The sequence below is a fragment of the Chrysemys picta genome, chromosome 4 (assembly GCF_011386835.1).
Source record: "Chrysemys picta bellii isolate R12L10 chromosome 4, ASM1138683v2, whole genome shotgun sequence".
Taxonomy (NCBI): Eukaryota; Metazoa; Chordata; order Testudines; family Emydidae; genus Chrysemys; species Chrysemys picta.
Genome location: NC_088794.1, coordinates 4,876,875 through 4,948,016, shown reverse-complemented (window position 1 = coordinate 4,948,016; position 71,142 = coordinate 4,876,875). Strand labels below are relative to the sequence as shown.

Here is a 71,142-nt window from a genome sequence, read left to right as displayed (position 1 = left end):
ATTTCTACAAAATTTGTAAAAAAGGGATAATCTCTTGTATACACAGCAGCTTTTTTGGTTCTGCCTGAGCATTGTCTATAGAGGACAAATTTTGTCTGAATATTTTGTATTTAAGATCTTTGGTTGGTATTTCTAATCACTCTAAAATTCTGTGTTGCCCGTGCTTGATTCGGGACTGACAAAAACCCTTTTCTCTTCTCACCTGTGTTGCCCGTGCCAGTGCCGGGGCTTATCAATTTATTCTGCCTTATCAATTTCTGCCTTCGGGAAGTTCTATATAAAGTGGGGGGAGGGATAGCTCAGCGGTTCGAGTATTGGCCTGCTAATCCCAGGGTTGTGAGTTCAATCTTTAAGGGGGCCATTTAGGGATCTGGAGCAAAAATCTGTCTGGGGATTGGTCCTGCTTTGAGCAGCGGGTTGGACTAGATGACCTCCTGAGGTCCCTTCCAACCCTGATATTCTATAATTCTATGAAACAATGAGTGTCTCAAGATGGCTTAAGAGACAGGCTCCCCACCCCACAGAGATACCTGGAAACAAAAGGACTGTAACCACAGGGGTGGGTGAGAACAGGCTAAACCAAGGTCAGAAAAGGCAACTGACCTGAGAAAGATTTTACCTGAAGTAACAACTGGGGTGAGAAGTTAACATTTGTAACTGATTTCTCAGTGTACTAAGCTTAGCCTTGAATGTTTTGTTTTATTTTGCTTTGTGACTTACTTTGTTCTGTCTGTTACTACTTAGAACCACTTAAATCCTACTTTTTATACTTAATAAAATCACTTTTGTTTATTTATAAACACAGTGTAAGTAATTGTTACCTAGGGGGGTGGCAAACAGTTGTGCATAGCTCTCTTGCAGTGATATAGGGGGTGAGCATTTATCATGTTACCCTTACTAAGCTTTATAGAGAGTAAAACGGATTTATTTGGGGTTTAGATCCCATTGGGAGCTGGGTGTCTGCGTGCTGGAGACAGGTGTCCTGCTGAGCTGGTTTCAGTCTAGATCTGCAGCTTTGAGGGTGTGGCCCAGACCCTGGGTCTGTGTTGCAGCAGGCTAGCATGTCTGGCTCAACAAGGCAGGGTTCTGGAGACCCAGGCTAGCAGGGAAAACAGGATCAGAGGTAATTTCAGCACATCAGGTGACAGTTCCAATAAGGAACTCTGTGACCGAACCTGTCATACTATGCATTTGGGTTTCCTGCATTTCCAGAAAGCATCCCAGCCCCTGAGTCACGTGCTCTTCCAGTCTGGGTTGCTCTCAATCTTTGTTCTACTGTGGCTAACTAATTAAATAACCCTTGAAACAGAGACGTGAAGTTGAGCATCTCACCCTCTAGGTTGATACCCCTAGCAACCAGCCTAAAGAATCATTCTCTCTCTTTGGTTTGTGATGCTTCCCGTGTTTTGTTCACTACACTCAGTTGGGGCCGGCAGACCTTGTTGGAATACAAACAAATTAATAATAATAACAATACAATAATGAAAAATACTACCACGGGCTTTGCGAAATTATATTGCAATGGCCCGGGAATTGAATTCATCTGTTTCCACTCCCCATCACTAAACCAGTACTGAGTTAAACAGATTCAAGAATTGGTTAGGAGTTTATTCAGGGTTTTCCTCAGAGCGTCCTTCACTTCAGTGTTCCTCAGGCTGTAGATGAGGGGGTTCAACATGGGGATCACCAGCGTGTAAAACGCTGAGGCTACTTTGTCCGTGTCCATGGAATAGCTGGAGGTGGGACGTAAATACATGAAGAGGACTGTGCCAAAAAGAAGGACCACAGAGGTCAAGTGGAAAGAGCAGGTGGAGAAGGCTTTGCGCCGTCCCTCGGCGGAGCGGATCTGCAGGATGGTGGAGATGATATAGACATAGGAGAGGAGGACAGTCACAAAGCTGCTCACTGTAATGCAGCATGTGAAAGCAAAGATCACAATCTCATTGATGCGGGTGTCGGAACAGGAGAGTGCCAGCAGTGGGGGGATGTCACAGAAGAAATGTTTGACAATGTTGGAGCTGCAGAATGACAGCCGAAATGTAAAACATGTTTGTATGATTGAATCCACCAACCCCACAGCGTACATCCCAACCACCAGCTGTTTACATAGCTGCCTGGACATGGTGACCATATAGAGCAGCGGGTTACAGATGGCCACATAACGGTCATACGCCATCACAGCCAGCAACAGGCACTCAACATCTGTAAAAATGACAGAGAGATTCATTTGCACGGCACAGGCAGTGTAAGAAATGTTTTTCCTCTCGGCTATGAAATTCAGCAGCATCTTAGGGGAAATTATCGAGGAAAAACAGAGGTCACAGAAAGACAAATTACTGAGGAAAAAGTACATGGGGGTGTGGAGTCGGGGATCAGTCATGATTAACAAGATCATCCCCCCATTCTCCACCAGGGTGATACCATAAATCAGTAGGAACACCCCAAACAGGGGAATCTGCAGCTCCAGATGATCTGTCAGTCCTGAGAGAATGAACTCAGTCACCTCCGAGTGATTTCCCTTTTCCATCTCCTCTGAACAGAGATCTGACAGTGAAGATAAATGGAGATCAGTTTCTTAATGGACATCAGTACTCGCTCCAGGAAGGGTTTAGTTCACAAAGCCAGATGTTCACAGCGTGTCATTCCAGTTGTTCGATAAAATACACACTGCATAAATACAATGACACAGGTTAATCATGCCCCACACACGGACACTCCTGTTCACTAATCCAAGCAGCAAAGCGAGATTTGTGACTCTGTTGTGAGAGAATCAGGGTGAAATTGTTTCAGTCTGAAGAGATTATTTTTTGGCTAAAGAAGGGGTGAGAGTAAAGGAATGTCAATCTTTCTACCCTCTTCGGGCAAGGGGAGCTCTGTGGCTTGGCATGTCAGTTGGGAGTAAACTTGCTTACTGTGCTAATTAAACTTTTTGGCATTTACTTTAGCCTGTAGGAAAACCCAGAGACATAATGGAAAGCACTGGCTTCAGTGACTATGTAATTGCTTATTTTTTCCAACCAAGGAAGTCGCTCCTTTAGCTGAAGGGGTAGGAATAGGGACTGAGGCGTTAAGTGCTGGAGGTCTTGAATTCAATACCTGCTGATCACCATGATGTCTGTATATGTGTGTGTGACTGTAATTCAGGATAATAGCACGTACCTGCTGAGAAGAGAGAGATGTGGTGGCCTTTCCCCAGTGACAGAAACTGCCAGTTTGGAGCATTTGGAAAGTTTTATACTGAGATGTGTGATCTGTGGGACATGATTCCTGAAGCAACTGGGAATACCTGAGCTCCGAGAGCCATAACACCTAATAAATGCGTTCAGTGAACCAAAGCCACCTTGGTGTAATTGATGCCCTGAGGATTAGCTCGCCCCACTCTTTCCTCCTGAGTTATTAAATGATGCAATTTCTACCAGAGTTACAGAGTATGAGGTTAGGGGTATATTTCATCCTGCTGTTTTCAGTGCAAGTTGGGTAGAACTGATCCACAAAGGGTTTTTGTTTTTTGTTTTTTGTGCAAACCGAATTCTTTTTCTAAGAACTTAATATTTTGACTCGGAAATACCATGGGGGTGACTCAGAAACCACACACCACCAATCTCTTCCATGGGCCAGGCTCCCAGGCTGAACTACACCCCTCCCATGATGCATGATGGTCTCTCCTCCTGCTGAACTGCCCTGGAACTTCACCAGAGTCCCACAGCCATGGTTTAGGGAGGAGGGGAGTTTGGTATTTTGATGGAAAGCTGATAATTTCCAGGGAAATGAGAATATCATGGAAAAAATTTTCAACCAGTCTTACCAATAAATTTGGAATCAAAGGAACAGAAAGTTAGATACAGTTGAAACGTACTAATTGTTTGCACTGTAGCTGATATCTTCTCAGTCATTCCTGGTTTCAGAATAACCTCATTCTCCCAGCCCCAATAGGTGGAATGTAAAACCTGTAAGACATGTAAGAGTATCCCAGATTATCTAGCTATGTATAGCATGCCAATCACCATGGTATGCTTTGTCCTTCCCTTGCTAGGTTACTCCCCAAAGTAGGAAGGATAGGTTCACTCATTTTGCTGATGGAGAACACATGATGAGCAGAGGAGCTCAGGAGGAGACCACAGCATGCTACGGACTTTTGCAGTTCACAAAACTATCCCTCTTGCATGCCTATTATCTGCACACAGAGCTCAGCTTTAAGATGCTAAATAAAGCTATGAGTCCATTAGAAATAGTCATGGTCTCATTGTAAATATTATTACAATATTTTTGATAATGTACAGTAACTCTCCACTTAACATCCTCTTGCTTATCGTTGTTTTGATCTTACGTCGCTGCTCCATTGCAGAACCTCCTCGTTTAAAGTTGTGCAATCCTCCGCTATAACGTTGTTTGGCTGCCTGCTTTGTCCACAGCTGGCAGCCCACCTATCAGCTCCCCTCCGCCTCTGCAATGCCTCCCATCAGCAGACTGCATAGATCAGCATCTTCTCCCTGCTCCCTCCACCTTCAGCCCATGGCAATCAGCTGGTTTGCGGCGTTCAGAAGTCAGTGGAGGTTTGGGTAGAAGCGAGGATGCGGCGTGTGGAGTAAAAGGGGAGGAGGTGGGGGGAGAACAGGCGGCTTAAGGGTGGGGTCTTGGGGGAAGGGGTGGAGTGGGTGGGCCGAGGGTTAAGCCCCCCCACACCTGGTGCTTGCACAGTAGGGGAAGCTGCCGCTGGTGCTGTGCAACCTGCTTCTCCTACCTACGGCAACTTCAGGCTCCTTGCCTGCCTCGTTGTCTGCAGTGCCACTGGGCTGTGCCTGTGTGGGGTTAGGTGGGGGCCCCTCCCATTGCTTCATACTCAGCAATGATGATTGTAGTATCAAATTGTTTCTTTAACATTTTTTTAACTTATACCTGTATTAAATTGCTTGTTTAAAATTGTTTAAAATGTATATAATGCCTTTTGTCTGGCAAAAAAAAAAATTCCCTGGAACCTAACCACCCTATTTACATTAATTCTTATGGGGAAATTGGATTCGCTTAACATCGTTTCACTTAAAGTCGCATTTTTCAGGAACAGAACTACAACGTTAAGTGAGGGGCTCCTGGATGTGAAGTTATAAAATTACAACGTATCTGGTTATTACTATGTGTTCCAGACTCAGGCTGGCAAACGGCTCTGTCTTACACAAAGAAATGTGTGTGCTGCTTAATTTTGTATCTAAACAGTAACCAGAGTCATCAAGCAGGAAGGGAAACAAAGGAATCCCCAAAAGGTGAGGAAAAAGCAGCAGGGAACATCCTTCTACATAGAGCTTTTGTCTCCTGGTAACCAGGTGAAAATGTTTCTCAAAGGGGGGATATGACTACACAAAAAGGGAGCAGACATCCCAAAGCACCGCTCTCTCTGCCTCTGCCCATTGATTCACTGCATCTGAAGGGATAAAGGAAGCAGCCCTTGAACTTGGTGAGGGGTCCTGACCTAAGAAGTTTGGTCAGTAAGACGGCTGGAAGCATGTGGTGAGGAAACTTTTGCTTTGAATTTCTCATCATTTGTTAACTTAGGCACCAGTGACATTCTAACTTTATTTTTCTTGTAACCATGTCTGACTTCTATACCTCCAGATTTACACTCACTTAAAATCTATATTTGTAGTCAATGAATCTAATCCAGTGTGTTTAAAGTGTCTGAGAAGCTAAGTTGCATGGATATTAGTGCTACTAAAGAAAAATGGACAATGTAGCTTGTATTGTCCAGGAGAGGACTGGGCAGCACAGGACGTACATTTCGGGAGGGAAATAGAAGACTGGGGAGTGTGTTGGGGTCACCCTGCAGTATAACCAAGGGTGGTGAGAGCCTGAGTGTAACCCAGCTATTCCTGGCCAGACTGCAGTTACACACACATGCTCAGGGTATGATTCGCATGCTTGACGGTTGTTTGTGAGTGACCCAGGTGGAAGCCCCTTCAGCAAGGCATTGCCAGGTTGCAGGCAGGTGTGACACAGCTGCTGATTAGTCTGGGTTGGACCCTGTATGTCACAGCCACCAACCTAGAAACTATCCCAGTAACAGCAAAGGTGCGGTGCTGGCTGACAGTAGTGTCCGAATGACATGAAAGGGTGAGGTCACCACAGGGATGGGCCCATGCACTGATCCATGGCTGCAGATGCACAAGGACATTGTGGTCATCACCTCCCCACAAGGAGATCCATGGCAGGCCCAGTGATGACTGTTCCCTTCTTCACTATGGTAGCAGAAATTATCCTCCACGGGTGTGTAGGCTTGGCTGGCATTATCAGTGCATTGCAAGGTTGATTGTATAGGAGGACAAATTGATGATCCAAGTCAGCTCTATTCTTTGGTATAATCTGTGGGGGAGGGAGTCACAAAGAATATACGCAAAGTCCTGCTTCCCTGAACACCAGTAGAAACAACCAACAGCCAGCAATCTCTGTATTCAGAAACTCCCATGTCTGTCCCTCCAGGTCTGTACCCAGGAAACACTATGCCCCTACTTCCTCTAGGAGTCATGCTCACAACTCCTTTCTCTAGGAGTGATGCTCATAACTCATCCTCCTGGCTTCTGTGCCTCCTCTGAGCCGGAGGTGCCTGGTGCCTGGTGCAGTCCTGAACTTCACCTCTGTGTTCCAATGGTTATTTAATGAGTTATCCACAGTAGAACAACTTTGAAAGGAGAGATTGAGAGCAACCCAGACTGGAATAGCACAGCACTCAGGGGCTGGGATACTTTCTGGAAATGCAGGAAACTCAAGTGCAGAGTGTGACCATTTCAGTCACAGACACCCCCATTGGGACTGTCACGCGATGTGCTGAAATTACCTCTGAGCCCATTTTCCCTGCCAGCCTGGGCCCGCAGAACCCTGCCTTGTTGAACCAGACACACTAGCCTGCTTCACGACAGACCCAGTCTCTGGGTCACGCCCCCAAAGCTGCAGATCTAGATTAAATCCACCTCAGGAGGAGACCTGTCTCCACCACGCAGACACCCAGCTCCCAATGGGATCTAAACCCCAAATAAAGTAATTTTACTCTGTATAAAGCTTATCCTGGGTAAAATGATAAATGTTCACCCTCTATATCACGGATAGAGAGATATTCAGAGCTTTTGCCCCCCCAGGTAACAATTATTTATGTTGCGTTTACAAATCAACAAAAGTGATTATATTAAGGATAAAAGTAGGATTTACGTAGGAACAGACTGAACAAAGTAAGCCACCAAGCAAAATAAAACAAAACATGCAAGTCTAAGCTTAATACACTCAGAAATCAACTGCAAATGTTAACTTCTCACCCTGGTGGTTACTTCAGGTAAAATCTTTCTCAGGACAGATATCTTTTCTGACCTGGGTCCCGCCTGTTCTCACCCACCCCTGTGGTTACAGTCCTTTTCTTTCCTGGTGCTTGCAGGTATCTCTGTGGTGGGGGAGGCCGTCTCTTAAGGCAGCTGAAGATACTCATTGTTTGCTTCCCAACTTGATATGGAACTTCCCTAAGGTAAAAAGAACAGGAGTACTTGTGGCACCTTAGAGACTAACAAATTTATTAAAGCATAAGCTTTCGTGGGCTACAGCCCACTTCTTCGGATGCATATGGAATGGAACATATATTGAGGAGATATATATACACATATACAGAGAGCATGAACAGGTGGGAGTTGTCTTACCAACTCTGAGAGGCCAATTAAGTAAATGAAAAAAAACTTTTGAAGTGATAGTACTGATTATTCAATTTAGGATTGAATAAGGACTGGGAATGGCTGAGCCATTGCAAACATTGAATCTATCTACCCTTGTAAGTATTCTCACACTCCTTATCAAACTGTCTGTACTGGGCTATCTTGATTGTCACTTCAAAAGTTTTTTTTCATATATCTCCTCAATATATGTTCCATTCTATGCATCTGAAGAAGTGGGCTGTAGCCCACGAAAGCTTATGCTCTAATAAATGTGTTAGTCTCTAAGGTGCCACAAGTACTCCTGTTCTTTTTGCGGATACAGACTAACACGGCAGCTACTCTGAAACCGAGGGTGGCGGAGGGGAGGTGTCAGTAAATGCAGCCCTCAGGCTAATGTACTAGTCTTCATGTGGCCCTCGTGGTCATTTGAGTTTGAGAATCCTGGTATAATGGTTATACGGTTTAAACTCATAAATTGTTCGCCCTCTATAATACTGATAGAGATGCACAGCTGTTTGCTTTCCCCAGGTATTAATCACTTACTCTGCATTAATTAATGAGTAAAAAGTGATTTTATTAAATACAAAAAGTAGGATTTAAGTGGTTCCAAGTAATAAAAGACAGAATAAAGTAAATTACCAAACAAAATAAAATAAAATACGTGAGTCTAAGCCTAATACAGTAAAAACTAAATGCAGGTAAATCTCATCTTCAGAGATATTCCAATAAGCCTCTTTTATGGACTAGACTTCCTCCTAGTCTGGGTCCAGCAATCACTCACATCCCTGTAGTTACTGTCCTTTGTTCAAGTTTCTTTCAGGCATCTCCTTGAGGTGCCAGCTGAAGACAAAATGGAGGGGTCTCCTAGGGGCTTATATAGTCTCTCTCTTTGTGGATGGAAACCCCTTCCATCTCCTATGCATAATCCAGGTCCAAGATGGAGTTTTGGAGTCACATGGGTAAGTCACATGTCCATGCATGACTCAGTTCCTCACAGGCTGACGCCAGATTCCCAGGAAAGCTCAGATGTGGATTGGCGTCTCTCAAAGTTCATTGTTAGCTTTAGTGTTTCTTGACTGAGCAGTTACTGAAAATTATCTTTTCTCAAGAATCTGAACAACTTCTTCACTGAGGCTACTTAAAATCAAACAAGTACACAGATAATATCCATAACATTGAATAGAAAAATGATAGATGCAACCAAAACTGGATGAATATATCCTGTACATCATAACCTCTGCAGAGATATGTTACATGGCCTATCTGACATAAAACATATTCCAGTTTGTCATATTTACAGTCATACGCATATTTCTATAAAGCATTATGGGATGCAACATTGCACTCTGTTTCACGGAGTATAAGTTATAGGAAATAAGTAAAATTAACAAAAGAATTGGGAGGGACCTGGCATGCTCGGTATGGATAACCTAGCCACCAGTCTATAGAATAGTTATCTCTTTCTGGCCCTGCGATGCTTCCAGTGTTTTGTCCACTGATCGCAGTTGGGGCCTGCAGACCTTGTTACAATACAAACAAATTAATAATAATAACAATAGAATAAGGAACAATACGACCATAGGCTCTGCGAAATTACATTGCAATGGGATCTGAATTGAATTCACCCGTTTCCACTCCCCACCACTAAACGAGTACTGAGTTTAGCAGCTTCAAGAATTGGTTAGGAGTTTATTCATTGCTTTCCTCAGGGCATCCTTCACCTCCGTGTTCCTCAGGCTGTAGATGAGGGGGTTCAACATGGGGATCACCAGTGTGTAAAACACTGAGGCCACTTTGTCTATGTCCATGGAATAGCTGGAGGGGGGACGTAAATACATGAAAAGTGGGATGCCATAAAACAGGACTACAGCGGTCAAGTGGAAAGAGCAGGTGGAGAAGGCTTTGCGCCGGCCCTCGGCAGAGCGGATCTGCAGGATGGTGGAGATGATATAGACATAGGAGAGGAGGACAGGCACAAAACAGATCACCGTAATGCAGCCAATGAAGGCAAACATCACAATCTCATTGATGCGGGTGTCAGAACAGGAGAGCACCAACAGTGGGGGGATGTCACAGAAGAAATGATTGATGATGTTGGAGCTGCAGAATGACAGCCGAAATGTAAGCCACGTGTGTATCATTGAATCCACCATCCCCACAGCATACACCACAGCCACTAGCTGGTTACAAAGCTGCCTGGACATGGTGACCGTATAGAGCAGCGGGTTACAGATGGCCACATAACGGTCATACGCCATCACAGCCAGCAAGAGGCACACAACATCTGAAGAAATGATACAGAGATACATTTGCACAGCGCAGGCAGTGTAAGAAATACTTTTCCTCTCGCCTAAGAAATTCAGCAGCATTTTAGGGGAAATTATTGAAGAAACGCAGAGGTCACAGAAAGACAAATTACTGAGGAAAAAGTACATGGGGGTGTGCAGTCGTGGATCAATGATGATTAACAAGATCATCCCTCCGTTCCCCACCAGGGTGATACCATAAATCAGTAGGAACACCAGAAACAGGGGGACCTGCAGCTCCGGACGATCTGTCAGTCCTGAGAGAATGAACTCAGTCGCCTCCGAGTGATTTCCCTTTTCCATCTCCTCTGAACAGAGATCTGGCAGCTACAGAGATTTGGGCAGGTGAAAGGTGCGGAAAACCTGTCTCTTCTCTGTGATGAAGTAAGTGAAGATAAATGGAGATCAGTTTCTCAATGGACATCAGTACCCGCTCAGGGAAGGGCTTAGTCCACACAGCCAGATGTTCACAGCTGGTCATTCCAGTTGTATGATAACATAGACACTGCGTAAATACAATGACACACAGGTTAATCATGCCCCACAGACAAACACTCCTGTTCACGTATCTGAGCAGCAAGTAGTGACTTGTGGCTCTGCTGTAAGAGAAACAGGTTGAAAATTTTTTCAGTGTGAGGAGATTATGTGTAAACTCAAAAAAGAGGTGAGAGTAAAGGAGTCTCAATCTTTCTACCCTCTTTGGGCAAGGTGAGCTCTGTGGCTTGGCATGTCGGTTTGGGGTAAGACTTGCTTACTGTGCTAATTAAGCTTTTTGGCATTTACTTTAGCCTGTATGAAAACCCAGAGACATAAGGGAAAGCACTGGCTTCAGTGACTAGATAATTGCCTATTTTTTCCAACCAAGGAGGTCGCTCCTTTAGCTGAAGTGGTAGGAGTTGGGACTGAGGCATTAAGTGCCTGAGGTCTTGAATTCAATACCTGCTGATCACCATGGTGTCTGCGTGTGACTGTAATTCAGGACAATCGCACGTACCTGCTGAGAAGAGAGAGAGCGATGTGGTGGCATTTCCCCATCAATAGAAACTGCCAATTTGGAGCATTCGGGAAATTTTATACTGAGATGTTTGATCTGTGGGACATGATTCCTGGAGCAACTGGGAATACCTGAGCTCAAAGAGCCATAACACCTAATAAATGCGTTCAGTGAACCAAAGCCACCTCAGTGTAATTGGTGCCCTGGGGATTAATTTGACCTACTCTTTTCTACTGTGTTATTAAATGATTCCATTTCTACCAGAGTTACAGAGTATGATGTTTGGGGTAGATTTCATCCTGCTGTTTTTAGTGCAAGTTGGGTACTGTGTAGAGCTGATCCACAAAGGGTTATTTTTTTGTGGAGACTGAAATCTTTTCGAATGTTCCCTTCTCCACTATGGAAGCAGAAATTATCCTCCACCAGTGTTCAGGCTTTCCTGGCATTATCAGTGCTCCAGGGAATGTTGGTGCCCCCTTCTCGTAAGTTTTGTCAACCTGTGAGGCATTGCAGGGTTGATTGTGTTAGGAGGAAAAATTGATGATCCAAGTCAGCACTATTCTTTGGTATAATCCATGTGGGAGGGGTTACAAAGAATGTACACAAAGTCCTGCTTCCCTGAACAGCAGTAGAAACAACCAACAGCCAGCAATCTCTGTATTCAGAAACTCCCAAGTCTGTCACCCCAAGTTTTTGCCCAGGAAACACTATGCCCCTATTTCCTCCAGGAGTCATGCTCATAAATCCTCCACCTGGTTTCTCTGCCTCCTGTGACCCGGAGGTGCCTGGGGCAGAACTCACTGAAAATGCCAACGTCAGGGCAGGCTGCAAAAAGGAGAACAGGAGTACTTGTGGCACCTTAGAGACTAACAAATTTATTAGAGCATAAGCTTTCGTGGACTACAGCCCACTTCTTCAGATGCATATCAGAAGTGGGCTGTAGTCCACGAAAGCTTATGCTCTAATAAATTTGTTAGTCTCTAAGGTGCCACAAGTACTCCTGTTCTTTTTGCGGATACAGACTAACACGGCTGCTACTCTGAAACCTGCAAAAAGGAGGGTATTCCCCAAACTGGTGATTAACAGAGTGTGACATTGCACCCATAATTCTTTATAGAAATATGCTCATGGCTGGAAATATGACATAACTGGAATATGGTTTATGCTAGATAGGCCATGTAACATATCTCTGCACAGGTTATGATCTACTGGATATATTCATCCTATTTGCATGCATGTATCATTTTTTACTCAAAGTTATGAATATTGGCTAGGTACTTGTTTGATTTTAAGTAGCCTCAGTGAAGCATTTTGTCAGCTTCCAGAGAAAAGACTTTTCTTAGTAAGTGCCCAATCAAGAAACACTTAAGCTAACAATGAACTTTGAGAGACGCCAATCCACATCTAAGCTTTCGTGGGAATGTGGCTTGGCTGGTAAGGAACACAATTGTGCAGGGACATATGACTTACCCATCTGACTCTAAAACTCCATTTTGTAACTGGATTCTGCACAGGGAGTGCAAGGGGTGTTCACCCAGAGGAGAAAGTCTTTAAAAATCCCTGGCAGACCCTTCCATTTTGTGTTCAGCTGGCTCAAGAGAGAGCCTCTCCACCCCCAAAGATGCCTGAAAGAAACTAGAACAGAGGACAGTAACTACAGGGGGTGTGAGTGATTGCTGGACCCAGACTAGGGGGAGCCTAGTCTGTAAAAGGAAGCTTAATGGAACACCACTGAGGGTGAGGTTTTTATCTGTGTTTAGTTTCATTACTGTATTAGAGATAGATCTGCGTGTTTTATTTTATTTTACTTTCTAATTCACTTTCTTCTCTCTGTTATTACTTGGAACCACTTAAATCCAACTTTTTATACTTAATAAAATCACTTTTTACTTATTAATTAACCCGGAGTATGTATTAGTACCTGCGGGGGGGCGGGGAACAGCTGTGCATATCTCTCTATCAGTGTTAGAGAGGGCGAACAATCTATGAGTTTACCCTGTATAAGCTTTATACAGGGTAAAATAGATTTATTCAGGGTTTGGACCCCATTGGGAGTTGAGCATCTGAGTGTTAAAGACAGGAACATTTCTCAAGCAGCTTCCAGGTAAGCCTACAGCTGTTAAGGGACGTGGTTCAGACCTGGGTCTGGGTTTGCAGCAGGCTTAAACAAGGCAGGGCTCTGGAGTCCCAAGCAGCCAGGGCAGGAAAGCAGGGGCAGAAGTAGTCTTGGCACATCAGTTGGCAGCTCCCAAGGGAGTTTCCGTGATCCAACCCGTCACAGGTGGGTGCTTGGCGCTCTCTGAAAGTCCAGTCCTCTTGCGGTGCTTCAAGCATGGCACCCAAAATCACTATTCGCTTTTGAAAAGCTTAACTCCAGTGAGCAGCTTCACTCTTCTAGCCTTCGTCCCCCACCTCAGCCCCAAACCCATGAAGGGAGCGAGTGCTAATGGGAATCAAACTCATATTATCATTCTTTAGACATCACTGTTTTTCCCCACTCAGCCGTGTGAAAGCCAGATCCCTAGCTGCTGTGCGTCAGCATAACTCTATTGATGCCAGTGGACCAGGTGTAAACAAGAAATGCTCTATTCAAGTTAATTGCCCAGATCTCCTGCTAATGTCCATTGCCCATAAACACTGTGTCATTCAATGGGGCCAGATCCCCAGCTGGCATAAATCAGCTTAGATCCACTGAAGTCAGTGGGCCAGATCCTTAGGGGGTGTGAAGCAAAGAAGCCCCATTGAAGTCTCTATACCAGATTCTTTGTGGTGTAACTGACATCGCTCATTTGGAGTTTCTGGGTGGTGTAAATTGAAGTGGTCCCATTGAAGTCAACAGGCCAGAGCCACAGCGGGAGAAGGAGGGGGGAGATAGGGTCATGTTCTCCCTCCCTCTTAGAAGGCAGCAGAGAGGACTGGACCTGGACAGGAGGAGGTGCTGTTCCCCATGGGCCTGCTCTAAGTCCCAGTGACGTTACTAGGTCTATTGATTTCATATCTGGGCCCCATTGATTTCAATGTGAGGTAGGCACCTAAATACCTGTAAGGATCTGGGCTGGCTGTGCCTAACAGGCACAATCGGGGCCCGCACGCTGCAAGGAACAGTCCAGCTCTTCCTTTGCGGCTATCGAATCTACTGTGCCCGGTGGAGGGTGTTGCTGGGAGTTCACCAGTCCCTTCTAGTGACCTCCGTGTACCGTGAGCGCAGAGGTCAGGGCGGTGGCCCTTCGAGCCCTAGGCTCTTGGTGGGTTCTCTGTCCCTTGGTGGGTCCCCATTAAACACTTCACCTTCTGAGAGCCTCAGGTGCTTTAATGCTCTGCTTACAACTTCCCATCCCCGGCCTCTGGCCCTGCTCTCAGGCCGCCTGCTACTTGTCCTCCTCTTCCACAGCCAGCTCCCAGGCGGCTGCCTCTGGCCGGCCACTGCCCACTCGCAGCAGCTCGCTGGCTGACCCTCATCCTCTTCTGGCCTCTGGGTGGCACTGCCTTGCCCGGTCACACGGACCCCTCTGCTGTCACCATGCGGAGCTTGGGTAAGACAGCGCTCTCTGGTGGCCATACACGAACCAGATCCCCTCCCAGAATGAGCTGTGGCCCAATCCTTTTCCTCCAGCTAATTCTGGAGTGGGGTGGGCGGTGGGGCCTGACCATGAGCCAGCAGGTTCATTACACTGTCTCTAGGGCCCAACACCATAACACACACTCCCACTCCTGTCCCCGGACACTCTCTGCTCCACAGTCCCTCGTCTGTGTGATGCCTCTCGGATGCACAAGGGTAGTGTGGCAGGAGAGAAATTCAGTACACTCAAAACCAACGAGGAGTCCTGTGGCACCTTAGAGACTAACACATTTATTTGGGCATAAGCTTTCGTGGGTGGGTAGTGTAGACATACCCTTAGAGTGTCACACCCTTTGTAGGTTATGTTGCTCCAATATCATTTTCAAAAAGGCTTTTGGGCACTTAGAAATGTAAATACTATTGACTGTCAAAATCTCATTGACGGGGGGCAGGGACATGAACCCACCTCATCTAACATGCTAGCACCCTAAATGTTGCTCTAGCCAGTCCCCAGCCTCTAATTGTGTGTTTGCCCCCATTACAGCTCACCTCCCTGCCCTACCACAGGCACTCTAAATGCTAGGCTATCTATCCTCTCAACTAAAGTGTGTTGGTAGAGATTGTGTGTGTGTGTGTGTGTGTGTGTGCATGCGCAAGTATTCTACATATTTAATGTAATGGAAACCAAGGTGATGCAAATCAGCATTTGATGCAGAGCTGGGGGCATGTCTGGGAGTCCGGCAGATTACAGATGAGCTGGACAGGACTGGAATGCCAGGGGATCCAGGAATAGAAATAGAAATCCCAGGAGAGTTGTTATAGATCAGAAATGAAGTGCGCTGTATATTTGGGGAGTGGGTGGATTTTCAAAATGTTCTTTTCTTTCTTTAGCAACTGGTTTTAATTTTTTTTTATTCCGCTCTGAATTCACCCAAACAGTTACGAACACAGAGGCTTCTCTTTGCATTATTTTTAAACAGGAAATTAAGTCGGTACACGGGTCCATAGATTTTAAGGCCAGAAGAGGTCATGATTATCAGATCTGCATGCCACAGATCAGAATATTCCAATCATTCCTGCAGCGAAGGGAATTATTCGTTCCTATGGGAGGGCCTGTTTTGTAAACTGTGGCTGTGATAGTAGTTTCAGTTTAAAACATTTTTATTCTGTCCATATCCTTTCGCTGTTTCCCCATGGTAATAAGGAACATCCAGTCAAGATGTGTCTGTCCTGGTCTACAAGGTCTGGGCAGAGGGTATGCGGGCTATAGAGAGAGAGGTGGATGTGTAGGTCTGACATTAGTAGAATTAATAGTAGTATTTGTTTGATACTTATATAGTCACTGGAGCAACAGTTTTGAATTTCAAATGTATCTTCTGTGCAGTTTTGCAGTTACAAATGAAATAATTAGTTTCTGTCTCTGTATGTTCCCTCTTAGGGAATTCTCTGCTGGTAATTTCTTTAATTCCCCTATGAGGAACAAGGCAATGCACTTGGGCAATTATGACGCTGGTTCAAAATAATCACCCTGGCTCTGGCAACAAAACAAAAATGAAAATTCCAGGGAGGTTACAGTTATTAAATGATGCAATTTCTACCAGAGTTACAGAGTATGAGGTTAGGGGTATATTTCATCCTGCTGTTTTCAGTGCAAGTTGGGTAGAACTGATCCACAAAGGGTTTTTGTTTTTTGTTTTTTGTGCAAACCGAATTCTTTTTCTAAGAACTTCATATTTTGACTCGGAAATACCATGGGGGTGACTCAGAAACCACACACCACCAATCTCTTCCATGGGCCAGGCTCCCAGGCTGAACTACACCCCTCCCATGATGCATGATGGTCTCTCCTCCTGCTGAACTGCCCTGGAACTTCACCAGAGTCCCACAGCCATGGTTTAGGGAGGAGGGGAGTTTGGTATTTTGATGGAAAGCTGATAATTTCCAGGGAAATGAGAATATCATGGAAAAAATTTTCAACCAGTCTTACCAATAAATTTGGAATCAAAGGAACAGAAAGTTAGATACAGTTGAAACGTACTAATTGTTTGCACTGTAGCTGATATCTTCTCAGTCATTCCTGGTTTCAGAATAACCTCATTCTCCCAGCCCCAATAGGTGGAATGTAAAACCTGTAAGACATGTAAGAGTATCCCAGATTATCTAGCTATGTATAGCATGCCAATCACCATGGTATGCTTTGTCCTTCCCTTGCTAGGTTACTCCCCAAAGTAGGAAGGATAGGTTCACTCATTTTGCTGATGGAGAACACATGATGAGCAGAGGAGCTCAGGAGGAGACCACAGCATGCTACGGACTTTTGCAGTTCACAAAACTATCCCTCTTGCATGCATATTATCTGCACACAGAGCTCAGCTTTAAGATGCTAAATAAAGCTATGAGTCCATTAGAAATAGTCATGGTCTCATTGTAAATATTATTACAATATTTTTGATAATGTACAGTAACTCTCCACTTAACGTCCTCTTGCTTATCGTTGTTTTGATCTTACGTCGCTGCTCCATTGCAGAACCTCCTCGTTTAAAGTTGTGCAATGCTCCGCTATAACGTTGTTTGGCTGCCTGCTTTGTCCACAGCTGGCAGCCCACCTATCAGCTCCCCTCCGCCTCTGCAATGCCTCCCATCAGCAGACTGCATAGATCAGCATCTTCTCCCTGCTCCCTCCACCTTCAGCCCATGGCAATCAGCTGGTTTGCGGCGTTCAGAAGTCAGTGGAGGTTTGGGTAGAAGCGAGGATGCGGCGTGTGGAGTAAAAGGGGAGGAGGTGGGGGGAGAACAGGCGGCTTAAGGGTGGGGTCTTGGGGGAAGGGGTGGAGTGGGTGGGCCGAGGGTTAAGCCCCCCCACACCTGGTGCTTGCACAGTACGGGAAGCTGCCGCTGGTGCTGTGCAACCTGCTTCTCCTACCTACGGCAACTTCAGGCTCCTTGCCTGCCTCGTCTGCAGTGCCACTGGGCTGTGCCTGTGTGGGGTTACGTGGGGGCACCTCCCATTGCTTCATACTCAGCAATGATGATTGTAGTATTAAATTGTTTCTTTAACATTTTTTTAACTTATACCTGTATTAAATTGCTTGTTTAAAATTGTTTAAAATGTATATAATGCCTTTTGTCTGGCAAAAAAAAAAATTCCCTGGAACCTAACCACCCTATTTACATTAATTCTTATGGGGAAATTGGATTCGCTTAACATCGTTTCACTTAAAGTCGCATTTTTCAGGAACAGAACTACAACGTTAAGTGAGGGGCTCCTGGATGTGAAGTTATAAAATTACAATGTATCAGGTTATTACTATGTGTTCCAGACTCAGGCTGGCAAACGGCTCTGTCTTACACAAAGAAATGTGTGCGCTGCTTAATTTTGTATCTAAAGAGTAACCAGAGTCATCAAGCAGGAAGGGAAACAAAGGAATCCCCAAAAGGTGAGGAAAAAGCAGCAGGGAACATCCTTCTACATAGAGCTTTTGTCTCCTGGTAACCAGGTGGAAATGTTTCTCAAAGGGGGGATATCACTATACAAAAAGGGAGCAGACATCCCAAAGCACCTCTCTCTCTCTCTCTCTCTCTCTCTCTGCCTCTGCCTATTGATTCACTGCATCTGAAGGGATAAAGGAAGCAGCCCTTGAACTTGGTGAGGGGTCCTGACCTAAGAAGTTTGGTCAGTAAGACGGCTGGAAGCATGTGGTGAGGAAACTTTTGCTTTTAATTTCTCATCATTTGTTAACTTAGGCACCAGTGGCATTCTAGCTTTATTTTTCTTGTAACCATGTCTGACTTCTATACCTCCTTATTTGCACTCACTTAAAATCTATATTTGTAGTCAATGAATCTAATCCAGTGTGTTTAAAGTGTCTGAGAAGCTAAGTTGCATGGATATTAGTGCTACTAAAGAATAATGGACAATGTAACTTGTATTGTCCAGGAGAGGACTGGGCAGCACAGGACATACATTTCGGGAGGGAAATCGAAGACTGGGGAGTGTGTTGGGGTCACCCTGCAGTATGACCAAGTGTGGTGAGAGCCTGAGTGTAACCCAGCTATTCCTGGCCAGGCTGCAGTTACACACACACATGCTCAGGGTGTGATTTGCCTGCTAGACGCTTGTTTGTGAGTGACCCAGGTGGAAGCCCCTTCAGCAAGGCATTGCCAGGTTGCAGGCAGATGTGACACAGCTGCTGATTAGTCTGGGTTGGACCCTGGTATGTCACAACCACCAACCTAGAAACTATCCCAGTAACACCAAAGGTGTGGTGCTGACTGACAGTAGTGTCCGATTGACATGAAAGGGTGAGGTCACCACAGGGATGGGCCCATGCACTGATCCATGGCTGCAGATGCACAAGGACATTGTGGTCATCACCTCCCCCCAAGGAGATCCATGGCAGGCCCAGCGATGACTGTTCCCTTCTTCACTATGGTAGCAGAAATGATCCCCCACGGGTGTGTAGGCTTGGCTGGCATTATCAGTGCATTGCAAGGTTGATTGTATAGAAGGACAAATTGATGATCCAAGTCAGCTCTATTCTTTGGTATAATCTGTGGGGGAGGGGGTCACAAAGAATATACGCAAAGTCCTGCTTCCCTGAACACCAGTAGAAACAACCAACAGCCAGCAATCTCTGTATTCAGAAACTCCCATCTCTGTCCCTCCAGGTCTGTACCCAGGAAACATTATGCCCCTACTTCCTCTAGGAGTCATGCTCACAACTCCTTTCTCTAGGAGTGATGCTCATAACTCGTCCTCCTGGCTTCTGTGCCTCCTCTGAGCCGGAGGTGCCTGGTGCAGTCCTCAGTGAAAATGCCAAAGTCAGGGCAGGCTGCAAAAAGGAGGTTATCCATTCTGAAGATCTCTGCAACATCTCTGCAGATGGTGCTAAAAAATATCTCAGAGCATGCCAGCTTCCTCCCAATTCTTTTGTTAATTTTACTTATTTCCTATAACTTATACTCCGTGAAACAGAGTGCAATGTTGCATCCCATAATGCTTTATAGAAATATGCGTATGACTGTAAATATGAAAAACTGGATTATGTTTTATGTCACATATCTCTGCAGAGGTTATGATGTACAGGATATATTCATCCAGTTTTGGTTGCATCTATCATTTTTCTATTCAATGTTATGGATATTATCTGTGTACTTGTTTGATTTTAAGTAGCCTCAGTGAAGAAGTTGTTCAGATTCTTGAGAAAAGATAATTTTCAGTAACTGCTCAGTCAAGAAACACTTAAGCAAACAATGAACTTTGAGAGACGCCAATCCACATCTGAGCTTTCCTGGGAATCTGGCGTCAGCCTGTGAGGAACTGAGTCATGCATGGACATGTGATTTACCCATGTGACTCCAAAACTCCATCTTGGACCTGGATTATGCATAGGAGATCGAAGGGGTTTCCATCCACAAGAGAGAGTCTATATAAGCCCCTAGGAAACCCCTCCATTTTGTCTTCAGCTGGCACCCCAAAGAGATGCCTGAAAGAAACTTGAACAAAGGACAGTAACTACAGTGATATGAGTGATTGCTGGACCCAGACTAGGAGGAAGTCTAGTCCATAAAAGAGGTTTATTGGAATATCTCTGAGGATGACATTAACCTGCATTTAGTTTTTACTGTGTTAGGCTTAGACTTGCGTGCTTTATTTTATTTTGTTTGGTAATTTACTTTGTTCTGTTTTTTATTACTTGGAACCACTTAAATCCTACTTTTTGTATGTAATAAAATCACTTTTTACTCATTAATTAATGCAGAGTAAGTGATTAATACCTGGGGAAAGCAAACAGCTGTGCATCTCTATCAGTATTATAGAGGGCGAACAATTTATGAGTTTAAACCGTATAACCTTTATACCAGGATTCTCAAACTCAGATGACCACGAGGGCCACATGAAGACTAGTACATTAGCCTGAAGGCTGCATTTACTGACACCTCCCCTCCGCCACCCTCGGCCCCACCCCCACTCCACCCCTTCCATGAGGCCCCGCCTCTTCCCACCCCTTCCGTGCCCCCATTCCAACCTTTTCCCCCTTTTCCATCACTCTTCTCCCTCCCTTGGTAAAGCTCTTTCCTTCTTTTGATAGGTTAACACCTTCAGAAAAGTTGAAATTTCTCCTCTCAGGATAATTCCTTCCTTCCCCTCCCATGAATGGCTCACTGTCATTTCAATTAAAGGCTGAAATTCTCTGAAACTGACCTGTTTACCCATGACTTGGTGGTACCTCTTTGTTTTTCCTCCCTTCACTTACAATGAGTTGAGGACGGAAGCAGTATCTGCTCAGAACCCTAAATCAGAACCGTAAAATCAGAATTGAATCTTTCCCTGTTCGCTAACCACACCAACATTACCCTTAATACCTCTGTAGCTTCATCCTTGGGTGGCACAGGCTAAATTTGGCTTTGATGACTTTCAGATTTGCTCCCTGGAGCATCTTTGTTCCCAGGACAACAGGTGTGCACAGCACATTCAGGTAATGTTGTTAGCGTGTGTTTCCTTGTGGGAATAGAACACAGAGGTCCAGAGCATCAGCCAGTCTGGATCGCTGTCTCTCCCGTGAGGACATTTTAAAATGATACAAAACTGAGGTGAATGTATTCCACTTTATTTATCTGTCACCTCTCCAAATGTATTACAAAGACTCCTAATAGCTTTATTCCAAAACAATGTGTTTGTGCAGGGGGAGGATTTAGGTGCCGGTTGCAAAGCAACCACTGTAGGAGGCGGTGGTGGTCCTTCCCATTGTAATTTTTAGCCCAGTAGTTGGGGTTTCACCTGTGAGGTGGGAGATCCAGGTTCAGTTCCCCCTTCTGTCCAGTGCTGGGCAAGCTATGTGTGACACTGCACTCCATATGCTTTATGAAAATATGCTTATGTATAGGACATAACTGGAATATGCCTTATGCTAAGTGCCCCATGTAACATATCATTATAAAGACCATAATCTACTAAGTGTGTTCATCCTATTTGTTTACATGGATTATTTCTATGTCTGGAGTTAGGAGAATAAGATAAAAACTTGTATTACTGATGTAGACATATTAAGTGGAGGCCATTAAGGGTGCTTCAGAAACAATGAACCGTGAATGGCTCCGTTTACCTGCAAGACTTCCTGTCTATGTGTGGGCCAATCCAGGAATAATGGAGACTGGGGTCTTACAGTGACATGTGACCATGTCACCTGATACTGAAATCCATCTTGAAGCCGGTACTTTTCCAGACGGGGGTGGAATTCCAAACAAAGGTTTCCCACCTTAGGGAAGGTTTCAGAGTAGCAGCCGTGTTAGTCTGTATCCGCAAAAAGAACAGGAGTACTTGTGGCACCTTAGAGACTAACAAATTTATTAGAACATAAGCTTTCGTGGGCTACAGCCCACTTCTTCGGATGCATAGAATGGAACATATATTGAGGATATATATATACACATATAGAGAGCATGAACAGGTGGGAGTTGTCTTACCAACTCTGAGAGGCCAATTAAGTAAGTGAAAAAAAACTTTTGAAGTGATAATCAAGATAGCCCAGTACAGACAGTTTGATAAGGAGTGTGAGAATACTTACAAGGGGAGATAGATTCAATGTTTGCAATGCCTCAGCCATTCCCAGTCCTTATTCAATCCTAAATTGAATAATCAGTACTATCACTTCAAAAGTTTTTTTTCATTTACTTAATTGGCCTCTCAGAGTTGGTAAGACAACTCCCACCTGTTCATGCTCTTTGTATATGTGTATATATATCTCCTCAATATAGGTTCCATTCTATATGCATCCAAAGAAGTGGGGTGTAGCCCACCAAAGCTTATGCTCTAATAAATGTGTTAGTCTCTAAGGTGCCACAAGTACTCATGTTCTTTTCACCTTAGGGAAGTTCCATATCAAGCCGGGAAGCAAACAATGAGTATCTTCAGCTGCCTTAAGAGACGGCCTCCCCCACCACAGAGATACCTGCAAGCACCAGGAAAGAAAAGGATTGTAAACACAGGGGTGGGTGAGAAATGGCTGGACCCAGGTCAGAAAAGGCATCGGACCTGAGAAAGTTCTTGCCTGAAGTAACCACCAGGGTGAGAAGTTAACATTTGCAGTTGATTTCTGAGTGTATTAAGCTTAGACTTGCATGTTTTGTTTTATTTTGCTTGGTGACTTACTTTGTTCTGTCTGATCCTACTTAAATCCTACTTTTATACTTAATATAATCACTTTTGTTTATTTATAAACGCAGCTAAGTAATTGTTACCTGGGGGGGCAAAAAGCTCTGAATATTTCTCTATCTGTGATATAGAGGGTGAACATTTATCATTTTACCCAGGATAAGCTTCATACAGAGTAAAATTACTTTATTTGGGGTTTAGATCCCATTGGGAGCTGGGTGTCTGCGTGGTGGAGACAGGTCTCCTCCTGAGTTGGTTTCAGTCTAGAGCTGCAGCTTTGGGGGCGTGACCCAGAGACTGGGTCTGTGTTGCAGCAGGCTAGTGTGTCTGGTTCAACAAGGCAGGGTTCTGGAGGCCCAGGCTGGCAGGGAAAATGGGCTCAGAGGTAATTTCAGCACATCAGGTGACAGTCCCAATGGGGGTGTCTGTGACTGAAATGGTCACACTCTGCACTTGGGTTTCCTGCATTTCCAGAAAGTATCCCAGCCCCTGAGTGATGTGCTATTCCAGTCTGGGTTGTTTTCAATCTCTCCTTTCAAAGTTGTTCTACTGTGGAGAACTAATTAAATAACCCTTGGAACACAGACGTGAAGTTCAGCATCTCACCCTCTAGGTTGGTGCTCCTAGCTAACAGTCTATAGAATCGTTATCTCTTTCTGGCCCTGCGATGCTTCCAGTGTTTTGTCCACTGATCGCAGTTGGGGCCTGCAGACCTTGTTACAATACAAACAAATTAATAATAATAACAATAGAATAAGGAACAATACTACCATAGGCTCTGCGAAATTACATTGCAATGGGATCTGAATTGAATTCACCCGTTTCCACTCCCCACCACTAAACGAGTACTGAGTTTAGCAGCTTCAAGAATTGGTTAGGAGTTTATTCATTGCTTTCCTCAGGGCATCCTTCACCTCCGTGTTCCTCAGGCTGTAGATGAGGGGGTTCAACATGGGGATCACCAGTGTGTAAAACACTGAGGCCACTTTGTCTATGTCCATGGAATAGCTGGAGGGGGGACGTAAATACATGAAAAGTGGGATGCCATAAAACAGGACTACAGCAGTCAAGTGGAAAGAGCAGGTGGAGAAGGCTTTGCGCTGGCCCTCGGCAGAGCGGATCTGCAGGATGGTGGAGATGATATAGACATAGGAGAGGAGGACAGGCACAAAACAGATCACCGTAATGCAGCCAATGAAGGCAAACATCACAATCTCATTGATGCGGGTGTCAGAACAGGAGAGCACCAACAGTGGGGGGATGTCACAGAAGAAATGATTGATGATGTTGGAGCTACAGAATGACAGCCGAAATGTAAGCCACGTGTGTATCATTGAATCCACCAATCCCACAGCGTATACCCCAGCCACTAGTTGGTTACAAAGCTGCCTGGACATGGTGACCGTATAGAGCAGTGGGTTACAGATGGCCACATAACGGTCATACGCCATCACAGCCAGCAAGAGGCACACAACATCTGCAGAAATGATACAGAGATACATTTGCACAGCGCAGGCAGTGTAAGAAATACTTTTCCTCTCGCCTAAGAAATTCAGCAGCATTTTAGGGGAAATTATTGAAGAAAAGCAGAGGTCACAGAAAGACAAATTACTGAGGAAAAAGTACATGGGGGTGTGGAGTCGTGGATCAATGATGATTAACAAGATCATCCCTCCGTTCCCCACCAGGGTGATACCATAAATCAGTAGGAACACCAGAAACAGGGGGACCTGCAGCTCCGGACGATCTGTCAGTCCTGAGAGAATGAACTCAGTCGCCTCCGAGTGATTTCCCTCTTCCATCTCCTCTGAACAGAGATCAGACAGCTACAGAGATGTGGGCAGGTGGATGATTCGGAAAACCTGTCCCTTCTCTGTAATGAAGTAAGTGAAGACAAAGAGAGGTCAGTTTCTCAATGGACATCAGTACCCGCTCAGGGAAGGGCTTAGTCCACACAGCCAGATGTTCACAGCTGGTCATTCCAGTTGTATGATAACATAGACACTGCGTAAATACAATGACACACAGGTTAATCATGCTCCACAGACGAACACTCCTGTTCACGTATCTGAGCAGCAAGTAGTGACTTGTGGCTCTGCTGTAAGAGAAACAGGTTGAAAATTTTTTCAGTGTGAGGAGATTATGTGTAAACTCAAAAAAGGGGTGAGAGTAAAGGAGTCTCAATCTTTCTACCCTCTTTGGGCAAGGTGAGCTCTGTGGCTTGGCATGTCGGTTTGGGGTAAGACTTCCTTACTGTGCTAATTAAGCTTTTTGGCATTTACTTTAGCCTGTATGAAAACCCAGAGACATAAGGGAAAGCACTGGCTTCAGTGACTAGGTAATTGCCTATTTTTTCCAACCAAGGAGGTCGCTCCTTTAGCTGAAGTGGTAGGAGTTGGGACTGAGGCATTAAGTGCCTGAGGTCTTGAATTCAATACCTGCTGATCACCATGGTGTCTGCGTGTGACTGTAATTCAGGACAATCGCACGTACCTGCTGAGAAGAGAGAGAGCGATGTGGTGGCATTTCCCCATCAATAGAAACTGCCAATTTGGAGCATTCGGGAAATTTTATACTGAGCTGTTTGATCTGTGGGACATGATTCCTGGAGCAACTGGGAATACCTGAGCTCAAAGAGCCATAACACCTAATAAATGCGTTCAGTGAACCAAAGCCACCTCAGTGTAATTGGTGCCCTGGGGATTAATTTGACCTACTCTTTTCTACTGTGTTATTAAATGATTCCTTTCTACCAGAGTTACAGAGTATGATGTTTGGGGTAGATTTCATCCTGCTGTTTTTAGTGCAAGTTGGGTACTGTGTAGAGCTGATCCACAAAGGGTTATTTTTTTGTGGAGACTGAAATCTTTTCGAATGTTCCCTTCTCCACTATGGAAGCAGAAATTATCCTCCACCAGTGTTCAGGCTTTCCTGGCATTATCAGTGCTCCAGGGAATGTTGGTGCCCCCTTCTCGTAAGTTTTGTCAACCTGTGAGGCATTGCAGGGTTGATTGTGTTAGGAGGAAAAATTGATGATCCAAGTCAGCACTATTCTTTGGTATAATCCATGTGGGAGGGGTTACAAAGAATGTACACAAAGTCCTGCTTCCCTGAACACCAGTAGAAACAACCAACAGCCAGCAATCTCTGTATTCAGAAACTCCCAAGTCTGTCACCCCAAGTTTTTGCCCAGGAAACACTATGCCCCTACTTCCTCCAGGAGTCATGCTCATAAATCCTCCACCTGGTTTCTCTGCCTCCTGTGACCCGGAGGTGCCTGGGGCAGAACTCACTGAAAATGCCAACGTCAGGGCAGGCTGCAAAAAGGAGAACAGGAGTACTTGTGGCACCTTAGAGACTAACAAATTTATTAGAGCATAAACTTTCGTGGACTACAGCCCACTTCTTCAGATGCATATCAGAAGTGGGCTGTAGTCCACGAAAGCTTATGCTCTAATAAATTTGTTAGTCTCTAAGGTGCCACAAGTACTCCTGTTCTTTTTGCGGATACAGACTAACACGGCTGCTACTCTGAAACCTGCAAAAAGGAGGATATTCCCCAAACTGGTGATTAACAGAGTGTGACATTGCACCCATAATTCTTTATAGAAATATGCTCATGGCTGGAAATATGACATAACTGGAATATGGTTTATGCTAGATAGGCCATGTAACATATCTCTGCACAGGTTATGATCTACTGGATATATTCATCCTATTTGCATGCATGTATCATTTTTTACTCAAAGTTATGAATATTGGCTAGGTACTTGTTTGATTTTAAGTAGCCTCAGTGAAGCATTTTGTCAGCTTCCAGAGAAAAGACTTTTCTTAGTAAGTGCCCAATCAAGAAACACTTAAGCTAACAATGAACTTTGAGAGACGCCAATCCACATCTAAGCTTTCGTGGGAATGTGGCTTGGCTGGTAAGGAACACAGTTGTGCAGGGACATATGACTTACCCATCTGACTCTAAAACTCCATTTTGTAACTGGATTCTGCACAGGGAGTGCAAGGGGTGTTCACCCAGAGGAGAAAGTCTTTAAAAATCCCTGGCAGACCCTTCCATTTTGTCTTCAGCTGGCTCAAGAGAGAGCCTCTCCACCCCCAAAGATGCCTGAAAGAAACTAGAACAGAGGACAGTAACTACAGGGGTTGTGAGTGATTGCTGGACCCAGACTAGGGGGAGCCTAGTCTGTAAAAGGAAGCTTAATGGAACACCACTGAGGGTGAGGTTTTTATCTGTGTTTAGTTTCATTACTGTATTAGAGATAGATCTGCGTGTTTTATTTTATTTTACTTGCTAATTCACTTTCTTCTGTCTGTTATTACTTGGAACCACTTAAATCCAACTTTTTATACTTAATAAAATCACTTTTTACTTATTAATTAACCCGGAGTATGTATTAGTACCTGCACGGGTTGGGGGGGGAAACAGCTGTGCATATCTCTCTATCAGTGTTAGAGAGGGCGAACAATCTATGAGTTTACCCTGTATAAGCTTTATACAGGGTAAAATGGATTTATTCAGGGTTTGGACCCCATTGGGAGTTGAGCATCTGAGTGTTAAAGACAGGAACATTTCTCAAGCAGCTTCCAGGTAAGCCTACAGCGGTTAGGGGACGTGGTTCAGACCTGGGTCTGGGTTTGCAGCAGGCTTAAACAAGGCAGGGCTCTGGAGTCCCAAGCAGCCAGGGCAGGAAAGCAGGGGCAGAAGTAGTCTTGGCACATCAGTTGGCAGCTCCCAAGGGGGTTTCTGTGATCCAACCCGTCACAGGTGGGTGCTTGGCGCTCTCTGAAAGTCCAGTCCTCTTGCGGTGCTTCAAGCATGGCACCCAAAATCACTATTCGCTTTTGAAAAGCTTAACTCCAGTGAGCAGCTTCACTCTTCTAGCCTTCGTCCCCCACCTCAGACCCAAACCCATGAAGGGAGCGAGTGCTAATGGGAATCAAACTCATATTATCATTCTTTAGACATCACTGTTTTTCCCCACTCAGCCGTGTGAAAGCCAGATCCCTAGCTGCTGTGCGTCAGCATAACTCTATTGATGCCAGTGGACCAGGTGTAAACAAGAAATGCTCTATTCAAGTTAATTGCCCGGATCTCCTGCTAATGTCCATTGCCCATAAACACTGTGTCATTCAGTGGGGCCAGATCCCCAGCTGGCATAAATCAGCTTAGATCCACTGAAGTCAGTGGGCCAGATCCTTAGGGGGTGTGAAGCAAAGAAGCCCCATTGAAGTCTCTATACCAGATTCTTTGCTGGTGTAACTGACATCGCTCATTTGGAGTTTCTGGGTGGTGTAAATTGAAGTGGTCCCATTGAAGTCAACAGGCCAGAGCCACAGCGGGAGAAGGAGGGGGGAGATAGGGTCATGCCCTCCCTCCCTCTTTGAAGGCAGCAGAGAGGACTGAACCTGGACAGGAGGAGGTGCTGTTCCCCATGGGCCTGCTCTAAGTCCCAGTGACGTTACTAGGTCTATTGATTTCATATCTGGGCCCCATTGATTTCAATGTGAGGTAGGCACCTAAATACCTGTAAGGATCTGGGCTGGCTGTGCCTAACAGGCACAATCGGGGCCCGCACGCTGCAAGGAACAGTCCAGCTCTTCCTTTGCGGCTATCGAATCCACTGTGCCCGGTGGAGGGTGTTGCTGGGAGTTCACCAGTCCCTTCTAGTGAGCTCCGTGTACCGTGAGCGCAGAGGTCAGCGCGGTGGCCCTTCGAGCCCTAGGCTCTTGGTGGGTTCTCTGTCCCTTGGTGGGTCCCCATTAAACACTTCGCCTTCTGAGAGCCTCAGGTACTTCAGTGCTCTGCTTACAACTTCCCATCCCCGGCCTCTGGCCCTGCTCTCAGGCCGCCTGCTACTTGTCCTCCTCTTCCACAGCCAGCTCCCAGGCGGCTGCCTCTGGCCGCCCCTGCCCACTCGCAGCAGCTCGCTGGCTGACCCTCATCCTCTTGTGCCCTCTGGGTGGCACTGCCTTGCCCGGTCACACGGACCCCTCTGCTGTCACCATGCGGAACTTGGGTAAGACAGCGCTCTCTGGTGGCCATACACGAACCAGATCCCCTCCCAGAATGAGCTGTGGCCCAATCCTTTTCCTCCAGCTAATTCTGGAGTGGGGTGGGCGGTGGGGCCTGACCATGAGCCAGCAGGTCCATTACACTATCTCTACAGGGCCCAACACCATAACACACGCTCCCACTCCTGTCCCCAGACACTCTCTGCTCCACATTCCCTCGTCTGTGTGATGCCTCTTGGATGCACAAGAGTAGTGTGGGAGCAGAGAAATTCAGTACACTCAAAACCAACGAGGAGTCCTGTGGCACCTTAGAGACTAACACATTTATTTGGGCATAAGCTTTCGTGGGTGGGTAGTGTAGACATACCCTTAGAGTGTCACACCCTTTGTAGGTTATGTTGCTCCAATATCATTTTCAAAAAAGCCTTTGGGCACTTAGAAATGTAAATACTATTGACTGTCAAAATCTCATTGACGGGGGGCAGGGACATGAACCCACCTCATCTAACATGCTAGCACCCTAAATGTTGCTCTAGCCAGTCCCCAGGCTCTAATTGTGTGTTTGCCCCCATTACAGCTCACCTCCCTGCCCTACCACAGGCACTCTAAATGCTAGGCTATCTATCCTCTCAACTAAAGTGTGTTGGTAGAGATTGTGTGTGTGTGTGTGTGTGTGTGTGTGTGTGTGTGTGTGTGTGTGTGTGTGTGTGTGTGTGTGTGTGTGTGCATGCGCAAGTATTCTACATATTTAATGTAATGGAAACCAAGGTGATGCAAATCAGCATTTGATGCAGAGCTGGGGGCATGTCTGGGAGTCCGGCAGATTACAGATGAGCTGGACCGGACTGGAATGCCAGGGGATCCAGGAATAGAAATAGAAATCCCAGGAGAGTTGTTATAGATCAGAAATGAAGTGCGCTGTATATTTGGGGAGTGGGTGGATTTTCAAAATGTTCTTTTCTTTCTTTAGCAACTGGTTTTAATTTTTTTTTATTCCGCTCTGAATTCATCCAAACAGTTCCGAATACAGAGGCTTCTCTTTGCATTATTTTTAAACAGGAAATTAAGTCGGTACACGGGTCCATAGATTTTAAGGCCAGAAGAGGTCATGATTATCAGATCTGCATGCCACAGATCAGAATATTCCAATCATTCCTGCAGCGAAGGGAATTATTCGTTCCTATGGGAGGGCCTGTTTTGTAAACTGTGGCTGTGATAGTAGTTTCAGTTTAAAACATTTTTATTCTGTCCATATCCTTTCGCTGTTTTCCCATGGCAATAAGGAACATCCAGTCAAGATGTGTCTGTCCTGGTCTACAAGGTCTGGGCAGAGGGTATGCGGGCTATAGAGAGAGAGGTGGATGTGTAGGTCTGACATTAGTAGAATTAATAGTAGTATTTGTTTGATACTAATATAGTCACTGGAGCAACAGTTTTGAATTTCAAATGTATCTTCTGTGCAGTTTTGCAGTTACAAATGAAATAATTAGTTTCTGTCTCTGTATGTTCCCTCTTAGGGAATTCTCTGCTGGTAATTTCTTTAATTCCCCTATGAGGAACAAGGCAATGCACTTGGGCGATTATGCGTGCTGGTTCAAAATAATCACCCTGGCTCTGGCAACAAAACAAAAAGGAAAATTCCAGGGAGGTTACACATCCAGGTGCCTCCATCTCAGGACCTTAGGCGATCAATTTAGTGTAATTGACCCATCTCTCCAGAAACAGTATTAGCTTCTGACCATTTTAATAAGCTCCCAGTGGGCATGATTAAAAGTCTGTGCCTGCCAAACTGAGATTGCGTAACTTGGCAAGCAAGTTTGGAAGTGTGGTTAAAGTGGGTCCAGTGTGCATCATTAAAATCTGACTGTGTTTCAAAGACATTGCAAACATTCATTGAAATTAGCAGGGTGGAAACTGCATTGTTACAGAAGACCCTCCCTTGCTTCCCAGGTCACCCTCAGCAGTGAGATATCTTCCAGGACGAACCCAGCCTGTGGAAAATGTGGGGACAGTGTTGAGTATAGGGGTCCCCTGCAGCTGTGGGCTCTCCCCATGACACAGGACCCCAGAGGACAGTACGGCCCTGGAACAATCAGTTCCCCCTACCCCTGTGGTTACTCACCATTTGGGGGCTTTTGTGGGTTATGTGCGCTCGCCTTGGGACAGACAGTTTGTGCTATTGTGTACAATGTGCTTCTCTTTAAGTTCGGCCAAATCATTGCTCCGTCTGGTGTGAACAATGCTGCCTCTGTAAAATGTTGCATTTTGGCTTTACAGATGCAAACTTGAGATCCCAGCCCTCCTTGTTATCAATGGCCGAAAGGCTGCACAGCCTCAGGGAGGGCCATAAAGAAGCAAGGAGGACCCTTACCCACTGCACTCAACCCCCACCACCAGGCATTTTAGCCAGCCTGAAGTGCCTCACTCATTGCACAGCACTCGAAACAGGAAGGTTGAATATGATAACAGGACATACGCAAATCTGTGATTGTTCCATTCCCCACCCCACCCCCTTCCTTCCTCCCACACAGCACAGATGTGTCAGGCCATGTGTGTTTCTCCAGCAATTGTGTTTCTTTTCAATAAATGAATTTTTTGGTTTGGGAAACATTCTTTATTGCATTAAGTAAAAGATACCGTAGCCCAGGTAAGCAACACACACTGCAAGTCAGTGCATCATACGGAGCAAACACAGATGCCTAGCATTGGAACCACTAGCATTGAACCACTACACTTCACTCCTGTGCAGGGCACCAAACATTACTGGTGGCTTTCAGCATCGAATTACTCCCTCAAGGCATCCCTAATCCTTATGGCCCCGTGCTGGGCCCCTCTAATAGCCCTGGTCTCTGGCTGTTCAAATTCAGCCTCCAGGCATTGAACCTCAGTGGTCCATGCCTGAGTGAAGCTTTCACTCTTCCCTTCACAAATGTTATGGAGGGTACAGCACGAGGCTATAACCGTAGGGATGTTGTCATCGGCAGGTCCAGCTTCCTTTACAGACAGCACCAGCGGGCCTTTAAACAGCCAAAAGCACACTCCACAGTCATTCTGCACCAACTCAGCCTGTTGTTGAACCGCTCCTTGCTGCTGTCAAGGCTCCCGCTGTACGGTTTCATGAGCCATGGCATTAAAGGGTAGGCGGGGTCTCTAAGGATCACAATGGGCATTTTGACTTCTCCTATGGAGATCTTCTGGTCCAGGAAGAAAGTCCCGGCTTGCAGCTTCCTGAAAAATCCTGTGTTCCAAAAGATGCATGCGTCATGCACCTTTCCAGGTCAGCCTGCATTAATGTCCGTGAAACGCCCACGGTGATCCACAAGCACCTGGAGAACCATAGAGAAATACCCCTTCCAATTTATGTACTCGGAGGCTAGGTGGTCTGGTGCCAGAATGGGAATAGGCGTGCCATCTATCACCCCTCCGCAGTTAGGGAAACCCATTTGTGCAAAGCCATCCACAATGTCACGCACGTTGCCTAGAGTCACGGTTCTTCTGAGCAGAATGCGATTAATGGCCTTGCAAACATACATCAACATTATTCCAATGGACGACTTGCCCACTCCGAACTGGTTAGCGACTGATTGATAGCTGTCTGGAGTTGCCAGCTTCCAGATTGCAATCGCCACACACAGGGCAGCTCTCAATCTCGTGTCCTTGCGCCGCAGGGTGGGGCAAGCTCAGTGCACAGTCTCATAAAAATGGCTTTCCTCATCTGAAAGTTCTGCAGCCACTGCTCGTCATCCCAGACTTGCATGACGATGTGATCCCATCACTCAGTGCTTGTTTCCCGAGCCCCAAAGCGGGGTTCCACAGTGATGAGCATGTCCATGAATGCCACAAGCAATCTCGTGTCATATGCGTCATGCGAGTCGACATCATGGTCGGACTCCTCACTGTCACTTTGTAGCTTAAGGAGTAACTCGACTGCAATTCGTGACGTGCTGGCGAGACCCATCAGCATCTTCCTCAGCAGTTCGGGATCCATTCCTGCAGCCCGAAAGGGAAGACAGAGCATGCAGTAAAAAAAAAGTGGAAAAATGGTGCCAAATGTGGACAGAAGTACAGGGATTGCTGGGATGTGAAGTGATGCATCACGGGGCAGTGGGACAGGACCCAGAATGCCCCGTGCCCCCCTCCCCCTTCCCACAAGCCTCAGTACCAGAATGGGAAGAGGTGCTTTGTGGGATAGTTGCCCATAATACACTGCTCCAAATGCCACTGCTAGTGCCGCAAATGTGGCCACGCCACTGCGCTTGCAGCTGACAGTTTGAACACACATCAGCACTTGCCCTGCTGCTGTCTCTGAGATCTGGTTTAACTCCCAGCGCTCTACATCTGCATGTGTAGACAAGGCCTTACGCTTAACTAAACTAGGGTTCTAAATACTTTGCTTTGCTAGAAGAGCACAAAGCGGCCAGAGCAGACTGATGAATCTGGCCCACAGTTCTCATACCGTGGAGAATAAACTCAGAGGTCTGTTTGGCAAAGATAAGACTGTCTAACATCCGTCACACTGCCCAGGCTATTTCATCACTCCCAGCACTCCTGTCCTGCACACTTCCTCTTGTTTGGGTCTCGTACGGCTCACTCCGCCTGACAGAACAATTGACAATACGGTTTTATCCTCGGTTGTGGCACTAAAGCCACTGACTAGGAAGAGGCAGTCAGAGATACACAAATAGGGGACAAGGTTTTGAGTAGACAACGTGAGTGAATTTGATGTTATAATAAACGACATTCAAATATGTAAGAAACCTCAACATAAAAAGGGCTTTGTAGTAAAAACTTGGGCCATAATCATTCCCAGTGTAACTCCAGATGAACCCGGCAGAGCCGCCTCTTCGATGAACTTGGCTCGATGTCAAAAATATAAAGAAATGTGCAAATGAGACTGCCGTTTTGACACCATTTTTAACACCATCAATTTTGCCCTTAATAAGCACTTGTGCCATAACAAGGACTGTTCATTCGGTGAGCAAAACCACACAGGTACTGCCATCTAGGCTTAAGGTCTCATACCCTATAAGTGGGCCGTACCTGACAGGGGCTTCTATGCAGGTTTATGGCCTAATAATTTTGACATAAGCAGTAATACCTCACAGATATTACCATGTAGGTTTGTGACCCGAGAACCTTTAGGTCAGCAATAGGTCACCGGTACTTCCAGTGTAGTTGGAGTGGTGCAAGCAGCCGAAGGGGCTAGCCACCCCAAGTACATATCAATCCGAGATGCTAGTCATGTAATTATGGTGGCTAGCTCCACATGCCACCCAAGTTACACTCTATAGACATACCTTGCAGGTGAGCAATAACCCACGGGTAATGCCAATTAGGCCTTTGGGTGAATAATGCCACACAGGTAGTGCCATGGAGGCGTATGGCGTAATAATCTTTAGATGAGCAATGATACAAAAATACCGCTGTCTAGGCATAAAGTTTAATAATCTTTACATTAGGACTACCACATAGATACTACCATATAGGCCTGAAGCCTAATACTCCAGGGCATGTGGGTGCCCCCTTCTCCTACGTGGTGCCAACCTGTGAGGCATTGCAGGGTTGATTGTATTAGGAGGAAAAATTGATGATCCAAGTCAGCTCTATTCTTTGGTATAATCCATGTGGGAGGGGTTACAAAGAATGTACACAAAGTTCTGCTTCCCTTAACACCAGTAGAAACAACCAACAGCCAGCAATCTCTGTATTCAGAAACTCCCAAGTCTGTCGCCCCAGGTCTGTGCCCAGGATACACTATGCCCCTACTTCCTCTAGGAGTTATGCTCATAACTCGTCCTCCTGGTTTCTCTGCCTCCTGTGACCTGGAGGTGCCTGGGGCAGTCCTCACTGAAAATGCCAAGGTCAGGGCAGGCTGCAAAAAGGAGGACTGAAGTATCTCTGCAGATGCTCCTACAAAATATCTCCAAGCATGCTAGCTTCATTCCGATTATTCTTTTACTAAATTTATTCATTTCCTATAGCTTATAGTCCGTGAAACAGAGTTATGCAAAGGTTATGATCTACTGAATATATTCATCCTATTTGTATGCATGATCATTTTTATATTCGAAGTTATGAATATTGTCTGTGTACTGGTTTGATTTTAAGTAGCCTCAGTGAAGCAGTTGGTCAGCTTCTTGAGAAAAGACTATTCTCAGTCAGTGCCCAATCAAGAAACACGTAAGCTAACAATGAAATTTGAGAGACACCAGTCCACATCTGAGCTTTCCTGGGAATGTGGCGTCAGCCTGCAAGGAACTGACTCATGCATGCACATGTGACTTGCCCGTGTGACTCCAAAACTCCATCTTGGAGCCGGATTCTGCATAGGAGAGGGGAAGGGGTTTCCATCCGCAAGAGAAAGTCTTTTTAAGCCTCTGGGAGACCCCTCCATTTTGTCTTCAGCTGGCACAAAAGACAGCCTCTCCACATCAAGGTGATGCCTGAAAGAACCTGGAACAAAGGGCAGTAACTTCAAGGGTGTGAGTGATTGTTGGACCCAGACTTAGAGGAAGTCTTGTCTGTAAAAGAGACTTGTTGGAACATCCCTGAGGGTGAGATTTACCTGCATTTAGTTTTTACTGTGTTAGGCTTAGACTTGCGTGTTTTATTTTATTTTGTATGGCGATTCACTTTGCTCGGTCTGTTATTACATAGAACCACTGGACTAGATGAGCTCTCGAGGTCCCTTCCAGTCCTATGATTCTATGACCTCACAAGGAGCCCTGCACTGGGAGGAGGGGGGAAGCCGGCCTGAGCAGTGGGCAAGGCAAGGGATACACACCTGCCCACACTTGAGATTCAGCTCCACTGTATCCCCCACCACATGCACACACACACACAGTGCCCACTGCACACCAAACACACACACACACACAGAGTGCCCACTACACACACACAGCCTGACACTGAGCTCAGTCATAATGCAGAATAATCTCTACTGGGAAGCTGGGACAGCTGGAATATTTCCAACTAGCCTGAACAAAAGGAACCGAAGGGGATTCCGCTGCCCTGGCAGGGAGATAGGACTGGATTTCCCAACTGGTCTTTTTGATTGGCAGCTTCTCTGAGCCCTGATTTATGCTTAAAAAATAGATCAATAGAGCTCCGTCGTACGGGGGTGGGGGGACTTTTCACACCCTGTGCGAGGGAGTTAGCTTGTACTGACCCTCGGTGTAATTCTTCTATTGACCGAGCTACTGCAATGTGGAAAGCAACTACACTACGGCACTGCTGCACACCATAGCTGAGTCAATGTAATGGCTTTAGTAGAGACATTCCCTGAATCGATGGGGGAGTTTTCCCCCTTTCCTTTTAAAGCTATTTCTCTCTCCTTTTTCAGTCATTCTTCTCCCTCCCTTGGTAAAGCCCTTTCCTTCTTTTGATAGGTAAATATGTTCAGAACAGTTTAAATTTCTCCTCTCAGGATAATTCCTTCCTTTCCCACCCAGGAATGGCTCACTGTCATTTCAATTAAAGGCCGAAATGCTCTAAAACTGATTTGTTTGCCCATGACTTGGTGACACCTCTTTGTTTTCTCTCCCTTCACTTAGATTGAGTTGAGGACGGAAGCAGTATCTGCTCAGAACCCTAAAATCAGACTTAGAGACGAATCTTTCCCTCTTTTCTAACCGTACCAACATTATCCTTAACACATCTGGAGCTGCTTCCTGGGATGACTTTGATATTTGATCCCTGGAACATCTTTGCTCCCAGCACAAGAGGTGTGCACAGCACATGAAATTAATGTTGTGACCGTGTCTCTCCTTGTGGAAATGGAACACAGAGGGGCAGATCATCAGCTGGTTTGTATCGCTGTCTCTCCCATGAGGTCTTTTGAATATGATACAAAACTGAGGTGAATATATTCCACTTTATTTGTTAGTCACCTCTCCAAATGTCTCTTTAAGTAATTTCCCAGCATTGGGACATGTAAGTATCTTGAAATGGGTGAATTTCTTCTGGATTAATAATTTATTGAAAAAAAAATTCCATTGGGGTTGACCTGAAACTATTCACAAATGTGCTACATAGTCTCCTAATAGCCTTGTCCCAAAACAATGTGTGTGGGGGAGTAGGATTTAGGTGCTGGTCATGAAGCAGCGACCAGTAGGAGGTGGTGATGCACCCTCTCTCTGTAATTTTTAACTCAATACTTAGGGTGTTCTCCTGTGAGGTGTGAGATCCAGGTTCAATTCCATCTTCTGGCCAATGCTGGGCAAAGATGTGCACTTGGGTTTCCTGTATTTCCAGAAAGCATCCCAGCCACTCAGTCATGTGCTATTCCAGTCTGGGTTGCTCTCAGTCTCTCCTTTCAAAGTTGTTCTACGGTGGATAACAAATTAAATAACAGAGACATGAAGTTGAGCATGTGGGTGCTCCAAACCACTTGTGTATAGAGTCATTCTCTCTTTCTGGTGCTGTGATTCTTCAACAGGAGAGACTGAGGGCAAATCTACACTACTGGCTAAAAAAAGACTACAGTGATAGATGAAATGGTGTTGATTGAGCAGGTCTGGGGAAGACATGCTAAATCGATGGGAGACCGCTCATCTGTTGAAGTCTGTACTCCACCTCCCTCAGATACGAGGTTCCATTATGGATCTTCCTCAGGGCCGGGCTACAGTAACGCTGTCGGCTGATCTATGTTGCCCTACTTCAGTTATGTAACTCTCCGGTTGACATAGCACGGTGTGGACATCGCTGTAAGTCAGACCAACTTAGTCAACTTGAAGTAGCGTAACTTAGATCAATTTACAACGGTAGAGTAGACCAGTCCTGAGAACGATGCAGGACTGAACATAGCCCAGTCGCCAGGGCACTGACCGGCAATGTGGGAGACCCACTTTCAAATGGCTTCTCCCATCAGACAGAGGGGGAATTGACATGGATCTCCCACATCTCACAGCAGTGATCTTATCACTTGTTTAAAGTCTACAAGGGAATCAGCACCATTACTGCCTCTTCCATTCCTATCCATTTTGTCAGTGTCTTTGCTTTTACATCAAAAAGTATCCAGGAAGGAACAGAAATGTTCAGTTTCTGGTCATGCTAAATAATTCCTTCAATCTCACAGGCAATTTTTGTCAATGTTTTCCAGTTTGCCAAACATTTAGGGAATTTTCAGATTTGGTTCAGGTTGAACTGAATTTGTTTTTCAATTTTTGTAACCACCCATGAACTCAAAAATCAGCTACTGTCCCAGCTCTATCCATTTCTCACTCACTGTAACCCGAGCTGTACAATTCCCAAAATCCCTATTCTTCAGAGTCCATAACACTTTCCAGCCGAATAAAGAGTATGACCTCACAGCTAACCTGATGATGTGCTATAAACATCTAGTGTCTGATATGACTTTTTCTTTCTGTTTAATTTATATGGTAGAGAAAACTCGCCCTCTCCATATTATGTTGTATTCAATTCAGTGCAGATTCTCACAGAGGAGGCACACACACCATGTTCTCTTTTGGAAATGTTACCCTTGTTCTTACGAGTTTTGTCGCTCCCTTAACTTAAAATAAAGGCCATTGTGATGGAAATCACCTTTCTCCTCCACATGCATGGATACCAACCAGTGACAATCTCTACAACAACCCCATAGGGGACATAAAGGGCTGCAGAGTATCAGGAGGGTGTGCAAACTCCCTTTGGTTCAGCCATAGAAATCACACACTTCATACTTGCAACTGCATAATGAAACCAAACCCACGACAAAGCAGAGGGAGACAGATTAGATGCCCCCCACTTCTTTCCCAATACAAATAGCTCTGTGCTTTCGAAGCACATCACATATATTCACACATGTGAAACAGGTGCCTCCTGTAATTTTGCTGGGGTAATTGCCTAATAAAGTCCTGATTTTAGGTGGGCCCTGCAGGATGTGTTGGAATACAAACAGATTAATAATAATAACAATACAATAATGAACAATACTCCCAAGGGCTCTGTGAAATTACATTGCAATGGGATTGGAATTGAATTCACCTGTTTCCACTCCCCATCACTAAACCAGTACAGAGGTAAACAGATTCAAGAATTGGTTTAGCGTTTATTCATTGCTCTCCTCAGGGCGTCCTTCACCTCCGTGTTCCTCAGGCTGTAGATGAGGGGGTTCAACACGGGAATCACCAGCGTATAAAACACTGAGACCACTTTATCTGTGTCCATGGAATAGCTGGAGGGGGGACGTAAATACATGAAGAGTTGTGTGCCATAAAACAGGACCACTGCATTCAAGTGGAAGGTGCAGGTGGAGAAGGCTTTGTGACGGCCCTCGGCGGAGCGGATCTGCAGGATGGTGGAGATGATATAGACATAGGAGAGGAGGACAGTCACAAAACTGATTGCTATAATGCAGCACCCAAAAGCAAACATCACAATCTCGTTGTTGCGGGTGTCAGAACAGGAGAGTGCCAACAGGGGGGGGACGTCACAGAAGAAATGATTGATGATGTTGGAGCTGCAGAATGACAGCCGAAATATAAAACACTGAATCATTGAATCAACCAACCCAACAGCGTATGCCCCAGTCACCAGTTGTTTACAAAACTGCCTGGACATAGTGACCGTATAGAGCAGTGGGTTGCAGATGGCCACATAACGGTCATACGCCATCACAGCCAGTAAGAGGCACTCAAAATCTGAAAAAACGATAGAGAGACACATTTGCACAGTGCAGGCAGTGTAAGAAATGCTTTTCCTTTCAGCTAAGAAATTCAGCAGCATGTTGGGGCAAATTAACGAGGAAAAGCAGAGGTCACAGAAAGACAAATTACTGAGGAAAAAGTACATGGGGGTGTGGAGTTGGGGATCAATCGTGATTAACAAGATCATCCCCCCATTCCCCACCATGGTGATACCATAAATCAGTAGGAACACCATAAACAGGGGAACCTGCAGCTCCGGACGATCTGTCAATCCTAAGAGAATGAACTCAGTCACCTCCGAGTGATTTCCCTTTTCCATCTCCTCTGAACAGAGATCAGGCAGCTACACAGACGTGGTCAGGTGGATGGTGCGGAAAACCTGTCCCTTCTCTGTAATGAAATAAGTGAAGATAAATGGAGATCAGTTTCTCAATGGACATCAGTACCTGCTCTGGGAAGGGCTTAGTCCACAGAGCCAGATGTTCACAGCTGGTCATTACAGTTGTTCGATAAGGTACACACTACATAAATACAATGACACACAGGTTAATCATGCCCTACAGACAAACACTCCTATGCACTAATCTGAGCAGCAAGCAATGACTTGTGACTCTGCTGTAAGAGAATCGCGTGAAAATCATCTCAGTCTGAAGAGATGATTCCTTAGCTAAAGAAGGGGTGAGAGTAAAGGAGTGTCAATCTTTCTACCCTCTTTGGGCAAGGGGAGCTCTGTGGCTTGGCATGTCGGTTTCGGGGAAAACTTGCTTACTGTGCTAATTAAGCTTTCTGGCATTTACTTTAGCCTGTACGAAAACCCAGAGACATAGTGGAAAGCACTGGCTTCAGTGACTAGGTAATTGGCTATTTTTTTCCAACCCAGGAGGTCGCTCCTTTAGCTGAAGGGGTAGGAATTGGGACTGAGGCTTTTAGTGCGGGAGATATTGAATTCAATACCTGCTGATCACCATGGTGTCTGCATGTGTGTGTGGAAGTGATGTTGGGGAATCGCACGTACCTGCTGAGAAGAGAGAGAGGGATGTATTGGCGTTTCCCCATCGTTAGAAACTGCCAGTTTGGAGCATTCGGGAAGTTTTATACTGAGATGTGTGATCTATGGGACATGATTCCTGAAGCAACTGGGAATAGCTGAGCTCAGAGCACCATGACACCTAATTAATACATTCACTGAACCAAAACCACCTTGGTGTAATTCATGCCCTGGGGACTAATTTGACCTCCTCTTTCTTACTATGTTATGAAATGATGCAATTTCTACCAGAGTTACAGGGTATGAGGTTAGGGGTATATTTCATCCTGCTGTTTTCAGTGCAAGCCGGGTACTGTGTAGAGCTGATCCACAAAGGGGGTTTGTTTGTGGAGACCAAAATCTTTTTGCTTGGAAATACAACGGGGGTCCATCAGATACCACACACAGCACCAATCTCTTCCACGTTCCAGGCTCCCAGGCTGGACAACATCCCTCATGACACATGATGGTCTCTCCTCTTGCTGAAGTGCCTGGAACATCACCAGAGTCCCAGAGGAGGGGAGTTTGGTATTTTGAAAGGAAAGGTTATAATTTCCAGGTAAAAGATAATTTCATGGAAAAAATAGCTGAATGGAAAAGGTAATTTCCCATCAAAAAAACTTCTCAAGAAAAATTTTCAACCAGCCTTAGCAACAAATTTGGAATCAAAGGAACAGAAAGTTAGATACAGGTGAAATGTACTAATTGTTTGCAGCTGTAGCTGATATCGTCTCAGTCATTCCTGGTTTCAGAATCACCTCATTGTCCTGGCCCGAATAGGTGGAATGTAAAACCTGTAAAACGTGTAAGAATATCCCAGATTATCTATCTATTTATAGCATGCCAATCACCCACGGTATCTTATGTCCTTCCCTTGCTAGGTCACTCCCCAGAGTAGGAAGGATAGGTTCACTCATTTTGCTTGATGGCGACCACATGATGACCAGAGGAGCTCAGGAGGAGACCACAGCATGCTACGGATTTCTGCAGTTCACAAAACTATCCCTCTTGCATGCCTATTATCTGCACATAGAGCTCAGTTTTAAGATGCTAAATAAAGCTATGAGTCAACTAGAAATAGTCATGCTCTCATCATAAATATTAATAAAATATTTTTGATAATTTATGTGAAGTTATAAGATGACACTGTATCATTTTATTAATACATGTTCCAAACTGAGGCTGGCAAACTGGTCTGTATTAAACAAAGAAATGTGTGCTCTGCTTAATTTTGTATCTAAACAGTAACCAGAGCCATCAAGCAGGAAGGGAAACAAAGGAAGCCCAAAAAGCTGAGAAAAAAGCAGTAGGGAACATCCTTCTACATAGACATTTTGTCTTCTAGTACCAGGTGGAAATTTTTCTCAAAGGGGGGATAGGATTCTAAAAAGAGGGGCTAGACATCCCAAGGCACTGCTCTCTGTCTCTCTCTCTGCCCATTGATTCACTGAATCTGAAGGGATAAATGAAGCAGCCATTGGACTTGTCGAGGGGTCCTGACCTATGAAATTTGGTCAGTAAGACTGATGAAAGCATGTGGTGAGGAAACGTTTGCTTTGAATTTCACAGCGTTTGTTAACTTAGGCACAAGTTGCATTGTAGCTTTATTTTTCTTGTAACCATGTCTGACTTCTATGCCTCCTTATTTGCACTCACTTAAAATCTATCTATGTAGTCAATAAACTTTGTTTTATTGTTTTATCTAATTCAGTGTGTTTAAATAGAAGTGTCTGACAAACTAAGTTGCATGCATATTAGTGATATTAAATAAATAATGGACAATGTAACTTGTATTGTCCAGGAGAGGACTGGGCAGCACAGGATGTACCTTTCTGGAGGGAAATCGAAGACTGGGGAGTGTGTTGGAGTCACCCTGCAATATAACCAAGGGTGGTGAGAGCCTGAGTGTAACCCAACTATTCCCGGCCAGGGTGCAGTTACACACACATGCTCAGGGTGTGATTTGCCTGCTAGACGGTTGTTTGTGAGTGACCCAGTTGGAAGCCACTTCAGCGAGGCATTGCAAGGTTGCAGGTGACACAGCTGTTGCTTAGTCTGGGTTGGACCCTGGTATGTTACAGCTCCCTCCCAATTCTTTTGTTAATTTTATTTATTTCCTAGAATGTATAGTCCTTCAAACAGAGTTTAGGAGTAAAACTGCAAAGCAATGGGGGCGGGGATGGGGGGGAAAGGATAGGACAAGAACTGATGGACTTCAATTGCAGCAAGGGTGCTTTAGGTTGGACATGAGGAAAAACATCCCAAGAGTGAGGGTGGTTAAGCACTGGAATAACTCGTCCAGGAACGTTGTGGAATCTCCACTGTTGCAGATTTTTAACAGCAGGTTAGACAAACACCCGTCAGGGATGGTCTAGGTAATACTTAGTCCTGCCATGAGCACAGAGGACTGGAATAGATGACCTCTCAAGGTCCCCTCCAGTCCTATTAATCTATGGTCTCAGAAGGAGCCCTGCACTGGGAGGAGGGGGGATGCTTGTCTGAATACTGGGTAGGGCAAGGGACACAAACCTGCCTACACTTGACATTCAGCTCCACTGTACCCACCATCACATGCACACACATGACATGGTGGTACCTCTTTGTTTTTCCTCCCTTCACTTACAGTGAGTTGAGGACAGAAGCAGTACCTGCTCAGAACCCTAAAATTAGACTTAGAGTTCAATCTTTCTCTCTTTTCTAACCATACCAACGTTATCCTTAACACCTCTGGAGCTGCTTCCTGGGATGACTTTGAGATTTGATCCCTGGAACATCTTTGCTCCCAGCACAAGAGGTGTGCACAGCACATGCAATTAATGTTGTGACCGTGTCTCTCCTTGTGGAAATGGAACTTAGAGGGGCAGAGCATTAGCTGCTTTGTATCACTGTCTCTCCCGTGAGGTATTTTGAATATGATACAAAACTGAGGTGAATGTATACCACTTTATTTGTTGGTCACCTCTCCAAATGTCTCCTTAAGTAATTTCCCAGCATTGGGACACATAAGTATCTTGAAATGGGTGAATTTCTTCTGGATTAATAATTTATTGTAAAAAACATTGCCATTGGGGTTGACTTGAAACTATTCACAAATGTGTTACAAAGTCTCCTAATAACCTTGTCCCAAAACAATGTGTGTGGGGGAGTAGGATTTAGGTGCTGGTCGCGTAGCAGCCACCAGTAGGAGGTGGTGATGTGCCCTCTCTGTGTCATTTTTAGCTCAATACTTAGGGTGTTCTCCTGTGAGGTGTGAGATCCAGGTTCAATTCCCCCTTCTGTCCAATGCTGGGTAAAGATGTGCACTTGGGTTTCCTGTATTTTCAGAAAGCATCCCAGCCACTTAGTGATGTGCTATTCCAGTCTGAGTTGCTCTCAGTCTCTCCTTTCAAAGTTGTTCTACGGTGGATAACAAATTAAATAACCATTGGAACAGAGACATGAAGTTGAGCATATCAGTGCCCCGAACTACCAGTCTATAGAGTCATTCTCTCTTTCTGGCCCTGTGATTCTTCCTGTGTTTTATCCACAATGCAGCAGCTTCAATGGGAGAGAATGAGGCCATATCTACGCTACTGGCAAAATCGGGACTACTGCGATAGATTAAATGGTGTTGATTGAGCAGGTCTGGGGAAGACATGTTAAGTCGATGAGAGACCGCTCACCTGCAGAAGTCTGTACTCCACCTCTCTCAGAGACTATGTTCCATCATGGATCTTTCTCAGGGCTGGGCCACACTAATGCTGTCGGCTGATCTATGTTACACTACTTCAGCTACGTAATTCTACCGGTGACATAGCACGGTGTGGACACCGCTGTAAGTCAGACCAACTTAGTCAACTTGAAGTAGCATAACTGAGATCAATTTACAGCAGTAGCATAGACCAGTCCTGAGAACGATGCAGGACAGAACATAGCCCAGTCGCCAGGGCACTGTCCGGCAATGTGGGAGACCCACTTTCAAATGGCTTCTCCCATCAGACAATGGGGAGATTGACCTGTATCTCCCACATCCCACGGGAGTGATCTAATCACTGGGATAAAGTCTACAAGGGAAGCAGCGCCATTATTTCCTCTTCCATCCATTTTGTCAGTCTGGCCCTACATTGTCTTTGCTTTTACATCGAAAAGTTTCCAGGAAGGAAAGGAAATGTTCTATTTCTGGTCATGCTAAATATTTCCTTCGACCACAAAGGCAATTTTTGTCAATCTTTTCCAGTTTGCCAAACATTTAGGGAATTTTCAGATTTGATTCAGGTTGAACTGAATTTGTTTTTCAATTTTTATAACCACCCATGAACTCAAAAATTAGCTATTGGCCCAGTTCTATCCATTTCTTACTCACCGTAACCAGAGCTGTACAATTCCCATAACCCCTATTCTTCAGAGTCCATAATACTTTCCAGCTGAATAAAGAGTAAGACCTCATAGCAAACTTGCTGATGTGCTATAAACATCTAGTGTCTGATATGACTTTTTCTTTCTGTTTAATTTATATGGTAGAGAAAACTCACCCTCTCCATATTATGTTGTATTCAATTCAGTGCAGATTCTCACAGAGGATGCACACACACCATGTTCTCTTTTGGAAATGTTACCCTTGTTCTTATTTGTTTTGTTGGTCCCTTAAGTTAAAATAGAGGCCATTGTGATGGAAATCACCTTTCTCCTCCACGTGCATGGATACAGACCAGGCGACAATCTCTACAACAACCCCACAAAGGACATAAAGGGGTGCAGAGTATCAGGAGGGTGTGCAAAACGCCCTTTTCCTTCAGTCATAGAAGTCACACAGTTCATACTTGCAACTGCAAAACAAAACCAAACCCACTACAAAGCAGAGGGAGATAGATTAGATACCCCCCTCTTCTTTCCCAATACAAATAGCTCTGTGCTTTCGAAGCACATCACATATATTAACACATATGAAACAGATGCATCCTGGAATATTGCTGGGGTAATACCGTAATAAAGCCCCGATCTTAGTTTGGGCCTGCAGGCCTTCTTGGAATACAAACAATAATAACAATACAATAATGAACAATACTACCATGGGCTCTGCAAAATTATATTGCAATGGGCTGGGAATTGAATTCACCTGTTTCCACTCCCCATTACTAAATAATTATTAAGATAAACAGATTCAAAAATTGGTTAGGAGTTTATTCATTGCTTTCCTCAGGCCATCCATCACCTCCGCGTTCCTCAGGCTGTAGATGAGGGATTTCCTGCATTTCCAGAAAGCATCCCAGCCCCTGAGTGATGTGCAATTCCAGTCTGGGTTGCTCTCAGTCTCTCCTTTCAAAGTTCTTCTACTGTGGATAACTAATTCAATAACCATTGGAACAGAGATGTGAAGTTGAGCATCTCACCCTCCAGGTGGGTGCCCCTCGCCAACAGCTTATAGAATCAATCTCTCTTTCTGGACCTGTGATTCTTCCCGTGATTTGTCCACCGATCTCAGTTGGGGCCTGAAGACCTTGTTGGAATACAAACAAATTAAAAATAATAACAATACAATAATGAACAATATTCCCACGGGCTCTGCAAAATTACATTGCAATGGGCTGGGAATTGAATTCACCTGTTTCCACTCCCCATCACGAAATGAATAAAGAGTTAAACAGATTCAAGAATTGGTTAGGAGTTTATTCATTGCTCTCCTCAGGGCATCCTTCACCTCCGTGTTCCTCAGGCTGTAGATGAGGGGGTTCAACATGGGGATCACCGCCATGTAAAACACTGAGGCTACTTTGTCTGTGTCCATGGAATAACTGGAGGTGGGACGAAAATACATGTAGAAGAGGGTGCCAAAAAGAAGGACCACTGTGGTCAAGTGGAAAGTGCAGGTGGAGAAGGCTTTGTGCCGCCCCTCGGCAGAGTGGATCTGTAGGATGGTGGAGATGATATAGACATAGGAGAGGAGGACAGTCACAATGATGCTTACTATTATGCAGCTCATAAAAACAAATATCAGAATCTCATTGATGCTGGTGTCAGAACAGGAGAGCGCCAGCAGTGGGGGGATGTCACAGAAGAAATGATTGATGATGTTGGAGCTGCAGAATGACAGCCGAAATATAAAACACGTGTGTATCATTGAATCCACAAACCCCACAGCGTACACCCCAGCCACCAGCACTTTACAAAGCTGCCTAGACATGGTGACCGTATAGAGCAGTGGGTTACAGATGGCCACATAACGGTCATACGCCATCACAGCCAGCAACAGGCACTCAATGTCTCCAAAAGCAATAGAGAGATACAGTTGCACAGCGCAGGCAGTGTAAGAAATGCTTTTCCTCTCGCCTAAGAAATTCAGCAGCATCTTAGGGGAAACTATTGAGGAATAGCAGAGGTCACAGAAAGACAAATTACTGAGAAAAAAGTACATGGGGGTGTGGAGTTGGGGGTCAATCATGATTAACAAGATCATCCCCCCATTCCCCACCAGGGTGATACCATAAATCACTAGGAACACCCCAAACAGGGGCACCTGCATCTCCGGACGATCTGTCAGTCCTGAGAGAATGAACTCAGTCACCTCCGAGCGATTTCCTTTTTCCATCTTCTCTGAATACAGCTGAGACAGCTACAGAGATGTGGGCAGGTGGATGGCGCGGAAAACCTGTCCCTTCTCTGTAATGAAGTAAGTGAAGATAAATGGAGGTAAGTTTCTCAATGGACATCAGTACCCACTCAGGGAAGGCCTTAGTCCACAGAACCAGATGTTCACAACTGGTCATTCCAGCTGTTCGATAAAATGCACATGCTGTGCAAATACAATGACACTCAGGTTAATCATGCCCCCCACACAAACACTCCTGTTCTCTAATCTAAACAGAAAACAGTGACTTGTGACTCTCCTGTAAGAGAATCAGTCTGAAGAGATTATTCCTTAGCTAAAGAAGGGGTGAGAGTAAAGGAGTGTCAATCGTTCTACCCTCTTTGGGCAAGGGGAGCTCTGTGGCTTGGCAGGTCGGTTTAGGGGAAAACTTGCTTACTGTGCTAATTAAGCTTTCTGGCATTTACTTTAGCCTGTATGAAAACTCAGAGACATAGTGGAAAGCACTGGCTTCGGTGACTATGTAATTGCCTATTTTTTCCAACCCAGGAGGTCGCTCCGTTAGATGAAGGGGTAGGATTTGGGACTGAGGCTTTTAGTGCTGGAGGTCTTGAATTTAATACCTGCTGGTCACCATGGTGTCTGTGTGTGTGTGTGGAAGTGATGTTGGGGAATCGCACGTACCTGCTGAGAAGAGAGAGATGTGGTGACATTTCCCCATCGACAGAAACTGCCAATTTGGAGCATTCGGGAAGTTTTATACTGAGATGTGTGAATTATGGGACATGATTCCTGAAGCAACTGGGAATACCTGAGCTCCGAGAGCCATAACACCTAATTAAGGCATTCAGTGAACCAAAGCCACCCTCGGTGTAATTCATTCCCTGGGGTTTAATTTGGCCCACTCTTTTCTACTGTGTTATTACATGATGCAATTTTTACCAGAGCTACAGAGTATGAGGTTAAGGGTATATTTCATCCTGCTGTTTTCAGTGCAAGCCGGGTACTGTGTAGAGCTGATCCACAAAGGCGGTTTTGTTTGTGGTGACCCAAATCTTTGTGCTAAAAACATAATATTTCTGCTTCAAAATACCACGGGGTTGCATCACATACCACACACCACCATGGGAGAGGCTCCCAGGCTGAACTATATCCCCCATGATGCATGACGGTCTCTCCTCTTGCTGATCTGCCCTGGAACATCACCAGAGACCCACAGCCATGGTTTAGGGAGGAGGGGAGTTTGGTATTTTGATTGAAAGCTGATAATTTTCAGGGAAACATAATTTTATGGAAAAAATAGTTGAATTGAAAATCCAATGTCCCATAAAAAAAACTTCTCAAGAAAAATTTTCAACCAGCCATATCAACAAATTTGGAATCAAAGGAACAGAAAGTTAGATACAGGTGAAACGTACTAATTGTTTGCAGCTGTAGCTGATATCTTCTCAGTCATTCCTGGTTTCAGAATCACTTCATTGTCCTGTCCCCAATACTTGGAATGTAAAACCTGTATGACATGTAAGAGTACTCCAGATTATCTAGCTATTTATAGCATGCCAATCACCATGGTATGCTATGTCCTTCCCTTCTTAGGTCACTTCCCAAAGTAGGAAGGATAGATTTACTCATTGTGCTTGATGGAGACCACATGATGACCAGAGGAGCTCAGGAGCAGAACACAGCATGCTATGTTCACAAAACTATCCCTTTTGCATGCATATTATCTGCACACAGAGCTCAGCTTTAAGATGCTAAATAAAGCTATGAGTCAACTAGAAATAGTCATGCTCTCATTGCAAATATTAATACAATATATTTGATAATGTACAGTAACTCTCCACTTAACATCCTCTCGCTTAACATTGTTTCGAACTTACTTTCCTGCTCCATTTCAGAATCTGCTCGTTTAAAGTTGTGCAATGCTCCGCTATAACGTCGTTTGGCTGCCTGCTTTATCCACAGCTGGCAGCCCCTCTATCAGCTCCGATACGCCCTGCCAGTGCCTCCTGCCGGTGGACCCCACAGATCAGCGCCTTCACCCTGCTCCACCCAACTCCTGCCCACAGCAATCAAATGGCTTGCGGCATTCAGGAGGCAGGGGAGGGAGGGGGAGGAGCAAGGACACGGCGTGGGGAGTAAAGGGGGAGGAGGTGGGGGGGAGAAGAGGCGGGTTAAGGGTGGGGTGTTGGGGGAAGGGCTGGAATGGGCAGGCCGAGTGTTGAGCCCCCGGCCCTGGGGCTTGCACAGTAGGGGAAGCTGCCACTCCTGCTATGCAATGTGCTTCTCCTACGTATGGCAACTTCACCCTCCTTTCCTGCCTCATTGTCTGCAGTGCCACTGAGCTGTGCCTGTGTGGGGTTCGGCGGGGGCCCCCCATTGCTTCAAACTCAGCAATGATGGTTGTCGTATTAAACTGTTTCTTTAAAAATTTATACCTGTATTAAATTGCTTGTTAAAAATTTTTTAAATGTATATAATGCCTTTTGTCTGGCAAAAAAATATTTCCCTGGAACCTAACCCCCCCATTTACATTAAGCAAAAAGGTGTTAAGCGAATTCAATTTCCTCATAAGAATTAAAGTTGCATTTTTCAGGAACATAACTACAATGTTAAGTGAGGAGTTACTGTGCGTGAAGTTATAAGATGACACTGTATCAGGTTATTAATACATGTTCCAAACTGAGGCTGGCAAACTGGTCTGTCTTAAACAACGAAAAGTGTGCACTGCTTAATTTTCCATCTAAAGAGTAACCAGAGTCATCAAGCAGGAAGGGAAACAAAGGAAGACCAAAAAGGTGAGGAAAAAGCAGCAGAGAACATCCTTCTACATAGAGCTTGTGTCTCCTGGTATCAGGTGAAAATGTTTCTCAAAGCGGAGATAGGACTATAAAAAGAAGGGGCAAACATCCGAAAGCACCGCTCACTCTCTCTCTCTATCTCTGCCTCTGCCCACTGATTCACTGCATCTGAAGGAATAAAGGAAGCAGCCCTTGAACTTGGTGAGGGGTGCTGACCTAAGTAGTTTGGTCAGTAACACAGCTGAAAGCATGTGGTGAGGAAACATTTGCTTTGAATAGCACCTTATTTGTTAACTTAGGCACAAATTGCATTCTAGCTTTATTTTTTTTTGTAACCATGTCTGACTTCTATTCCTCCTTATTTGCACTCACGTAAAATCTATCTTTGTAGTCAATAAACTTTTGGTGGGGTTGTTTTATCGAATCCAGTGTGTTTAAATAGAAGTGTCTGAGAAGCTAAGTTGCATGGATATTAGTGCTGTTAAAGAAATAATGGACACTGTAACTTGTATTGTCAGGCAGAGGACTGGGCAGCACAGGACATACATTTCGGGAGAGAAATCAAAGACTGGGGAGTGTGTTGGGGTCACCCTGCAGTATAACCAAGGGTGGTGAGAGCCTGAGTGTAACCCAACTATTCCTGGCCAGGCTGCAGTTACACACACATGCTCAGGGTGTGATTTGCCTGCTAGACGGTTGTTTGTCAGTGACCCAGGTGGAAGCCCCTTCAGCAAGGCATTGCCAGGTTGCAGGCAGGTGTGACACAGCTGCTGATTAGTCTGGGTTGGACCCTGGTATGTCACAGCCACCAACCTAGAAAATATCCCAGTAACACCAAAGGTGTGGTGCTGACTGACAGTAGTGTTGGATTGACATGAAAGGGTGAGGTCACCACAGGGATGGGCCCATGCACTGATCCATAGCTGCAGATGCACAAGGACATTGTGATCATCACCTCCCCCCAGGAGATCCATGGCACGTCCAGTGATGACTCTTCCCTTCTTCACTATCGTTGCAGAAATTATCCCTCACGTGTGTGCAGGCTTGGCTGGTATTATCAGTGCTCCGGAGCATGTGGGTGCCCCCTTCTCCTAAGTGGTGGCAAGCTGTGAGGCACTGCAGGGTTGATTGTATTAGGAGGAAAAATTGATGATACAAGTCAGCTACATTCTTTGGTATAATCGATGCCGGGGGGGGTGAAGGTTACAAAGAATATACGCAAAGTCCTGCTTCCCTGAACACCAGTAGAAACAATCAACAGCCAGCAATCTCTGTACTCAGAAACTCCTCAAGTTTGTCACTCCAGGTCTGTGCCCAGGAAACACTATGCCCTATTTCCTCTAGGAGTCATGCTCATAAATCCTCCTCCTGGCTTCTCTGCCCCCAGTGACCTGAAGGTGCCAGGAGCAATCCTCACTGAAAATGCCAAGGTCAGGGCAGGCTGCAAAAAGGAGGATATTCCCTAAACTGGTGGTTAACACTGAAGAGCTCTGCTTCGTCTCTGCAGATGCTGCTACAAAAGATCTCCGAGCATGCCAGCTTCATTCTGATTCTTTTGTTCATTTTATTTATTTCCTATAATTTATAGTCCGTGAAACAGAGTTTAGGAATAAAACTGCAAAGCAACATGTGGGGGAAAGGATAGGACAAGAACTGATGGACTTCAATTGCAGCAAGGGTGGTTTAGGTTGGACATTAGGAAAAACATCCCAACAGTGAGGGTGGTTAAGCACTGGAATAAATTGCCCAGGAAGTTTGTGGAATCTCCACCATTGGAGATTTTTTAAGAGCAGGTTGGACAAACACCTGTCAGGGATGGTCTAGATAATACTCAGTCCTGCCACGAGTGCAGGGGACTGGACTAGATGAGCTCTCGAGGTCCCTTCCAGTCCTATGATTCTTTGACCTGACAAGGAGCCCTGCACTGGGAGGAGGGGGGACACCAGCCTGAGCACTGGGCAGGGCAAGAGACACACAGCTGCCTAGACTTGAGATTCAGCTCCACTGTACCCCCCACCACACACACAGTGCCCACTGCACACCAAACACACACACACACACAGAGTGCCCACTACACACACACAGCCAGACACTGAGCTCAATCAGAATGCAGAATAATCTCTACTGGGAAGCTGGGACAGCTGGAATATTTCCAACTAGCCTGAACAAAAACAACCGAAGGGGATTCTGCTGCCCTGGCAGGGAGATAGGACTGGATTTCCCAACTGGTCTTTTTGGTTGACAGCTTTTCTGAGGCCTGGTTTATGCTTAAAAATTAGATCAACAGAGGGAGGGGGGACTTTTCACACCCTGTGTGAGGCAGTTAGCTTGTGCTGACCCTCAGTGTAATTCTTTCATTGCCCGAGCTACTGCCTCTCGGAGACGTGGATTAACTACATCGAAGGAAAAACCCTTCCATCAATGTGGAAAGCATCTACATTATGGTGCTGCCATTGACCATAGCTAAGTCAATGTAATGGCTTTAATAGAGACATTCCCGGAATCGATGGGGGAGTTTTCCCCCTTCCTCTTCAAGCTATTTGTCTCTCCTTTTCCAATAACTCTTCTCCCTCCTTTGGTAAAGCTCTTTCCTGCTTTTGATAGGTAAATATGTTAAAAAAAGTTGACATTTCTCCTCTCAGGATAATTCCTTCCTTCCCCTCAAATGAATGTTTCATTTCAATTAAAGGCCCAAATTCTCTGAAACTGACTTGCTTGCCCATAACTTGCCCATAACTTGGTGGTCCCTCTTTGTTTTTCCTCCCTTCACTTACAATGAGTTGTGGACGGAACCAGTACCTGCTCAGAACCCTAAAATCAGACTTGGAGATGAGTCTTCCCCTGTTTGCTAACCACACTGACGTTACCCTTAAAACCTCTATAGTTGCTTCCTTGGGCAGCAGAAGTTAAATTTGGCTTTGATGACTTTGAAATTTGCTCCCTGGAACATCTTTGCTCCCAGGACAACAGGTGTGCACAGCACATGCAATTAATGTTTTTGCCATGTCTTTCCTTGTGGAAATGGAACACAGAGGGCCAGAGCATCAGCTGGTCTGGATCGCTGTCTCTCCCGTGAGGTCTTTTTAATATGATACAAAACTGAGGTGAATGTATTCCACTTTATTTGTTGGTCACCTCTCCAAATGTCTCTTTAAGTAAATTCCCAGCATTGGAACACAAAGCTGTCCAGAAATGGGTGAATTTCTTCAGGACTAATAATTTATGGTCAAAAACAATACCGTTTGGATTGACCTGAAACTATTCACAAATGTGTTACAAATTCTCCTAATAGCTTTGTCCCAGAAGAGTGTGTGTGTGCGGGGGCAGGATTTAGGTGCTGGTTGCAACATGGCCACTGTAGGAGGCAGTGATGGTCTTTCCCGTTGTAATTTTTAGCTCAGTAGTTGGGGTGTTAACCTGTGAGATGGGAGAGCCCGGTTCAGTTCCCCCTTCTGTCCAGTACTGGGCAGAGCCATGTGTGACACTGCACTCCATATGCATTACGAAAATATGTTTCTGAATATGACAAAATTGGAATATGCTTTATGCTAAGTGCCCCATGTAACATATCATTATAAAGACCGTAATCTACTAAGTGTGTTCATTCTATTTGTTTACATGGACTATTTCAATATCTGGAGTTAGGAGAATAAGATATAAACTTGTATCACTGATGGAGACATATTAAGTGGAGGCCATTAAGGGTGCTTCAGAAACAATGAACTGTGAATGGCTGTTTACCTGCAAGCCTTCCTGTGTACATGTGGGCCAACTCAGGAACAATGGAGACAGGGGTCTTACAGTGACATGTGACCATGTCACCTGATACTGAAATCTATCTTGAATCTGGTACTTTTCCGGGGGGGGGGGGGTTCCAAACAAAGGTTTTCCACCTTAAGGAAGTTCTATATAAAGTGGGAGAAGCAAACAATGAGTGTCTTCAGCTGGCTGAAGAGATGGTCTCCCTACCCCAGAGAGATACCTGCAAGCACCTGGGGAAAAAAAGGACTGTAACCACAGGGGTGGGTGACCTTTTCTGACCTGAGTCCAGCCTTTTCTATCTGACCTGAGAAGGATTTTACCTGAAGTAACAACTGGGGTGAGAAGTTAACATTAGTAACTGATTTCTGAGTGTATTAAGCTTAGACTTGCGTGTTTTGCTTTATTTTACTTTGTGATTTACTTTGTTCTGTCTGTTACTACTGAAAACCACTTAAATGCTTCTTTTTATACTTAATAAAATCACGTTTGTTTATTTATAAACTCAGTCTCAGTAATTGTTACCTTGGGGGGCAAACAGCTGTACATATCTCTCTTGCAGTGATATAGATGGTGAACATTTATCATGTTACCCTGCATAAGCTTTATACAGAGTAAAACGGATTTATTTGGGGTTCAGATCCCGTTGGGAGCTGGATGTCTGCGTGCCGGAGACAGGTATCCTGCTGGGCTGGTTTCAGTCTAGATCTGCAGCTTTGGGGTCGTGGCCGAGACCCTGGGTCTGTGCTGCAGCAGGCTAGCATGTCTGGCTCAACAAGGCAGGGTTCTGGAGGCCCAGGCTGGCAGGGAAAATGTGATCAGAGGTAATTTCAGCACATCAGTTGACAGTCCCAATGGGGGTCTCTGTGACCGAACCCATCACACTCTGCACTTGGGTTTCCTGCATTTCCAGACAGCATCCCAGCCCCTGAGTGATGTGCAATTCCAGTCTGGGTTGCTCTCAATCTCTCCTTTCAAAGTTGTTCTATTGTGGATAATAATTAAATGACCCTTGGAACAGAGACGTGAAGTTGAGCATCTCACCCTCCAGGTGCAGGGTGACCAGATGTCCCGATTTTATAGGGACAGTCCCGATATTTGGGCCTTTCTGTTATATAGGCTCCTATTACCCCACACCCCCGTCCCGATTTTTCACACTTGCTGTCTGGTCACCCTATCCAGGTGGGTGCCCCTAGCCACCACCTTATAGAATCAATCTCTCTTTCTGGACCTGTGATTCTTCCCGTATTTTGTCCACTGATCTCATTTGGGGCCTGCAGACCTTGTTGGAATACAAACAAATTAAAAATAATAACAATACAATAATGAACAATATTCCCACGGGCTCTGCAAAATTACATTGCAATGGGCTGGGAATTGAATTCACCTGTTTCCACTCCCCATCACTAAATGAGTAAAGAGTTAAACAGATTCAAGAATTGGTTAGGAGTTTATTCATTGCTCTCCTCAGGGCATCCTTCACCTCCGTGTTCCTCAGGCTGTAGATGAGGGGGTTCAACATGGGGATCACCACCATGTAAAACATTGAGGCTACTTTGTCTGTGTCCATGGAATAACTGGAGGTGGGACGTAAATACACGAAGAGGAGGGTGCCAAAATACAGTGCTACAGCAGTCAAGTGGAAAGTGCAGGTGGAGAAGGCTTTGCGCCAGCCCTCGGCGGAGCGGATCTGCAGGATGGTGGAGATGATATAGCCATAGGAGAGGAGGACAGTGACAAGGCTGCTCACTAGAATGCAGCTCATAAAAACAAACATCACAATCTCATTGATGCGGGTGTCAGAACAGGAAATTGCCAGCAGTGGGGGGATGTCACAGAAGAAATGATTGATGATGTTGGAGTTGCAGAATGACAGCCGAAATGTAAAACACGTGTGTATCATTGAATCCATCAATCCCACAGCGTACACCCCAGCCACTAGTTGGTTACAAAGCTGCCTGGACATGGTGACCGTATAGAGCAGCGGGTTACAGATGGCCACATAACGGTCATACGCCATCACAGCCAGCAACAGGCACTCAACATCTGCAAAAACAATTGAGAGATATAGTTGCACAGCGCAGGCAGTGTAAGAAATGCTTTTCCTCTCGGCTAAGAAATTTTGCAGCATCTTAGGGGAAATTATCGAGGAATAGCAGAGATCACAGAAAGACAAATTACTGAGGAAAAAGTACATGGGGGTGTGGAGTCGGGGATCAATGGTGATTAAGAAGATCATCCCCCCATTCCCCACCAGGGTGATACCATAAACCACTAGGAACACACCAAACAGGGGGACCTGCAGCTCCGGACGATCTGTCAGTCCTGAGAGAATGAACTCAGTCGCCTCTGAGTGATTTCCCTTTTCCATCTCCTCTGAACAGAGATCTGGCAGCTACAGAGATGTGGGCAGGTGGATGGTGCGGATGTTCACAGCTGGTCATTCCAGTTGTATGATAAAATACACACAGTGTAAATACACTGACACACAGGTTAATCATGCCCCGCATACGAAGACTCCTGTTCACTAATCCGAGCAGCAAACAGTGACTTGTGACTCTGCTGTAAGAGAGTGAAAGGGTGAAAATCGTCTCAGTCTGAAGAGATTATTTGTTAGCTAAAGAAGGGGTGAGAGTAAAGGAGTATCAATCTTTCTACCCTATTTGGACAAGGTGAGCTCTGTGGCTTGGCATGTCGGTTTGGGGTAAAGTTGCTTACTGTGCTAATTAAACTTTTGGGTATTTACTTTAGCCTGTATGAAAACCCAGAGACATAATGGAAAGCACTGGCTTTGGTGACTATGTAATTGCCTATTTTTTCCAAGCAAGGAGGTCACTCCTTTAGCTGAAGGGGTACGAGTTGGGGCTGAGGCTTTTAGTGCCGGAGGTCTTGAATTCAATACCTGTTGATAACCATGGTGTCTGTGTGTGTATGTGTGTGTGTGACTGTAATTCAGGACAATCGCACATACCTGTTGAGAAGAGAGAGAGCGACGTGGTGGTGTTTCCCCATCGACAGAAACTGCCAGTTTGGAGCATTCGGGAAGTTTTATACTGAGATGTGTGATCTATGGGACATGATTCCTGAAGCAACTGGGAATACCTGAGCTCAGAGAGACACAACACCTAATTAATGAGTTCAGTGAACCAAAGCCGCCCTCAGTGTAATTCATGCCCTGGGGATTAATTTGACCTACTCTTTTCTACTGTGTTATTAATGTGCAATTTCTACCAGAGTTACAGAGTATGAGGTTAGGGGTATATTTCATCCTGCTGTTTTCAATGCAAGCTGAGTGCTGCGTAGAGCTGATCCACAAAGGCGGTTTGCTTGTGGTCACCAAAATCTTTTTGCTAAAAACATAATATTTCTGCTTCAAAATACCACGGGGTTGCATCACATACCACACACCACCATGGGAGAGGCTCCCAGGCTGGACTATATCCCCCATGATGCATGATGGTCTCTCCTCTTGCTGAATGCCCTGGAACATCACCAGAGTCCCACAGCCATGGTTTAGGAGTGACAGAGTTTGACTTTTTTGATAAAAACCTTATAATTTCCAGGGAACAGATAATTTAATGGAAAAAATAGTTAAATGGAAAATCCGATTTCCCCTGAAAAAAAAACTTCTCAAGAAAAATTTTCCACCAGCCTTAGCAACCAATTTGGAATCAAAGGAACAGAAAGTTAGAAGCAGGTGAGAGATACTAATTGTTTGCAACTGTAGCTGATATCTTCTTAGTCATTCCTAGTTTCAGAATCACCTCATAATCCTGGCCCCAACAGGTGGAATGTAAAACTTGTAAGATATATAAGAGTACTCCAGATTATCTAGTTATTTATACCACGCCAATCACCATGGTATCCTATGTCCTTCCATTGCTAGGTTACTCCCCAAAATACAAAAGATAGGTTCACTCATTGTGCTTGATGGAGACCACATGATCAGCAGAGGAGCTCAGGAGGAGACCACAGCATGCTATGGACTTCTGCAGTTCACAAAACTATCCCTTTTGCATGCATATTATCTGCACTCAGAGCTCAGCTTTAAGATGCTAAATAAAGCTATGAGTTAACTAGAAATAGTCATGCTCTCATCGCAAATATTAATACAATATTTTTGATAATGTATGTTAAGTGATAAGATTGCACTTATCATGTTATTAATACATGTTCCAACCTGAGGCTGGCAAACTGGTCTTTCTCAAACATAGAAATGGAAAAGGGTATAGAATAGAGAAACAAACGAAGCCCAAAAAGGTGAGGAGAAACAGCAGGGAACATCCTTCTACATAGAGATTTTGACTTCCGGTACCCAGGTAGAAATGGTTCTCAAAGGGGGGATAGGACTCTAAAAAGAAGGGGTCAGAAATCCCAAGGCACACCTCTCTCTCTCTCTCTCTCTCTCGCTCTCTGTCTGCACATTGATACATTGCATTTGAAGGGATAAATGAAGCAGCCATTGGACTATGGAGGGGTCCTGCTCTAAGAAGTTTGGTTAATAAGACTGCTGAAAGCATGTGGTGAGGAAACATTTGCTTTGAATTTCACATCATTTGCTAACTTAAGTACAAGTTGAATTCTAACTTTATTTTTCTTGTAGCCATGTCTGACTTCTATGCCTCCTTATCTGTACTCAATTAAAATCTATTTTTGTAGTCAATAAACTTTGCTTTATTGTTGTATCTAATCCAGTGTGTTTAAATAAAAGTGTCTGAGAAACTAAGTTGCATGGATATTAGTGCTACTAAGGAAATAACGGACAATGTAACTTGTATTGTCCAGGAGAGGACTGGGCAGCACAGGATGTACATTTCGGGAGGGAAATCAAAGACTGGGGAGGGTGTTGGGGTCACCCTGCAGTATAACCAAGGGTGGTGAGAGCCTGAGTGTAACCCAACTATTCCTGCCCAGACTGCAGTTACACACACATGCTCAGGGTGTGATTTGTTTCTTTGTGGACCAGTTGGAAGCCACTTCAGCAAGGCATTGCAAGGTTGCAGGTGACACAGCTGTTGCTTAGTCTGGGTTGGACCCTGGTATGTCACAGCTCCCTCCCAATTCTTTTGTTAATTTTATTTATTTCCTAGAATTTATAGTCCTTCAAACAGAGTTTAGGAGTAAAACTGCAAAGCAATGGGGGCGGGGATGGGGGGGAAAGGATAGGACAAGAACTGATGGACTTCAATTGCAGCAAGGGTGCTTTAGGTTGGACATTAGGAAAAACATCCCAAGAGTGAGGGTGGCTAAGCACTGGAATAACTTGCCCAGGAAGGTTGTGGAATCTCCACCGTTGGAGATTTTTAACAGCAGGTTAGACAAACACCCATCAGGGATGGTCTAAGTAATACTTAGTCCTGCCATGAGTACAGAGGACTGGAATAGATGACCTCTCAAGGTCCCCTCCAGTCCTATTAATCGATGGTCTCAGAGGGAACCCTGCACTGGGAGGAGGGGGGATGCTTGTTTGAGCACTGGGTAGGGCAAGGGACACAAACCTGCCTATACTTGACATACAGCTCCACTGTACCCCCCACCACATGCACACACATGACATGGTGGTACCTCTTTGTTTTTCCTCCCTTCACTTACAGTTAGTTGAGGACAGTAGCAGTACCTGCCTAGAACCCTAAAATCAGACTTAGAGTTCAATCTTTCCCTGTTTGCTAACCCCACCCACATTACCCTTAATACCGCTGGAGCTGCTTCCTGGGATGACTTTGAGATTTGTTCCCTGAAGCATCTTTGCTCCCAGGACAACAGGTGTGCAAAGCACATGCAATGTTGTTGCCGTGTCTCTCCCTGTGGAAATGGAACACAGAGGGACAGAGCAGCAGCTGGTCTGGATCAATATCTCGCCCATGAGGTCTTTTGAATATGATACAAAACTGAGGTGAATGTATTCCACTTCATGTGTCGGTCACCTCTCCAAAAGTCTCTTTAAGTAATTTCCCAGCATTGGGACATGAAAATGTGTAGAAGTGGGTAAATTTCTTCTGGACTAATAATTTATTTCGAAAAACAATGCAGTTGGGGTTGACCTGAAACTCTTCACAAATGTGTTACAAAGTCTACAAATAGCCTTTTCCCAAAACAATGCGTGTGTGTGTGTGTGGGGGGGAGGATTTAGGTGCGGGTAGCAAAGCAGCCACGGGTAGGAGGTGGTGATGCTCCCTCTCTTTGTAATTTTTAGCTCAATAGTTGGGGTGTTCACCTCTGAGGTGGGAGTTCCTAGTTCAATTCCTCCTTCTGTCGAGTTCCGGGCAAAGATGTGCACTTGGGTTTCCTGTATTTCCAGAAAGCATCCCAGCCACTGAGTGGTGTGCTATTCCAATCTGGGTTCCTCTCGATCTCTCCTTTCAAAGTTGTTCTACGGTGGATAACAAATTAAATAATCCTTGGAACAGAGACATGAAGTTGAGCATGTCATTGCCCCAAACTACCAGTCTACAGAGTCATTCTCTCTTTCTGGCCCTGTGATTCTTCCTGTGTTTTATCCAAAATGCAACAGCTTCAATGGGAGAGAATGAGGCCATATCTATGCTACTGGCTAAGTCGGGACTACTGCGATAGATGAAATGGTGTTGATCGAGTAAGTCTGGGGAAGACATGTTAAGTTAATGGGAGAGGTCTCACCTGCAGAAGTCTGTACTCCACCTCTTTCAGAGACTATGTTCCATTATGGATCTTCCTCAGGGCCGGGCTACACTAACGCTGTCGGCTGATCTATGTTACACTACTTCAGTTACATAACTCTCCCGGTGACATAGCGCGGTGTGGACACCTCTGTAAGTCAGACCAACTTAGTCAACTTGAAGTAGCGTAACTGAGATCAACTTACAGCAGTAGCATAGAGCAGTCCTGAGAACGATGCAGGACAGAATAGGACCGAGTCGCCAGGGCATTGACGGCAATGTGGGAGACCCACTTTCAAATGGCGTCTCCCCATCAGACAGAGGTGGGATTGACCTGGATCTCCAACATCCCGCGGGAGAGATCTAATCACTGGGTTAAAGTCTACAAAGGAAACAGCGCCATTACCGCCTCTTCCATCCATTTCGTCATTCTGGCCCTACATTATCTCTGCTTTTACTTCGAAAAGTATCCAGGAAGGAAAGGAAATGTTCCATTTCTGGTCATGCTAAATATTTCCTTCGACCCCAAAGGAAATTTTTGTCAATGTTTTATATTTGCCAAGCATTTAGGGAATTTTCAGATTTGTTTCAGGTTGAACTGAATTTGTTTTTCAATTTTTTGTAACCCCCCATGAACTCGAAAATCAGCTATTGGCCCAGCTCTTTCCATTTCTCACTCACCGTAACCAGAGCTGTACAATTCCCATAACCCCTATTATTCAGAGTCCATAATACTTTCCAACAGAACGAAGAGTAAGAACTCACAGCTAACCTGCTCACGTGGTATAAACGTCTAGTGTCTGATATGACTTTTTCTTTCTGTTTTATTTATATGGTAGAGAAAACTCACCCTTTCCAGATTATTTTGTATTCAGTTCAGTGCAGATTCTCACAGAGGACGCGCACACACACCATGCTCTCTTTTGGAAATGTTACCCTTGTTCTTATTTGTTTTGTTGGTCCCTTAACTTAAAATAAAGGCCATTGTGATGGAAATCAGCTTTCTCCTCCACATGCATGGATACAAACCAGGTGACAATCTCTACAACAACCCCATAGGGGACATAAAGGGCTGCAGAGTATCAGGAGGGTGTGCAAAACTCCCTTTGGTTCAGCCATAGAAATCCCACACTTCATACTTGCAACTGCATAACGAAACTAAACCCACGACAAAGCAGAGGGAGATAGATTTGATGCCCCCCACTTCCTTCCCAATACAAACAGCTCTGTGCGTTCAAAGCACATCACAGATATTCACACATGTGCAACAGGTGGCTCAAGGAATTTTGCTGAGGCAATACCCCAATAAAGCCCCGATCTTAGTTGGGGACTTCAGGCCTTGTTGGAATACAAACAAACTAATAATAACAAGAATACATTAATGAACAATACTATTACGGGTTCTGTGAAATTACATTGCAATGGGCTGGGAATTGAATTCACCTGTTTCCACTCCCCATCACTAAACGAGTACTAAGTTAAACAGTTTCAGGAATTGGTTAGGAGTTTCTTCATTGCTTTCCTCAGGGCGTCCTTCACCTCCGTGTTCCTCAGGCTGTAGATGAGGGGGTTCAACATGGGGATCACCAGCATGTAAAACACTGAGGCCACTTTATCTGTGTCCATGGAATAGCTGGAGGTGGGACGTAAACACATGAAAAGTTGGATGCCATAAAACAGGACCACAGCGATCAAGTGGAAAGTGCAGGTGGAGAAGGCTTTGTGTCGACCCTCGGCAGAGCGGATCTGCAGGATGGTGGAGATGATATAGACATAGGAGAGGAGGACAGTGACAAGGCTGCTCACTACAATACAGCCAACGAAGGCAAACATCACAATCTCATTGATGCGGGTGTCAGAGCAGGAAAGCACCAGCAATTGGGTGATATCACAGAAGAAATGATTGATGATGTTGGAGCTGCAGAATGACAAATGAAGTGTACAAAATGTGTGTATCATTGAATCTACCACGCCCACAGCATATACCCCGGCCACCAGCCCTTTACAAAGCTGCCTGGACATGGTGACCGTATAGAGCAGCGGGTTACAGATGGCCACATAACGGTCATATGCCATCACAGCCAGCAACAGGCACTCAACATCTGCAAAAGAGAGAAAGAGATACATTTGCACAGTGCAGGCAGTGTAAGAAATGCTTTTCTTCTCGGCTAAGAAATTCAGCAGCATCTTAGGGGAAATCATCGAGGAAAAGCAGAGGTCACAGAAAGACAAATTACTGAGGAAAAAGTACATGGGGGTGTGGAGTCGTGGGTCAATCGTGATTAACAAGATCATCCCCCCATTCCCCACCAGGGTGACACCATAAATCAGTAGGAACAGCACAAACAGGGGAACCTGCAGCTCCGGACGATCTGTCAGTCCTGAGAGAATGAACTCAGTCGCCTCCGAGTGATTTCCCTTTTCCATCTCCTCTGAACAGAGATCAGGCAGCTACAGAGATGTGGGCAGGTGGATGGTGCGAAAAACCTGTCTCCTCTCTGTAGTGAAGTAAGTGATGATAAATGGAGATCAGTTTCTTAATGGACATAGGTACCCACTCAGGGAAGGGCTTAATCCACAGAGCCAGATGTTCACAGCTGCTCATTCCAGTTGTTCAATAAAATACAAACTGCATAAATACAATGACACACAGGTTAATCATTCCCCACACACTAACACTCCTGTTTACTAATCCGAGCAGCAAGATGTGACTTTTGTCTCTGCTGTATGAGTATCAGGGTGAAAATCATCTCACTCTGAAGAGATTATTTGTTAGCTAGAGAAGGGGTGAGATCAAAGGAGTGTCAATCTTTCTACCCTCTTTGGGCAGGGTGAGCTCTGTGGCTTGACATGTCGGTTTGGGGTAACACTTCCTTACTGTGCTAATTAAGATTTTTGGCATTTACTTTAGCCTGTATGAAAACCCAGAGACATAGTGGAAAGCACTGGCTTCAGTGACTATGTAATTGCCTATTTTTTCCAAGCAAGGAGGTCGCTCCTTTAGCTGAAGTGGTAGGAGTTGGGGCTGAGGCTTTTAGTGCTGGCGGTCGTGAATTCAATACCTGCTGATCACCAAATGTCTGCGTGTTTGTCTGACTCTGATACTGGACAATTGCACGTACCTGCTTAGAAGGGAGAGAGAGATGTGTTGGTGTTTCCTCATCGACAGAAACTGCCAGTTTGTCGCATTCGGGAAGTTTCATACTGAGATTTGTGATCTATGGGACATGATCCCTGAAGCAACTGGGAATTCCTGAGCTCAGAGAGAAACAGAACCTAATAAATGTGTTCAGTGAACCAAAGCCACCCTTGGTGTAACTCATGCTCCGGGGATTAATTTGGCCCACTCTTTCCAACTGTGTTATTACATGATGCAATTTCTACCAGAGTTCCGGAGTATGAGGTTAGGGATAGATTTCATCCTGCTGTTTTCAGTGCAAGTTGGGTACTGCGTAGAGCTGATCCACAAAGGGGGTTTGTTTGTGGAGACTGAAAGCTTTTGGCTGAAAACTTAACATTTCGGCTTGGAAATACCACTGGGTTGCATCTAATACCACACAGCACCAATCTCTTCCATGGGCCAGGCTCCCAGGCTGGACTATATCCCCCATGAGGCATGATGGTCTCTCCTCTTGCTGAACTGCCCTGGGACTTCACCAGAGTCCCACAGCCATGGTTTGGAGAGGAGGGGAGTTTGGCTTTTTTGATGGAAATCTGATAATTTCCAGGGAAAAGATAATTTCACGAAAAAAATTGTTGAATGGAAAATCCAATTTCCCATCCAAAAACCTTCTCTAGTTAAAATTTCAATCAACCTGAGAAACAAGTTTGGAAGCAAAGGAACATAAGGTTAGATAAAGCTGAAACATACTAATTGTTTCAGAATCACCTCATTGTCCTGGCCCCAATAGGTGGAATGTAAAACCTGTAAGACCTGTAAGAGTACTACACATCATCTATCTATCTATCTATCTATCTATCTATCTATCTATCTATCTATCTATCGCACGCCAATCACCATGGTATCCTATGTTCTTCCCTTGCTAGGTTACTCCCCAAAGTAGGAAGGATAGGTTCACGCATTGTGCTCGATGGAGACCACATGATGACCAGAGGAGCTCAGGAGGAGACCACAGCCATCTGCCCTCCATTGTTAATTTGGTGCTTCTCTGTAAAGCTGGAAATGACCAATGTTCCCTCTAATTTTTTCCATGCATGTGCAGATTGAATGTTGTTATGTGCAGCACCAATATTGAGGCCATTTATTGTGCATACTAAACCTAGATATAATGTATATTTTGAAATGTTCATAGGTATGGAGGAAGAAGAAAAAAGAATGTTAAGCAGTGCATCTTGTTAACTATCCCTTGTTTTAAGATGCTTATTGAATATGAAAAGAAAATCAACACTGCCCTTGGAGTACATGTATTTTATCATCCTTTCTAACAACTCAAGCTAGTAAACACAGTCAAATGTGGCGTACTGAAAACAGGTATATAAATAAATCAAAGTCATTATGGTCATTAAGTGAAAGCATACAAATATACACCAGAGGCCCAATTAAATAACCTACTCCTACCATAGACCACAATATCTTCAGGGGAAACTGCTCTCAAAAACGAAGCATCTGCGAGAACACTAGCATGCTACGGACTTCACAAAACTATCCCCCTTGCATACATATTATCTGCACACAGAGCTCAGCTTTAAGATGCTAAATAAATGTCTGAGTCAACTAGAAATGCTCTCACTGCCAATATTAATACAATAGTTTCTGATACTGGAAAGGAGAGTAAAAGGCATTCACTCGGGATTATACAATTTCTCTGGAATCTCAACTCTTAATTTGATTAATACTTCACACACACAGAACAGTAAAAATAAGTAATGAAGCGACACAGACAGCAAAACAAAGCCACAAACAAATAAGTGACAACAGTGAAAATATGAAGGGAAGTAAAACATCAAGTGGTTGATGATGGGTATTTTAAAAGAGTGTTTAGGACCCACTCAGTGCAAGTGTAACAGAGCCCTGTAGAAACAGGTGAAGTTCTCCTGGTTTCACATTGTGTGTGTCACCAAGTTAAAAACTTGGAGTAGACGGACTCATTACGTTTTTACACGCCCTGCAGGACATTAACACATGGCTTTGGAGTTTGCAGAGAGATCCCAATTTCAAAGAGCTTGCAAATAAGGTCTTTATCCTACAAAACACCTAGTACCTCCACCAAACCTAGTGCTGCTTGCTACTTAAGAGTCAATGGGAATACTGTGAAAAGCCAAAACTATACCAGATAGCAAAGAATTGGCCTTAATGGTTTCCAATACCTCTCCCCAAATAAATGCTAAAACATAATGGAATTCACTTGTCAAGAGAAGTGATTTCCATTACTTTTTAGCCTTTGTTTGGGGAGAGCTGTCTCTCTCCTGCACCACGGCAGCCACCGAGCTGGGGCTGGGAAGGAGGGACATCTGTCCCCGGCAGTCACAGCCTTTATTTGTTGGTCACCTCTCCAAATGTCTCCTTAAGTATTTCCCAGCATTGGGACACAAAGGTGACTAGAAATGGATGAATTTCTTCTGCATTAATAATTTCTTGTAAAAAAAAATACCGTTTGGACTGACCTGAAACTACTCACAAATACGTTAGAAATACTCCTAATAGCTTTGTCCCAGAACAATGTGTGTGTGCACGGGGATGATTTAGGTGTTGGTCGCAAGATGGTCACCGTAAGAGGTGGTGATGGTCCTTCCCTTTGTAATTTTTAGCCCAATAGTTGGGGTCTTCACCTGTGAGGTGGGAGGTCCAGGTTCAATTCCCCCTTCTGTCCAGTGGTGGGCAAAGCTATGTGTAACACTGCACTCCATATGCTTTATGAAAATATGCTTCTGAATATGACATAATTGGAATATGATTTATGCTAAGTGCCCCATGTAACATACCATTATAAAGGTTATAATCTACTAAGTGTGTTCATCCCATTTGTTTGCATGGACTATTTCTATGTCTGGAGTTAGGAGAATAAGATATAAACTTGTATTACTGATGGAGACATATTAAGTGGAGGTCATTAAGGATGCTTCAGAATCACTGAACTGTGAATGGCTCTGTTTACCTGCAAGCCTTCCTGTGTACATGTGGGCCAACCCAGGAAGAATGGAGACTGGGGTCTTACAGTGACATGTAACCATGTCACCTGATACTGAAATCCATCTTGAATCTTGTAATTTTTCAGACGGGGGTGGAAACCCAAAGAAGGGTTTTCCACCTTAGGGAAGTTCTATATCAATTTGGGAAGCAAACAATGAGTGTCTTCAGCTGGCATAAGAGACGGCCTCACCCACCACAGAGATACCTGCAAGCACCTGGAAACAAAAGGATTATAACCACAGCAGTGGTTGACCTTTTCTGACCTGGGTCCAGTTTCTTTTATCTGACCTGAGAAGGATTTTACCTGAAGTAACAAATGGGATGAGAAGTTAACATTTTGCAATTGATTTCGGGGAGTATTAAGCTTAGCCTTGCATGTTTTGCTTTATTTTACTTTGTGATTTACTTTGTTCTGTCTGTTACCACTTAAAACCACTTAAATGCTTCTTTTTATACTTAATAAAATCACTTTTGTTTATTTATAAACTCAGTGTAAGTAATGGTTACCTTGGGGGGCAAACAGCTGTGCATAGCTCTCTTGCAGTGATATAGATGGTGAACATTAATCATTTTACCCTGTATTTATTTATTTGGTTTAGATCCGTTGGGAGCTGGGTGTCACCGTGCTGGAGACATGTATCCTGCTGGGCTGGTTTCAGTCTAGAGCTGCAGCTCTGGGGTCGTAGCCGAGACCCTGGGTCTGTGCTGCAGCAGGCTAGCATGTCTGGCTCAACAAGGCAGGGTTCTGGAGGTCCAGGCTGGCAGGGAAAATGCGATCAGAGGTAATTTCAGCACATCAGTTGACAGTCCCAATGGGGGTCTCTGTGACCGAACCCATCACACTCTGCACTTGGGTTTCCTGCATTTCCAGAAAGCAACCCAGGCCCTGAGTTATGTGCAATTCCAGTCTGGGTTGCTCTCAATCTCTCCTTTCAAAGTTCTTCTACTGTGGATAACTAATTCAATAACCATTGGAACAGAGACGTGAAGTGGAGCATCTCACCCTCCAGGTGGGTGCCCCTAGCCACCAGCTTATAGAATCAATCTCTCTTTCTGTGATTCTTCCCGTATTTTGTCCACTGATCTCATTTGGGGCCTGCAGACCTTGTTGGAATACAAACAAATTAAAAATAAGAACAATATAATAATGAACAATATTCCCACCGGCTCTGCAAAATTACATTGCAATGGGCTGGGAATTGAATTCACCTGTTTCCACTCCCCATCACGAAATGAATAAAGAGTTAAACAGATTCAAGAATTCGTTAGGATTTTATTCATGGCTCTTTTCACGGCATCTTTCACCTCCGTGTTCCTCAGGCTGTAGATGAGGGGGTTCAACATGGGCATCACCAGCGTGTAAAACACTGAGGCCACTTTGTCTGTGTCCATGGAATAGCTGGAGGTGGGACGTAAATACATGAAGAGGAGGGTGCCAAAATACAGGGCTACAGCAGTCAAGTGGAAAGTGCAAGTGGAAAAGGCTTTGTGCCGGCCCTCAGCGGAGCGGATCTGCAGGATGGTGGAGATGATATAGACATAGGAGAGGAGGACAGTGACAAGGCTGCTCACTAGAATGCAGCTCATAAAAACAAACATCGCAATCTCATTGTTGCGGGTGTCAGAACAAGAGAGCGCCAACAGGGGGGGGACGTCACAGAAGAAGTTATTGATGATGTTGGAGCTGCAGAATGACAGCCGAAATGTAAAACACTGAATCATTGAATCCACAAACCCCACAGCGTACGCCCCAACCACTAGTTGGTTACAAAGCTGCCTGGACATGGTGACCGTATAGAGCAGTGGGTTACAGATGGCCACATAACGGTCATACGCCATCACAGCCAGCAACAGGCACTCAACATCTCCAAAAACAATTGAGAGATATTGTTGCACAGCGCAGGCAGTGTAAGAAATGCTTTTCCTCTCGGCTAAGAAATTTTGCAGCATCTTAGGGGAAATTATCGAGGAATAGCAGAGATCACAGAAAGACAAATTACTGAGGAAAAAGTACATGGGGGTGTGGAGTCGGGGATCAATGGTGATTAAGAAGATCATCCCCCCATTTCCCACCAGGGTGATAACATAAACCACTAGGAACACCCCAAACAGGAGGACCTGCAGCTCCGGACGATCTGTTAGTCCTGAGAGAATGAACTCAGTCACCTCCGAGTGATTTCCCTTTTCCATCTCCTCTGAACAGAGATCAGACAGCTACAGAGATGTGGGCAGGTGGATGGTGCGGATGTTCACAGCTGGTCATCCCAGTTGTATGATAAAATACACACAGCGTAAATATACTGACACGCAGGTTAATCATGCCCCGCATACGAAGACAACTGCTCACTAATCCGAGCAGCAAACAGTGACTTGTGACTCTGCTGTAAGAGAATCAGGGTGAAAATCATCTCAGTCAGGGGTAGGAGTTGGCTGAGGCTTTTAGTGCTGGAGGTCTTGAATTTAATACCTGCTGATCATTATGGTGTGTATGTGTGTGTGTGACTGTAATTCAGGATAATAACACGTACCTGCTGAGAAGAGAGAGATGTGGTGGTGTTTCCCCAATGACAGTAACTGCCAGTTTGGAGCATTTGGGAAGTTTTATATTGAGATGTGTCATCTGTGGGACATGATTCCTGGAGCAACTGGGAATACCTGAGCTCAGAGAGCCATAACACCTAATAAATGCATTCAGTGAACCAAAGCCAACTCCGGTGTAATTCATGCCCTGGGGATTAATTTTGCCTACTCTTTTCTACTGTGTTATTAAATGATGCAATTTCTACCAGAGTTACAGAGTATGAGGTTAAGGGTATATTTCATCCTGCTGTTTTCAGTGCAAGCCGGGTACTGTGTAGAGCTGATCCACAAAGGGGGTTTGTTTGTGAAGACCGAAATCTTTTTGCTCAGAAATACCAAAGGGGTGCATCAGATACCACACAGCACCAATCTCCTCTATGGGCCAGGCTCCCAGGCTGGACCACATACCCCATGATGCATGATGGTCTCACCTATTCCTAATTTCAGAATCCCCTTATTCAGAAATTCCCATGTCTGTCACTCCAGGTCTGTGCCCAGGAAACACTATGCCCCAATTTCCTGTAGGAGTCATGCTCATAAATCCTCCTCCTGGCTTCTCTGCCTCCTGTGACCCGGAGGTGCCTGGGGCAGCCCTCACTGAAAATGCCACGGGCAGGGCAGGCTACAAAAAGGAGGGTATTCCCCAAACTAGTGGTTAACACTGAAGATCTCTGCAGCATCTCGGCAGATGCTGCTACAAAATATCTCCGAGCACGCCAGCTCCCTCTCGATTATGCTTTTGTTAATATTATTTATTTCCTATAACTTATAGTCCGTGAAACAGAGTGTGATGTTGCACCCCATAATGCTTTCTAGTAATATGCTTATGGGTGTAAATATGACATAACTGAAATACGTTTTATGCTAGATAGGCCATGTAACATATCTCTGCAAAGGTTGTGATCTGCTGGACATATTCATCCTATTTGGTTGCATATCTCATTTTTGTATTCAAAGTTATGAATACTGGCTATGTACTTGTTTGATTTTAAACAGTGAAGCAGTTGGTCAGCTTCTTGAGAAAAGACTATTCTCAGTAAGTGCCCGATCAAGAAACACTTAAGCTAACAATGAACTTTGAGAGACGCCAATCCACATCTGAGTTTTCCAGGGAACGTGGCATCGGCCTGTAAGGAACTGCGTCATGCATGGACATGTGACTTGCCCATGTGATTCCAAACCTCCATCTTGGAGCTAGATTCTGTATGGGAGAGGGGAAGGGGGTTCCACCCACAGGAGAAAAACTATATAAGTTCCTGGGGAAACCCCTCCGTTTTATCTTCAGCTGGCACAAAAGATAGCCTCTCCATACCAAGGAGATGTCTGAAAGAAACTGAAACAGAGGACAGTAACTACAGGGGTGTGAGTGATTGCTGGACCTAGACTAGGATTGAGTCTAGTCTGTAAAAGAGGCTTATTGGAAGATCTGTGAGGGTGAGATTTACCTGCATTTAGTTTTTACTGTATTAGTCTCAGACTTGCATGTTTTGTTTTATTGTGTTTGGTAATTTACTTTATTCTGTCTGTTATTACTTGGAACCACTTAAATCCTACTTTTTGTATTTAATGAAATCACTTTTTACTTATTTATTAACCCAGAGTATGTTTTAATACCTGGGGGGGGGGAGCAAACCGCTGTGCATATCTCTGTATCAGTGTTATAGAGGGCGAACAATTCAAGAGTTTAAATGTATAAGCTTTATACAGGGTAAAATGGATTTATTTGAGGTTTGGACCCCACTGGGAGCTGGGTATCTGAGTACTAGAGACAGGAGGACTTCATAAAATGTTTTCACTGAAGCCTGCAGCTTGTGGGGGACGTGGTTAAGACTTGGATCGGTGTTTGCAGCAGGCAAGGGAAAGCTGGCAGGGAAAACAGTCTCAGAGGTAGTCTCGGCACATCGGGTGCAGTCCCAAACTGGTTTCTGTGACCCAACCCGTGACAGTGGCAAAGTTGAACAGGATCTGTGCACAGCTGATTGCTTTGAAACACTGGTAGTGATTTTAAGTGAGTTTTGGGTCTGGTGGGTGGAGAACAGACAAAGTGGTGACTTGTTTGTTATTTTCTGTTTCCTTATTTTGAGTAAGGGAAATAGGGACAGAAAAATAAGCAGAATAAGTAAGAGTGAAGATCAGAAGAAGCTGGAACTGCGCAAGTTGCAGACTGCCCAGAAAGGCTGAACACTGGGCGCTGGGAAAGTCTTTGTTAACTAAGAAGCCCCTGAGCTGAGTGCAGGCACCTGCTAAACTAGAGCTGGCCAGAC

At 44.9% G+C, this 71,142-nt stretch overlaps 8 protein-coding genes across 8 annotated transcripts; all 8 read right to left on the bottom strand.

The window, feature by feature from the left end:
* Positions 1 to 1,588: 1,588 nt before the first annotated feature.
* Positions 1,589 to 2,527, bottom strand: LOC101944422 (olfactory receptor 5AR1-like). The gene has a single exon (XM_005309760.3). It carries the CDS (start codon positions 2,525 to 2,527, stop codon positions 1,589 to 1,591), a length of 939 nt encoding a protein of 312 aa, XP_005309817.3.
* Positions 2,528 to 9,349: 6,822 nt separating this feature from the next.
* Positions 9,350 to 10,288, bottom strand: LOC135983472 (olfactory receptor 8U3-like). Its single transcript, XM_065595776.1, has one exon. The coding sequence runs from the start codon at positions 10,286 to 10,288 to the stop codon at positions 9,350 to 9,352; it is 939 nt and encodes a 312-aa protein (XP_065451848.1).
* A 13,268-nt stretch (positions 10,289 to 23,556) lies between these two features.
* LOC135983471 (olfactory receptor 5AR1-like) lies at positions 23,557 to 24,501 on the bottom strand. Its single transcript, XM_065595775.1, has one exon. It carries the CDS (start codon positions 24,493 to 24,495, stop codon positions 23,557 to 23,559), a length of 939 nt encoding a protein of 312 aa, XP_065451847.1. The 5' UTR covers positions 24,496 to 24,501.
* A 14,257-nt stretch (positions 24,502 to 38,758) lies between these two features.
* Positions 38,759 to 39,682, bottom strand: LOC101933318 (olfactory receptor-like protein OLF1). Its single transcript, XM_005314474.1, has one exon. The coding sequence runs from the start codon at positions 39,680 to 39,682 to the stop codon at positions 38,759 to 38,761; it is 924 nt and encodes a 307-aa protein (XP_005314531.1).
* A 6,334-nt stretch (positions 39,683 to 46,016) lies between these two features.
* Positions 46,017 to 46,955, bottom strand: LOC101933874 (olfactory receptor 5W2-like). Its single transcript, XM_005314476.3, has one exon. The coding sequence runs from the start codon at positions 46,953 to 46,955 to the stop codon at positions 46,017 to 46,019; it is 939 nt and encodes a 312-aa protein (XP_005314533.3).
* A 7,989-nt stretch (positions 46,956 to 54,944) lies between these two features.
* LOC135983470 (olfactory receptor 5W2-like) lies at positions 54,945 to 55,889 on the bottom strand. Its single transcript, XM_065595773.1, has one exon. The coding sequence runs from the start codon at positions 55,881 to 55,883 to the stop codon at positions 54,945 to 54,947; it is 939 nt and encodes a 312-aa protein (XP_065451845.1). The 5' UTR covers positions 55,884 to 55,889.
* Positions 55,890 to 61,635: 5,746 nt separating this feature from the next.
* Positions 61,636 to 62,574, bottom strand: LOC101948127 (olfactory receptor 8U9-like). The gene has a single exon (XM_005314978.2). The coding sequence runs from the start codon at positions 62,572 to 62,574 to the stop codon at positions 61,636 to 61,638; it is 939 nt and encodes a 312-aa protein (XP_005315035.2).
* Positions 62,575 to 67,552: 4,978 nt separating this feature from the next.
* Positions 67,553 to 68,488, bottom strand: LOC135983469 (olfactory receptor 5W2-like). Its single transcript, XM_065595772.1, has one exon. The coding sequence runs from the start codon at positions 68,486 to 68,488 to the stop codon at positions 67,553 to 67,555; it is 936 nt and encodes a 311-aa protein (XP_065451844.1).
* Positions 68,489 to 71,142: the final 2,654 nt, after the last annotated feature.

Bases quoted from the DNA above. Each gene is read 5' to 3' on its own strand.
- LOC101944422 (XM_005309760.3), bottom strand. From the start codon at position 2,527: ATGGAAAAGGGAAATCACTCGGAGGTGACTGAGTTCATTCTCTCAGGA.
- LOC135983472 (XM_065595776.1), bottom strand. From the start codon at position 10,288: ATGGAAAAGGGAAATCACTCGGAGGCGACTGAGTTCATTCTCTCAGGA.
- LOC135983471 (XM_065595775.1), bottom strand. From the start codon at position 24,495: ATGGAAGAGGGAAATCACTCGGAGGCGACTGAGTTCATTCTCTCAGGA.
- LOC101933318 (XM_005314474.1), bottom strand. From the start codon at position 39,682: ATGGAAAAGGGAAATCACTCGGAGGTGACTGAGTTCATTCTCTTAGGA.
- LOC101933874 (XM_005314476.3), bottom strand. From the start codon at position 46,955: ATGGAAAAAGGAAATCGCTCGGAGGTGACTGAGTTCATTCTCTCAGGA.
- LOC135983470 (XM_065595773.1), bottom strand. From the start codon at position 55,883: ATGGAAAAGGGAAATCACTCAGAGGCGACTGAGTTCATTCTCTCAGGA.
- LOC101948127 (XM_005314978.2), bottom strand. From the start codon at position 62,574: ATGGAAAAGGGAAATCACTCGGAGGCGACTGAGTTCATTCTCTCAGGA.
- LOC135983469 (XM_065595772.1), bottom strand. From the start codon at position 68,488: ATGGAAAAGGGAAATCACTCGGAGGTGACTGAGTTCATTCTCTCAGGA.